The sequence below is a fragment of the Adiantum capillus-veneris genome, chromosome 24 (genome assembly GCF_014529385.1).
Source record: "Adiantum capillus-veneris isolate H3 chromosome 24, ASM1452938v2, whole genome shotgun sequence".
Taxonomy (NCBI): Eukaryota; Viridiplantae; Streptophyta; class Polypodiopsida; order Polypodiales; family Pteridaceae; genus Adiantum; species Adiantum capillus-veneris.
The window spans coordinates 105366798-105438886 of NC_140954.1; the positions used below are offsets into that span (position 1 = coordinate 105366798).

Here is a 72089-nt window from a genome sequence, read left to right on the forward strand (position 1 = left end):
CGTGGAAGAGATGCGGCCCTAGCACAGTACCTTTCGAAGCTTTGCGAGTTGCCAATAATAGTTTTTCACAATGGAATGTCACAAGAGGGTACAACAGCAACTTACACATTAAAGACACTATCACGCTTCTTGGGTGGACCCGTGCTGCCCAAAAGTGCAGATAAAGTCATTCTTGTGGACAAAGTGTTTGCCAGAGATTGTTTTGGTTATTGCCCGAGCTATACAGGTGGTCGGGTAGCGTATTACTACACTTACACAGCAATGGCACTAGCTCTTGGCAGACAAAACCCGGATGAACTTTTAGAGTATGGCAAACATCTCATGATTCGTTACAAGGGTGATGTGCCAAAAAACAAAATTGAACCTTCAAAATCTTGATACACTTCAAGTAGCAATTGTATAAGATCATGTATTACAAAAATATAGAAATTTTGTATAATGTCATCCACTCATAGTATCTTTCTCCACTTGTGGTTCACGTACACCATTGTCTCTCTCCACCTTCGTTGACCTTCATGAGCACCGGAGTTGTTGTATGCCATTGATCTTTTAATTTTATTTTGTTGTAAATGCCTGATGGCTTGTGTTGTTGCTGAAGAGGCCAAGACTTCTTTTGCCTGCATTCGATGAATGATTCTACGATAGAACCATTCAAATAGTTCTCTCAAATTTAGCCTTGATTCGAGAGCCACCATGTCGTGTGTGCCTGAAATACGCATTTCTGGCCATGTAATGAGACTTTTCCATCCCTTGAGTATTCCATATGGCCGGGTTCCCATACTTTTGTATAAAATATGGTAAATGATTGAAAATGATGTGTTGGATATGAAAACAGATTACTTAGAATGTTTTACACTCACATAGTTACACATAAAAGAGAATCAAATACGCAATAATACCATGTAGTGAGTAATCTGGGTGTCTGTCCGTGCTGTCTTGAATGATTTCTTGAGAAGGTTGAGATTCTCCTTGAACTTGTTCATATCACCTTGTGACCAGTCATCTTTGTCGCACATCAAAAATAGCATGTCTATCGATCGCCAAACATCAGCGTTCGTGTTACGAGTAGTTGGTTCTTGATCTTTGACTGCAATATGTAGCTTTTTCCAGCTCTATACTCTACCTTGCTAACATAAGATGTGTTATATATTTTTCCATGTTTTGTTAGCTTTGGATCTCGTATTCCTTGGGGTTTAGATAAAAACCTCCGTGCCTTCACCCCACCGATGGATGGTTTGCACGGGACATCCTTCTCAGCAGTTGATCTCTTTTCATCCCGCTGGATTTTCACATTGCCACCATGAAGCCCCATATCCGACAGTACCAATTCTAAGCACTGCAGGGACACCTGTCGCTCTGCTACGTTCTTGATTTATCAAGAAAACCCGATATATAAGTAGACCAATTTCTCCACAATTCTACAAAGGGCATGCATTGTACAGACGTGGACATTCACAAGTGGTATTTTCAAAACTGGTCGAAAAGTAGGGTCCTCAATGTGACGTGTTGGAGCTTTTCTCCACCACATTGGGTCCATGACCTTTGCAGGCTCCATGCAGAACAAACATGGTGACTTTGCCATTGCACCCATTCCACAATTATACATGCACTTTAATGTTTTGAGGTCACCTGCAAGATGCCACTAAACTTGAAAGTCTCCCCTTCCATCTAGACGTAGTACCTCTCCCTGGTTAGTCTGTCGATCAATCACCTCCGGAACATTAGTTTGATAGAACACCCAATATAGAATCTCATGATCTTCTTTCTTTACCTGCAACACAAACTAAATGAGACTTAAGTAGATGTGAACATTTGAGCTCAGCTGAGAATCTCGCTTACCTTAAAAGCGCCAAGCCACCATATGTTAGATTCTGATTGAACACTAAAATACAAAGGATCATCAATGGGACACTTTGAGAGGGCTCTATTCATTAAAGTAATAGTAACACGCTCTAGCTTCTTGTCTTTAACAAGCTCACACTCATCCAGTTTCAACACAAAATGTAATACCCCTCGTGACTCTTCAAATGTGATGTTGTAAAACTCCACCATTCTCTTCTGCAACATCTGCAGGTCCATAAAAATATTATTGAACTTATCATATGTTATGTTTTCTCCATGGCCACCGTAAGTTGCTTTAATATGAAACGATTGTCCAAGATATTCTCCTTGTGTGTTGTTAAGCTGACGCCTCTCTTTCCAACCACTTGAGGCTGATGGTAAAAGTTTGGATTTTATTCCCTTCTTAACAAAGACGGATGAGACAGATTTCTGTATAGCCGAATATCCTCTTTTGCTTACACCAAGTGAATCAAGTGTGCTTGTATCTCTTTTGCAGGCATTGAGTTCTCTGAAATAAAGCGGTCCACTACATTTCGCTGTAGGACCTTAAACTTCTTGTCATATACTATATCTGCTGCAAGGCTTCTACTTATAAGTGGCTTCAATCGCTTTCCTATATTGGCTTTGGGGTCAATGTTTTTCTTGTCAGGATAGATTGAATCTCTACATGAAGAAAATGCATAAGTAAATAACAAAAAATTTACTTAACTGACACTACTTAGGCACATGAACAATGCATAACTAGAAAAACAAAAAATTTACTTAACTAGGACTATTTAGTCAACCAAGAAGCATCACCTTAATGCTCGGATTCTTTTCTTGAGACCTCCGGATACAACGTGTAATGTTTCAAGATTACACAATTTCTTCTTTCGGATACGACCACCCAAGATGGTGTCCTTCATTTGACAACTTCGTACCTTTCCTTTCAGTTCCTCTACCTCTGTTTTGTGTTGCAAAATGGTAACCTGATCTGTAGAATGCAAATGTGAAAGACGAAAAATCTCACATTGTTGAGCTTGGAGAATGCCCTTATAAGTTTGAGCTTGCCTTGTAAGAGATTTACAATAACCCAGAAGGCCGTTTTCTCCATCACCAGCAAAGTTCAATAAGCTTGTAGGATTGACAAATGCTGGAGACACATTAGTCATTGGATTCTTAGGATAGAGAGAGCCTCTCATCCAAATATCTATGTGTTTAGCTCCCTGAGCTCTGAGCGTGTCTATGGATGCGGGAGGTATATGTGTGTTTGCTTTACTCCGCTTAATCAATGCTTGCTACTCGTTGTCCAAATCAATGTGAAGGTGATATTTGGCTCGTTTCTGCGTAACATTTGTGCCATTTGAGGAGTGCGCCATTAGCCAAAGGTGCAGGTTTAATGAAAAGTGAATAGGCAGCTGCGGCTTCATCCCTCCATGTTAGCCTCATTCCCTCCATGTTGACGAGGTTCATTCAATGCAACTGAAAAGAAGATTATCCCTCAATCATTACGGACAAATGTTCAGAAGGGTAAAGAATCTACTTAAAGTACACTTTTTAAACTTTTACCATGACAGACCCACCTCTATTATTCGCCATATTTTCTAGAGAGAGAGTGCAAAAAATACATTTTCTTAGAAGGCCCTCCAAATGACCTCCGAAATTTTCTACTGGTCAATCCTAAAAAGGGACAAGGGGTGGCCCCACTTTGGTGGGATCCCATGTAAAGCTAAATAAAAAAAATAAAAAAGGAAGACGCTCACACGGTCGCATCCATCCTGCTCACTAGCCAGCTGCCTTACCTACTCAAAATGCTGCTCCGTCCTGATCACACTTGCCCGAACTGCTGCCCGGCCTGACCCCGCTTGCCCAGAGTTTCCCTATTTGTCCCGCTTCCCGATCCCATTTGAGCCTTGATCCCGCGAGTCCCCCTCAATTGCTCCTCGGCCAAGCACAAGCCCTTTAAGGGCTCACTCCTACTGCATGCTAGCAGAAAGCCCCAAGTCCCTCGGTGCAAGCCCACATAGCTAATTTAAGGGGACTTCACACCTACAAAAAGTCGAGGAACAACAACAACAACCAAAAATTGTTGAGCTTCATAAAGACTTCATGAGCCTTCTTTCAACAACTCAAGGTGACTTCAAAGCAAAGAAGAAAATCAAGGCTTCCCAAAGCTCCACAGCAAGCCGAGACCAAAAGTTGTGAAGAGGGGCTTCACTTCGATGCAGAGGTGCTTCACTTCAACACGGAAAATTCTCTATCTCTCTCTCTCTCTCTCTCTCTCTCTCTCTCTCTCAACTTGCAATAAAATAAATCCATCCAAGCACAATAAATAGATTTCAATTTTTAAGGGATACTTGTGCTCGTGTAAACAGGTAGACACTAACTAGAAGAGTCTCCTAAGCTAAGACCCCTCTATTAGCACAAATGAAATAGAAAAGTAAAACGGGGAAGGGATTCACACTTGACAAACAAATTTAAGGGGATACCTCATGAAAAAATGCTTATGGTATGTTATCAACACAACCATAGAGCAACAAGCTGAAACCGATGGAGTGAACATTAGGGCATCTACTCTCATAATGAGTGCACAGAATTTAGCCAAAGACGAACAAGCATTAGGAATTATCATCACCTCCTTGCATGAAAACTATGTGCATTTCATAGACGAATGTAAGCATGCACATGAAGCTTGGCATGTCCTAAAAAGTAATTTTGGAGCCAGGGCTAAAAGAAGTAAGGTTAGTCTCAAAAGACAACTTTACAAGTTCACTATGGTTGAAGGAAAGGACATTGTTAGCCTAGCAAATAAGATTAAGAACATTGTCACGCAGCTCACTTACATCCAATGCGAAGTACTAGAAGATGACAAAGTGGCTGTGCTTTTGAGTGCACTTCTCCTCTTATGACCACTTCGTCACCATTCTTGAAGAAAAAGAACCGGCTCCATCTTTCCAAGATGTCATCAACTCAATTCAAGCAGAAGAAAGAAAGCAAAAAGACTCATTAACATCATCAAGAGGGGCTTTTGTCACGTCATCCTCAAGGGGAAGATATTCACCATCGACATCATCAACTGGAAGAAGTGTTATAAATGTGGAAGAATGGGACACGTAACGAAAGACTGCTACACAAACAAACCTTGCAACAAATGCAAGTAAGAAGGGACACCCTCCTTCTCGATGCTACTCAAATGGAGCGTGAATGGCCTTATGGACTAGACCAAGTGACACAAAATCCCATCATCCTCGATTTCCACAGGACTTCATGACAAAGATAGGTTGCTACTGTTTTCGCCCCTGCCAACAAAGAGTGGTTCACAGCCAACTTCCCACATGACAAGACACATAACTTGGCAAGACAGGCTAAACAAAGTAATACCGAATGCTCACCTTGTTGCCTTCCAACTAATGGACATAGATTCTGACAACAAGGAGGACCTAGCTTAGCTTTGTCGAGAAAGTTCAAGTCTTGGAGACTGAGATCTTAAAGCTATGCAATCCACTAGCCCTCAAGGCGAGGATAATGTTATTGCAAGCATTGATTTTGATGCTTTGAACTAACGACAAGCAAGTGTCATTGGTTTCTATGGAGATAAGACAGTCCCACAAGAAGATTTAGAAATTTTCTCATGTAGGAGAACGGAGTCTCTCTCAGTGTTTTTCATACAATGCATAACATCATGAGCTTCTACTCGAGAGGCACCACATACCTAGCTAGGTATGATTGGGGGCAGGGGACCCCCGGCCCCCCCACCGGGCCGGCGGTCCCCTGCCTCCAATCGTACCTAGCTAGGTATGCGGCGCCTCCCTCACAGAAGCTCATGATGTTGAGGTAAGTCACAGTGTGGGAAATATTGTGAGAATTTGTCCAAAACTTCTTGTGTCCGTACCAGATATTTAAATCCCAGCAACATCATTTTTAGTGATTAGCATGCAATGAAACTGCTTGAGATCCGCATGTATGCATGTGTTGATGCAGACTATTCTATTGGGATGCTAGGGACCAATTTGTAGAGGCCAGTAGGAAAGAGATCATGTGCGAGGACATATTGCAAGCTAGCATCATGTAAAAAATCTACAGGAGCGACAGCTAATAGTCGAGGACGAAGTACCGCCACATTATCATGAGTGGCTACTTGTGCCATTACATCGTCGTTTGCATGCATTCATGATGTGATATGCCATTCAAACACATGAGTAGTGATAGCGAGTCCTGCATAGAAATACTGTTGAGGTGATGGTCCAATGCAGGTGCGTCCTACGCTCGGCTCGGCACTTGATGGAGCTATGTGAAAATTGCCAAACGCACATACATTTTCTCTTTCCACCTAAGAGTGCGCGCGCGCTCGTGTCTGTGTGACGTGTGTGCATGCATGCGCGTGCACGAACGAGAGAGAGCGTCCCAAGAGACCTCACAGGTCTTGATAGAGAGAGAGAGAGAGAGATCTATCAAGACCTGATACTCCGGCAGAATTTGGATAACCAATGATCGATCTACCGTACCTTCTTGTGTGACAGTGTGCGCGCGCGCGCGCGCGTGAGAGAGAGAGAGAGAGAGAGAGAGAGCGCTTGGTAACACTGAGAGTGCGTATAGCCCGCTTGCACGCCGTGCTAAGGAGGTAAACCGGGGAAAAAAGGTTGATTGAACACGTTCTTTTACCTGGGGACCTCAACCCACTTCGTATGAAGGTTTCTTTCAAAGGTTGGCGACTTGGCGTTGTTGAACTCTCTCTGTCTCTCTCTCTTCAGAACAGACACGCATACAGAGCCCACCAGTCCATAGCTTCTAATCTACATTCGCAAACATAGACTGCTTGAAGCGCCGATCAGGACCTTATTGAGTCTCCTTCCTCTACAGATTCCATGGCTCTTGCAGTCGTGGGCATGGTAGCAATGGTGGGCTTGATCATGGCCATGTGTGCGCAGTTGCACAAGAGAGTGCAAAACAAGGAGGCAAGCGATGGCGAGGCGAGTAGTAAAGACCGCAAGGACGAGGTGGAGGTCAGAGAGACTCCATGCATGAAGATGGGATTGAGCAAGAAGAGCAACAAGAGGCTGTTGGGTGTGCAGGAACAACATTGGGTTGGAGAGGACCCTAATGTGAATCGACACAATGATGATGTGAGCATTGTCCCGACATCCACCAGTGCGGTGTGGTCACAGTCCATTCTTATGGGCGAGCGGTGTGAACCGCCTACCTTCTCAGGGCTCATCCTCTATGATGAGCGTGGCAATCTCTTGCAAGGCCTCCCTCTCCACTCTCCGCAACATCATCGTCCTACATCCCCCTCCCTTCGCCAACTCATGTCCTCCACCTAGCCACAACTGCTCTCCACTTTCCATCGATGTGTAAAGACCCAAGCTTGATTCCTGGCGCTGTCTTCCGGAACAAAGGCTCACTATTGAGCACATTAGTCCCCCATTTGCCTTGCTTTGAAGTTGTATCCCCACGAAACTAGAAAGTAGGCATCACCAATGTAAGGAACGTGTAATCCATCAATAATCAATGATCTAAACATTCAATTTATGGCAAGTTCCCATCAGTAATGGCATCCCTTAGTACCCATCAACAATGGCATACGCAATGCCCATGTCACAGACCTCATCACCATTACATTAACCACAGCCCAATTGTCTGGTGCTTGAGACTTGCTTTGAGTGTCCAACAACCATGAGTATTGCTCTGCACCGTGTGAGGAATATCGCAAGTCAGTTGTGTGACCTTTCCAATGATTTCGATAGAGAAAGCCTCTCTCTCTCTCTCTCTCTCTCTCTCTCTCAATGTCACCTTCAGTAGTTCCATGGCTTGTTTCACTCAACAATTATGCACAGGCTAGTTCTATCAATACACTATGTATTGCCCAGCATCCACTCCAAAAATAAATTTAAAAAACCCAACTAGAGTCACCATTGAACGAATTGATCAGTGCATTTATCTCACATCTACGCCCAAATATCCTCGAGAGTCGGCAAATATGACCATCCATTGCACATTTTTTCATAGTCATCGCACTTCTGAAGGGTCAACATATATAATTTGCTATCTTGTGTTAGCTAGAGAAGAAGGAGAAACCACTGTATGCGCAGCAAAGTCCAATCCAAATAGGGCAACAATATGTAAGTAGAGTCATCCTTCCTCGTTCAATTGTGTACACCGTCTTCCCATCAGTATAGGCATGAAAAACTTTGCATGAAAAACAAACATGCAAAAGAGACTCCCCACTGTTCTGCTTCAAAGGGCAACGACAAACAAGTACATTGTGTAGTGGAAAGAGGTCACATGTGACCCTTAAAGGTATAAGCGAGCTTGAGAGGATCATGAGTAGTAATGTATACCTCATTCACTAACAAAAACCATGGAAAGGAGTCCCTTAAGCTAAGTGGGCTAAGTGGAGGAGAAGCCTACCTCCTTTCTTGGTCACCTTATAGGGAAAAGTTGTTGGAATTAAATAAACGATCCTCAAAGCAAGCTCGCGAGAAATGTAAGGCCTTGGAAGCTGTCTAGTTACGCTTGTCTGTCTCTTCACCAATGTGACTTCAAACTTCTTGCTAGCTTACAAAAATCATCGAGAGATTGGCAAGACACCCGCCCCAAACGTTGAAGGTCCTTGAATAGAACTATTTACTAGACAACAAGCTTGAAGGTATAAATGCATCCAACTGCTGCGAAATGAGAAAAAACATTGGCAGTTCTCAACAGCAAAGCTTTTTTGAAGCACATAATCAGATTTGTTTTTCTTAACAGTAACTTCTCCAAACATATAATCCACATCTATGAACTAATCATTGATGTCCTTCATTCGCAGTGTGCACCTAGAATGCAATCTACTGCATTCAATGGTGGCCACTTGCACATGCAATACAAACACACGATTCCAACTTAACATCTCTCATTGCATCATGACAAAAAATAAATTACAGAACACTGGTAAGTAGTGCGCTAAATCTGTGAGTTATTCTTTTGTTGGTGGTGGTTGGTAGGTGGATGCAAAGGGATTTGTCGATTCAGCCAAACCAGCTGCAGCCCTAAATAGACATGAACATCTCTTCAAGTGGCAGGGTTGTACAAAACTTTTCGGCACGCCACCGATTACTATATCCCATCTTACAAGTTACATATGCTCAGAGAATAGTTGAATTGGAGAAGAAAATTTCTGAACCTTAAAGAATTGGAGACACTATCAGCCAAGTCCTGCAGCTGCCTCTTTTTTAGGAGCCTCTGGTTTGATTCTTTGCGGCCTTACTATTCGATCGATTAAGCCATATTCCAGTGCCTCTTGTGCACTAAAACGCTTCATACGACTAAGATCTTTTGCAACCTGCAGTAACAGAATGCAATCAAATTAAAACCATCATACAAAAGTGCTTTTAAATCAATTCCATGATCTTGGGACCCAACCGGCACATTCTACCTGCTCAACTGGCTGTCCCGTCTTCTTAGCCAATTGATCAAAAAGATAGTTCCGAACGCGAATCAGCTCTTTGGCTTCATTTTGGATGTCATCCGCCTGCATAAGTTCACGCAATCGAGAAAAAAACCCAGGCAATGAGAGATGCATCCCTTACATGAAACATAAAATAGGTCTTTAGTAATTGAGACTTCTTGGCTGCAAGTGTGATCACCTTCACAGTGATTTCAAACCACCGCTCAACCAGATCTTATGAAATCTTACAATCCACCATTGACAGAATCTCAACAAAAAATACCTGCCCACGTGCCGATCCAGCAGGGGACACAAGCGCTATTCTTGTCAAAGGCATCGCAACCCTTAGCCCCTGAAACAAAGAATACAACAAATGGCACTAAGCACCTTGTATCAAAGTTGGAAGATCTGAGACTGTTGTTTACTACCTTACTGCCAGCTGCAAGCAAGAACCCTGCAATATTGTAAGCATAACCTAGAGCCAGTGTGCCCACAGGACTTTTTAAGCTGTCCATTGTATCATAAATTGCCATAGATGGAGTGACCTATCGACAAGAAGCAATTAATTACTCATTCGAAAGTTTCAATAGCATGCAGGAATCTGTCAAAATAAAGTATTAAAAAACCACCATTATCAACTTACATCTCCACCAGGACAATTGAGATAAAGATATAAGTTCTTGGAGGAGTCAATGCTATCCAGGTAAAGCATTGTAGCTAGTATTTGATTTCCAAACTCTTCATCTATGTATTGACCAAGGAATATTATTCTTTCCCTATACTGCAAAAGCCATCAAAAGATGTCCGGACTTCAATAATTCATTCACTCAAAGACACTGCATAAATTAATACGATGGGAATATTCCTACTAAATGATTCAGTAAACAAATAAGAACTTTCATGTGGAAATGAAAGATTAGGTTTCATACTCGTCTTTGTCTTCTCGTGGTGATTATGAAAGTGATTTGAAAGTCTTACTAGAAGAATTCTAAGATGTTTTTCCTATTGATTTGCCAAAGGGTTTACCTCATGAAAGAGGTGAAGTAGATCATGTTATTGATCTAGTTAAAGATGCAAAGCTTGTCTATAAACCACCTTATAGGCTAGGCCAAGCATAAAACACTTAGAAGTAGAAAGGCAATTACAAGACTATGTAGATAAAGACTTTATGAAACGAAGTAACTCTCTATGGGCTTCCTCGATCTTATTGGTGAAGAAAAAAGATAGTTCTATGCGACTTTGTGTCGACTATAGAGCTCTAAATAATCTCACAATTAAGATCAGGTTCCCTATGCCTAGAATGGAAGATCTTGCGATAGGTGCAGTTTTAACTCAAAAGAGTCGGCCAATAGCATTTTGAAGTAAAAAGTTAGACCATGCACAACTCAATTACTCAGTATACGAGAGGACTTGTATGCTATTGTACAAGCGTTGAAGAAATGGAAGCACGATTTATATGATGCTATGGTTATGATAGTGTTGGATCAGGAAAGCGTTAAATGGCTTTCCAATCAAGCATAATTGAAAGGTCATAAGGCCAGATGGGTTGAACGCTTAGGTATTGCAAAGGAACATATTGTGTGGTAGTAGGTTCCCTTAGCAGGATGCCTATGATAAACGAATTGAGTTTTACTCAATTTAATTTTGATGTGCTTGAATCGTTAAGAAGGAAATGTCAGGTTCAAAAAAGGAATCTAGAACAAGAGGTTTCCAAGGAGAATGAAGCATCTATGAGTGCTTTAAAATGATCAGGTTGAAGAATTTTGCGATGATGATGACTATTTACTCTACAAAGGTAGATTATGTGTGCCAAAAGATGAAGAGATTAGGCGCCAGATACTTTATGAGTGTCATGATAGTTTAAGTGCGGAACACCCAGGTGTAAACAAGTCTCGTGGTCTTGTTAAGACGCAATTTTATTGGTATGGAATGTATAAGGACATCCTAGAATATGTGGTTAAATGTAATAAATGCTAGATCAATAAGGCTGAAAGACTTAAAGATGGGAGGACAACTCCATCCTTTAGACATTCCTTCAGGGAAATGGGAGAGTATCTCCATGGACTTTATAGTTGGTTTGCCTAGAACACAGAAGGGGACACGACTTTGTCTGAGTAATAGTGGATGGATTAACCAAAATGGCTAGGTTTACTCCAACTAAATTTGATGTTAAATGTCACAGATTGATGACGTGGCATGTGACGAGCAGATGACGTGGCAAGCAAGCGTAATCAAGGGCGATTACAATTCTTTCAAGAGGGGGGTATGTCACAAATTGATGACGTGGCACGTGACAGGCAGATGACGTGGCAAGCTGTATGACAGACCCGCGATTCACGTTGATAAGTGCCACGTGGCAGCAATATGGATTTCCACATTATGCGATGACATGCTAACGTGGTTGCTGTAAGGAATTTTGTAATTTGTGTTGGCTGCTTTTTTTGGCAGTTTTTGGGACCAGATGCTTTTAAAACAAGTTGCTTTTGAGTTTATTGCTTTTGGGGCATCCCTTGTAAGAATAAATAGACCCAAGGGGCCTCACTCTTTAGAGCATCTGGACGCAAAGTCTGAGAGTAGAGGTCTGCTCGAGAGTTGTACTTTACTCAAGAATAAAATACCAAAAGGGACGCCAAATTTTAGGGCTAATACCTCTGCCAGATTCTCGACTTGGGGTGCCCAAGTCTGTAAGTGATATCGGAGCATCAAGCGTGTGCTTTTCTCAAAGCATATTGGTCCTATTAAAGAGGAGACAGGGCACTTGGGCACTTCGAAAATTGTTATCGAACCCTTACTTCATCGCGCATCAGGCGCGCTCCCGTCTTCATCTCTCTGTCTTACAGGGCATAAGCCATAATGAATTCTAGATTACATACAGGTTCTCGTGGAGAAAAAATCTGACAAAGATAACATCTCTCGGTGGGCAGGCAAAGAAAAGTTGAAATCCAGTGCGAGAACTGAAGAAAAGAATGACGAATACGATAAATTTTCGATAGGAAAATTTGCCAGAAGACCTTTAAAAATCTCTTCAACGGTTGAGAATTTGGATATACGATAGAAGGCAAAGTTGATCCTCTCAACAAGCTCTACGCATTGACACGAGCAATTCTTATATTCCACAACTTTGGAACATTAGGGCTTTTGGAGAAAATTTCAGTATGTGTGGAATTAATGTTTTTGGAAGCTCTTGTTATCTGTGTGCAGATAACTACTAGGAGCGAGGAACATGCATATGACACAGAATTTAGCTAGAGAAGTTTGTGCTTCAAAGTACACTAGAAGACTTCTATGCTTGATATATGTGTCGTAGCCAGGTTGGTGGGATTGTTTAATCGTCCAACGCTACATTTCCGGAAGCATGTATATCTTGGATTCCCATCATAGAATATATGTGATATCAGGAGATACTGCATGTATTATTGGCATGCAAGCGAGGTCGCTTGCAATATTTCAAGGGTGGGGTGTGTCACCAGGAGGTATATTTTTCCTGTTGCCTTTCGTAAATAAGTACTAGATATTTTTATTTATTTTTATTTTTACTTGTTTTCCCCAAAACCCTTGAAAAGGTGCAAGTGGACATTGCATGGTCAGTGTGAAACGGCTGCGACCGAATAGGTTTCTCACAGCGGGAGTCTGGGTCGGTCAGTCTGGGACTGGTCGGGCCAGCTAGCACTGAATTCTGACCAGTATGGAAGCCTGTGTGCGCCAAATGAAGTCTGGGCTACTCGAAAAGTCACTTATAACTTTATAAGTCAGTGGGAACTAGAGAATTAACTCAAAAGGGGCAAATTGGACACGTGGCCGCTCCAGGCAATTTTGCCACTTCCAGCATGAAGAGGGGGCGCCCAATTTGAGAGGAGGCTGATTTTTGAACACAAGTGACCTACAGTGTGTGTGAGTAGTGAGTGCAGGTCTACAGCTTTAATGGAAAGCTTGCCTTCTCCTCTGTCTCATGTAGCGCGATGATTTGCTCTCGTTCATCTCTCTCTCCCCTTTGGCACATATGGTAATGCCCCACTAGTTGGGCTACTCAATTGAACATGTACAGTTCTGGGGGTTTATGCGCGTTTGCCAAGGCAAGAGCCTTTTGAACAGGAACCGTATTAGCTAATTGCTAATCCCCCACAGGTACGCACAGTTCCATCGCGAAAGATTGCGAGTTCGGAGAGTTTTCTCGCGTGAAAACTCGTCCAATTCAAAGGGGAACTGTCCCATTGCGTGCAGGAGCCCTTGGGACACGCGTAGGCGTGTTCGCTCCGCTAAAAACGATCCGAAACAGCGAATTACAACCTGCTGTGTTTTTCTGCAGGTTTAGGGTTTCGCACCTAAACTGCAAGGGAACCCCAAGGGAGCCTCGTGAGAGCCTTGGGATGCGTGTACAAGCTTTTGGGCACCCGGTAGTGAAAAACAGGGAATTACAGCCCGCTGAAATTCTGTGACAGCTCACCAAAAAGCTTCCAGACGGCGAGGGAATCCGTCCTAGACAGGTGCTTTTGACCTACAGGGGTTTTTGCGCCGTTATGCTGCCAAAATCAGGTCAAAAACCTGCAGGTTTTCAACCCTCGCCAAGTTTGGACAGCTTTGTGAAAGCTTGTGCGAAGTGGTCGGATCGTCTACCTTAATTTGAATAAAGAAATACCGAAAGGGGCGCCAGTCTTTGGGGCCTACAGGGTGTCAGTCTCGTATGCGCAGTGACATTCTAGTCGCTGGATGCAACTGTGTTCTCTTCCCTTCTCAGTGCTCTGTGTAAAGTTAACAGGTAATTGAAATAGTACCGCCCTCTACGTTGTACAGGCCGGTTATAGCTATGTACCTTGCCGGTGATGCCATTAATTGATACCACGCATGGCAAGAGGCACAGCTAGCCGCGCACCTAGAGGCAGCCGACGATTTCACGCCCCTCTTTCAGTTGGGCTGATTTCCAAGACAAAGCTCAAGGCGCGGTTTATGCCACCTCAGTACCTTGCACGATTGAAGGACGATTGGCGCTCTCTTAAGCAAAATGGTATGCCGGTTCTGTCTTTTTCTAATCGTGTTTTGCAGCTAGGTACCCAATTACGTAAATCGTATGATGAGCGCAAAGAGGCTTTTCTCTTTGGATTGGACGAGTATATCAAGTACGACGTCGAAGTGCTCGATCCAATCGATCTCAACAAGGCGGCAGCGATTGCTCTCGCATAGGAGATGAAGCACAACAAGGGAAAGCCTAAGGAGAACAAGACTTCCACAAGTACCTCGCAGACTTCTCAGAACCCTCCGAACGGTAAGAACGGTAGAAATGGTTCTAACCAATCTTCCAACAGTCTCTCATCAAAGAATTCTTCCAATGAATCTAAGGGTAAGGCTAACACAACTGCTAAACCTAAGCTTACTCCAGATGAAAAGGTAGCACAAGGAATTGTAGGAGGTTACATTACGTCGGAAGAGCAAAGCACTTATTCTAAGGAAGGTCGTTGTTTTCATTGTCACATTAAGGGTCACATAAAAAGAACATGTCCTAAGCTTGAATAGAACAGAGTGGGCCAGCGAAGAGTCCCTTCCAATATTCCGGAAGCTATTGGCGATCTCCCTCGACGCCATACAGTTCTGTACCAGTACCTCACTTTGAAAAGGAGGGGATGTCACGTGACACATCCCAACCCTATGTGTCCGTGGACAAGCTACACCATAGCAAGGTTCCCGTCAGTTCAGTCGGTTTAGATTAGAAGTGATCTGGCACTTTTGTGAGTCTATTCGTAGACCGTGCATGCCCAGTCACTGAGTGTAGATACATATCCTCTGGTTGCACACCGCATAAGTATAAGCATTTCCATCAGAGTCAGTTTGGGGATTTTTCAAGTGACTTTATTCCATTTTTGACATTTTTCACTTATTTATTAAGTGACTTTTGCTGGGTACTCAGTAGGGCAAATTGGGTAAGTTAATATACAAGCAAACCCAAGTTAGCACAATTGGGCAGATGAGCAAAGAGCACAACAGGCTTCCCCAAGCAACAGGTGTTCCCTCCCTCTCTCAACAAGACCTCCCCAAGTCATCCCTTGGTGAGCCATCCTCAGCATTTAGCATCGCCATCCACTCCCTCCCTTGGGCGTTTTGTCCCACTGTAAAGCATCGCCATCAAGCCTTCTTGCCTGGCGTTTTTCCCCTCTACAACAGGCTGCCATATCAGCGTTTTGACTCAACGTTTTCAGCTAAAGGCAGCGCTTTCAGGGATTTACTAGTGCTAGCACCATCAGCCAGTTTCAGCGTTTTCAGCATTAAGATAAACCTGCAAACTGCAGCGTTTTTCAGCATTGAATAGACCTGCAATTCCAGCGTTTTTCAGCCTATGACATCGACCTAAAAACGTAGCCAGAAAGTGCAGATCTTCAGCATTTTTCATCTTCACATGAGCCGACAAAACCAGTGACTTTCAGCCATAAAAACAGCAGTGAAGCATTCATCTTCAGCCTCCCAAAGTGGTGCAGACTCTCAGCCTATACCCCTTTGTGGACAGCAGATAGAAGAGCATCGAATTCAGCCCTAAAGTCTTCATCGTCGTCATCGACATAGTCCCCGTTTGCATCAGCCCATGCATCATCATTGTACACCTTTGTGCAATCAAAAGTAGACCACTCTCGCCGACGAGAGTGGGGCCTTCGGAGGAGGGTTTTACAACCTCTCGGGTGTCGTATCTCTTCTCTCTCCTTCTCTCAGTCTCATACACTTGCACGCACAATATCCACTCACATTGTTCGTGATCATAGCACTCCCCATAAAGACGGAAGGCTCTCTCCTTCCCTAAGAAGTAAAAGGAACCTTGAGCAATATAGATCACTAATCGTGAGAAAATACAACATTCATTCCGCTGCACCTTACATGTGATGGGTGGCCAACCCGGGACAATCACTAGCCGTACAAAATGGCGAAGCAACGGTGGTGTAACTCTAACACATAGAGGAGCGCCCTACGAGTTTGCTTTTCATCAGCACGCAGGTTGGCGACAGAGTTAGTGAGGAGCTCTTTGAGATGGTGGGTCCTCGGCATGCAAATACTAGTGTTGGTCAGTTGAGAAGGCCCGATGGGTCAGTTGCGTCAGAGCCAGAGGATAAGCTTTCAGTTGCTACTGACTTCTACTGTGCGCTACTCTCAGCCGAGCCACAATCAGAGCGGCGAGGCCTGCAAAGAAGGTGTGGGCACAGATGCCTTGTTTAGTCACTAAGGAGATGCGCCAAAGGCTTGAGAGCCCGCTTCTGCCAGAGAAGCTGCAAGAGGCCCTCAGGGCACTTCCTCCGGGTAGCTGCCCAAGGGAAGATGGGCTTAGACCTTTGTAATGCGCGTACCAGCACATTTTGCATACGGGAGAGATGCCTGACAGCATGAGTGAGGAATTGATCTATCTTATCCCCAAGGAGGGAGGCTCCTTGGACGAGATCCAACAGTGGCAACCCATCCCCATTCGCAACTCAACCTACAAAATTCTAGCATAGACTCTGAGTTTGAGAATTCAGCCGCTTCTGGAGAGCATTATGCATGAGACACACTTGGTTTTGTCAGGGGGCGCAGCATCCTTGACAACATCTTCACCTTCTGTTGCGCCCCCTAACAACATCTTCACCTTCTAAGAGGCGTCTACACTAGCTCGTCTCAGAGGCGACGATCTTTTGATTCTTCTCGACTTTGAGGAGTACAACAGAGTTGACTGGGACTCCCTCGAGGGCACGTTGCGAGGGATGGGGTTCTCAGATGCATGGATCAAGGGTGTGTCAACTCTTTGCAGGCGGGCACACAATCAGGTGCTCTTGGCAAGGGGAAGGAGGGGAGCATTTTCTGCTCACGCTTGGTTCGCCAAGGCTGCCCTCTTGCCCCCTTCCTATTTCTCTTCTATGCGGAGGCGATGAGCAGGTTTTTGACTTCACAGGAGGTTGGTCTGCATGGACTACAGATGCCTATTCGGGGCAAGGAGCTTCTAGATGCTGAGTTTGCTGATGATTAGGTTTGTTTTTGTAGGGCCAAACGGCCAACCTACACAGGTGTGAGCCGGCTCTTGAGGTGTTTTGTTGTGCATCGGGGGCACTAATCAAATCGAGAAAGACAATAGCTTTCTGGGTTGGTAGTGCTCCCACGCCTGAGTGGTGGCCTGGTAAGGGCCTTAGGTGGATCCCTCCACGTACACCAGTACGTTGCTTGGGTTGCCAGGTCGGGTTGAATCTGTCACCAAAGCAGCCTCTCCTCTTGTCCATCAAGAGAAAACTACTTCATTGGAGCTCACACGGCTTTCTCTTGCAGGCAGGGTTGTGGTGGTCAACTAGGTGTTGTTGGCTACTATGTGGTACATCACGTCTTGCTAGATTTTCTCCAGTTCTTGCATCAGCCAACCGGAGAGGCAGATCAAAAATGGGAGAGGCTCATCAGGAACTTCTTGTGGACAGAACAAGATAAACAATCGGCTCGGGCCAAGGTCTCTTAGCAAGTCATCACTTTACTTATGCTCTCAAGGAGGGTTGGGGATCATAGACCCAGCACAACAAAGTAGAGCCCTCCTTGAGGTCAGAGTCTTCTTCCAGGGGCTAAGCCTTGAAGGAGTTACTGCTTCACAAAATTCAAGCTCAGAGCCCCACAGACAAGCCACCCATGGAGGCCTTCCACCCGCTGGCGGGCCAGTTCGAGCCCCTTCAGGGTAGCTCTGCCTGCATGTGGGAGCACCGTGAGGCTTTCTTGAGACGGTGGCGGCCTGGACCCTTCTTCACCATGGTTCATGGCGCGCCCCCATGGTAGTACTGACCACCAGTGTGGTTATTTCCCCCACCTATCTCCTGATTTAGCCATCTAGTATATATCTTGTTTTTTCATTGGGAGAGTCTCCCACCATTCTGATGTAGCCCTCTGTTGCAGGGCAATTTGTAGCCCATTGGGCAATTTTATTAACTCATGGAAGGACAAGATTGACCACCACTATAAGCCATCGCCTAGTTTTTCACCTTGAAGACTTCGAGGTAGTTTTCTCCCAAGAAAGTATATCAAACTATTGTATAAAATCAAGCACTTTTTGCTTTTTTCTCATCACGAGGGCTTGAAAAAGTGTCAAACTTGTGTTCAAGCCCTCCATCGAAGTAAGCTGATCATAAGCAATAGACTATAAAAGTGTGTTGCCTCATTGCCGAAAATTATGCCAAAAGTTGGAGGCATCCCTCCTCCATACATGCCATTGACCCCACAATAATGGAGTCTATAAGGGTATCCGTACATGGCGGACATCTTGTCATACATCCCCCCATAAAAGCAATCATCTTGTGAGAATCAATGCATGATGACACCACCAGTGGCAAAACGGAAGAGAGAAAAGAGACGTGTGAGCGCGTGTGCGGAAGCGTGAGAGAGAGAGAGAGAGAGAGAGACACAAAACGCCAGAGATGGTGAAAGGGGGCGATCAGCCCCCCACTGACTACAAGAGCAAGAGACCCTCAATACATCAGATGATAAAAAAATGTGTACCCCCTGGCCCCATATATATGAGTGCCCAAGGTGGGCGCCCAACTCAAGTGGGTGGCCGGCCCCAAACTCGGGTGGTCGGACAAGGTACCGTAGTAACAGGGAATGGCCATTTTCAGGTCCCCGTTCCCATCCCAGTTTCCCGTTCCGAATCCTCGTTCCGTGTTTCAAACATGAGTATCCAAAACAGGGAATGGCAATTCATGCAAGTTGTCGTTCCCCATTCCCCGTTCCGGGTAACTATTTGAAGGTACAACCTATGCTATGGGTGGCCAGCCCGAAGACATACTAGCCGTACAAGTATGTCGTAGACCTATGTGAAGTAGCACAGTGGTGTAAATCTAACAACATGAATGATGCCACACCAAGATGTCCGCGCCATTATGCTTGTATCTCTTGCCTCCAATGATCGATCTTGTGGTGCCAACCAAAGCACAATCCACGCCTACAAGTATGTCGTAGAACTATGTGAAGCAGCAAAGTGGTGTAAATCTAACAACATGAATGATGCCACCGCAAGATGTTCGCGCCATTATGTTTGTATCTCTTGCCTCCACTAATCAATCCTCTGGTGTCAACCAAAGCACAATCCACGTTGAAAATGCCACGAGACTGCAAATCAAATTGACTATCATCGTGCCGAGCTGAAAGATCACATGTGCTCAGGCCAAGGGATGTGTGTGCTGAGTTACCGAGGTTTGAATGTATCCAACTCTGACGGTAAGAATCCAAGTGACTCGGAGAGTAAGAAAGCAACTATACTACTCATCAAGCCGAATTCACCACTCCATATGCGATAGAAACCTATATCATCTCCCGCATCTTGCGGGTAAACTCCCCAATGAAGTCCAAAGACCTAAAGCTCCACTCCAATCACGGCCGTGAAAATGCTCCTTCAAGGCAATGTACCTATCATATCAAGATCCCACAAAGACTCTGTCCACTAACAGATGATGGTGTCTTCATTGTGAGGTCGATGTTCCCGTTTGCAATGAGCATGGCCATATCTCCTTGTAAGTCCACTCGTGTGGTATGTACCAATCCACTCGTGTGGTATGTACCAATCAAACCACAAGTCATACTCCCTATGGAGTCCCAACCGCTGATGTTGAACTGGAATGGAAGGTCCCAATAGATCACACACTCAAATGGAAAATGCAAGAGTAGAGGTTACCACAAGCTGTAGCAGTCACTAATAGACCGCACGGACCACACAGTTCATTTGCTATTTACAAAACATGCCAAAAAGCAACAAAGCATGAAAATAAAGCATGTAAAGGGATTTGCCACGTCGACAGCCACCGTACAACTACCACATCACCACCATCATGTCATCGATTTGGACACCTACAATCTGCGCTGTGAATCTCACTACAATCTGCACCGAAGTTTCCAGGCCATATAGCATCTAGCCAAGATCTATCTTCTGCTCTCACGTATGGTGGGCACTTGTGACGTCATCATTTTGTAACATACTTGCAACTCGCTAGCTTCTTCATTCAGCCATCAAATTCTTATGAAATAAGTTTGAACACTGTAAAATCTTCCAAATGCCAAAAAGTTGGCCTTCTAACCATCACCTGTCTTCTTCTCTCTTGTTTTCCTTAGCATTCGAAGTGAAAATTCCACTGGTTACTAATAGACCACTAGAGCCAAGGCACCTCTGCTATCGCACATAGAAATATAAACTGTTGACGTGTTTTTATACTCAGGTCGCCCCAAAGGGGGGGGGGGGGGGGGGGGGGGGGGGGGGGGGGGGGAATCTGAAATACCACTCCCTTTAACAATGGAAAGATCCTTCTTGAGACTTTCATCAATCGAAGCAGAGTGCCTACTCGTCCTACCCTCTTGCATCTCGTCCTTTGTAGGAAGAGTGCTCAATGCTTTGTTCTACTGTCTCCAAAAGAATGAATATTGAGGTGGATCCATGAGCAAAAACGTGAAACCTAGTAGAGCTTAGCAATTCTGCATACTAATAAGAGGGCAACATAAGCAAAAACTCAGCATGAATTAAGCATTGAACCAATAAACTGCATGCTCCCAATCTTTTGCAAGAGTTTAAATGCTTACAAGGACATTCCAAATATCAACCCATTGCCACCCACCCTCTCCTGGAGTTCTGTATGGGACTTTCGGGGTGCCAATAGGCATCATCGTGACCTTAGCTCGAGACCCTCTAGACCTTCCATAACTGTAAATGCAAACCAGAATAATGAATGAATCGCATAAACTTGTTATGGGAAGCTAAAATGAACATGATACCTGGCAGAAATGGACTGATGAACTTTGTCGAAAAGACAGTGAGAAAGGTCTGATGCGCGGGATCCTGCAGAAGAATATCAAAAACCTAATTCAGGAAGAAAAGGCGAATCCTTAGAGCGACAGAGGCAAAAGAAATTTGCATCTAAGAAATATTACAAAAAAACATCAGACGCAAGGGACGAGAACCTGCAAAGCTTGTGGGTATGGGTCGCAAGCAAGCGGTGATATTGGACGACCGCGTAGAGGATACGCCGGCCCCCGTTTGAGAAGACAAATGCAGCATAGCCATGCCCGCAAGTCTTCCTACTGAACTAAGGAAATTTGAAAAGCTTACCACAAATATTAGAGCGCTGGGGAAGCTTAAATCTGGTTAGCAAAACGAATAATCTACATGCGTCACCTCGATACACTTTGTTGGCATTGCCTTGGGCCAGAAAGGGAGGGCTAAGGGAGTTTCAACCCATGTACAATGTACAATGCAGAACCCTTCAAATTTTGGAAGGTACGTTTTAAATTTGGTCTATGGTCTTTTTTCTTCTTCATCATCTTCTTCTTCTATGATGCATGAAATGAAGCACATGAATAGTCTTCTTCATTTTTTTCCTCTTCTTCTTCTCTTTAATCTATGGCCTCTCTCTTCTTCTTCTTCTTCTTTTCTCTCTCTCTCTCTCTCTCTCTCTCTCTCTCTCTCTCTCTCTCTCAATTGGAGTGAAAGTCAGTGCCAACGTCTGTCTCGAGATGCCTTGTTTGTTGCAAATGATGCAACCTGAATCCCCTTGCTCTCTAACCATCAAATTTGCACTTATGAACCGTGTCATCCAATTCTACATGATATTGCTTCATCTCCAACGCATGACCATGGAAAGGCTCCTTGCATTTGAAAGCTTCATATCTAGTGATAAAATGATAGAGTCAAAAGCTTTAGCCCTCTGAAGTGCATAAGAGTACACATGACAACTTCAAGCAATGCTTGGCTTTGGACGCTTTGGACCATAGATCATGAGCCAGCTTGTGTTGCACTAAATGTACCACACATGGATGTAGTTAAGTTGGTTATGTACCCACCTTCCATGTGGCCACGCTCTAGAAACTTCTCTAGCTATGTGGCTATACTTGACCACCATTTGATCTGTCTATCAACACCTACTAGAAGCCATGCTATACAGAAATGCATTCTCTTAATGTGGTGTAAAATAGAGTTAGCCAATACTTGCATAATTATATGGGTGTGAAGCATTATCATCCAACTATAGTTGTATGGTAACACTTCGTCACCACCTGATGTATGCCTTCCCCTCACATGGCGGGGCTTACAAAATAGAGCAAGCCAATACCCATGCATTTACCTGAAGGTGAAGAATTATTGTCAAACACCCCCCTTAATGTTGACTTCAAAGGTGAGCTAGTGTTTGACCCCAAGCACACTCGGATGAAGATGCCATTTCAATATCTTGCTTGGAAGAGTTTTGATGAAAATATATACGTAATTTCCCTTTAAAAAGCACCGTCTCATCTTTTGCTTATCCATCCAAAATAAGCTACTTCACAAAGTGATATTGTACCTTGATGCACATTGTACAAAACATAGTTGTCAAAGAGTAATGTTGTAGGATCCCTTTAAACTGCTCCCATGTCATCCGTAAGTTTGCCAAGCCATAATACCTCACATGAAGCAAAATTGCAGCCTTTGTATTTAGCTTTTGTACATGATATAGCAAATGTGGGTTGCTTCTTGCTTGGCCATGTGATGACTCTTGATTCTATGATAAAATAATAATTTGTAATAGATTTCCTAGTTGCTTGTCACTGACCCAGTTTGAATCACAAATGCCAATGAACATGCTTTCATCAATTGTCTTGTACATGACACGGTAGGCCAAAGTATTGTTGATGTACCTCAGGACATGCATATCTTCCTTTTAAGACTTTTTCTATGTTGATTATAAACTTTCTTAACACAAAAACAACCTCAAAAAATGCTAGGAAAATTAGTTAAACCTCCATGAGTCCATAAGTTTTTTGTACTATTCTTCATCTCTAAGTTTGGGTGATTCTTCCTATAGAGCTTTAGATTCAATTCAAAAAAATAGTTGATTACTTTACATTCACATGTATCAAATTTTCAAGCCTATTTGTACCACATTAACTCCATGAGATAAAGATAGATATATTTCTTATTGGACTTCGGCTCATAAACAACAAGTCACAAGTCTTGGATTCATCGTCTCAAACTCTTTGTCTAAAGCCTCCTTCATTCAAGCAATATTCTCATTAGGATCGCTAGTGATATAGAGATCATGCGCTTGAATAAACTCAACACGCCTTCTATTATCTTCAAGAATATCCAAGTTTGTAAGAAAAAGGTTTCTTGGAAACCAATACTTAACAAGTCCTTGTCAATCCATTGATTTGAAGCACATGGCATTGAATGTAGGGTTGCAAAAATGCACATAGAGGATAAGAAGGAAAAGCTCAAAGACATACAACATAGATAGTACCATTAATTTGGTGTGCAAATACAAAGATAAGTGATGCTCTAGGACTATGGCGTAATTACAAGCCAAGGGATAAAAACCTCGTAGGGAGGGAAGAAAGTGCCTCGATAGTCCTAACGTATGTTCACACACATTTGTACAATATCATGTGGTAACAAATCCCTCCTATGATTGACACAATGAGCATGATGAGCATGAGCCCGCAATCATGTATAGGAAAGTCCCATGCCCTCTAAAGTGTGATAAATCCATAAAGGGGGTTAAGCCCAAAACTTCATGGAAAGGATTTGAGCTTCTCACAAGGCACAACCTTAATGAAAGTATCAGCATGGTTGTCCTCAATAGACCAAATTGATCTCTTTTATAGAGAATCCCTCCCTAACATAATTGCAATGCACCTCAATTTCTTAGTGGAGTGTGAAACTTCAAGTTCATTGTTCCAAAACTACTAATATGCTTTGACTATTTGTGACATCTACGTCCAAATAATCATAAGTGTTTGACCCAAATGAACTCAACTAGCTATGAAATTTTCTCTAATTAACTTTACAACTAGACAATAGTCTCTTGACCAACCACAATATGCATGAGCTACCAAGCACAAAGCAAAAACCACTTATGGACACCTAAGTGTCATAACACCATCCCATTTTGAGTCCAAGAAGAAGGTAATGTTGGTAGCAAAGGTCTTTATTGAGCTAAAATAACCCAAGAAGTATAATGCCACTCAAGTCAATTAATAGCCTACCAATTATTAGACCTCGGCTATATGGTTAAATTTGCTCAATTTTGAGACTACATAATGAATGGTCTAGCCTTGTCATGCATAAAGAGATTAGGCAAACACCAGCCTATTGATAGAGAGTGACATCAAAGTATTGGCCAACCTCATGAGGACTAAGATTCAAATTATCCTCCAATCATCAAGGAAAAATCTATACAATTAAAAATATATTGATATACTTAGTATGATACAAAGCAATACCTCACCATGCTACTTTATTTTCCATAATGATGCAAGAGTTTGAAGTTTGACATCTCAAAATAAGCATTCAAGTGTACCTCAGAATCAGAAATGTGCTTCTTATTTGATCTAATAAGCGGTATGCCATCAACATATACAACAATGATCAAAATTACAACATACAAAGTGCTATCAGTTGGACTACCTAAACTCTATGTGCAACCAAATAGGGATATATGTTCTCATACCAAGCGTAAGGAGCTTTCTTTAAACCATACAAACCATTCTACAATCCTTTCTTTTATTGACCTTTTTGGAAGAAACCACAAGACCGCATCATGCAAATCACCATACAAAAGCGCAGTCTTTATGTCCTAGTAATACGTAGTCCAAACATTATGAGATACCAATGCACAAATGCTATAAATCGTAGTCACAAGACAAGTGGGGGGAAAGTCTCATCAAAATCAATATCTCTCTCTTAAGCATAACCCCTTGCACACAAGTCTAATCTTATAGTGACTGAAGCTATTATCTAGCTTTTTTTTTGAGTGGCCAATTACACAAAGAACAATTGCAATTCTTTTTTATAGCATCATAAGTTTGTGCCTTATCAAATGAACAGTTCCTCCTCATCACACATTATAATTGAAATAACCAAAGCAAAAGGGTCTAATGCATAAAAACCGTGTTAAGTTTACGCAATTTCTAATCCTGTGAAGTTTGCACTAGTCATATGGGCACAGGTTTCCTCACATGTAGCATAGAACACACAAAAAAACATCCAAATGAAATAAGATTTACCAATTTGGGGTTAGGGATGACCAAGGGTTAGTGATGACAAGTCCTCTTCAATACATAGAAGGGAGGAACCCAAAGCAAAGCTCTAACCACAAAGTACTCAACAACTCTCCTAAACACCCCAATTGCATCACCTAATCTCCTTCACTGCAAGAAATAAATAATGCAATCCAAGTTTGGCCACGAACTAGCTTAGAAATGGATTTTCCCCAATCCCTACACTCAAATTACTCGAGCAACTTCTCCTTTGATCTACACACAAGAATAAGTCTTCTGGAATTACTTAAGTAACAAGCATAAAAAATTAAAAATTTCATCACAAGGCTAAGGAATCAATCCACAAATCAAGCATGCATGCCCAACATGATAAGATAGAGAAGAACAGGAAGAGAAAAGAATGGAAAATTCTTTTATATTAGAAACCATCATTACTCAAGTGTCACCTCAAGCTTCTCTCAAATTCAACACCTTGAAACAACCAGAGGAACCCCAAATTTGTTGTGCTTTTCATGTATGGACATGCATACAACCCTCTATAAGATTCAAGTTTTAATAAACAATATACATGAAAAGTGCCCATTTTCCAAACAAAGAGTACAAGGGGTGTGGTCAAACCATTTTCCACTACGTACCTTGAACTCTAATACAAAAATGTTTTAATATGATGAGACCATTATCACTACATACCTTACAAAAATATTACAGAACAATGAGAATGATCATCATTTGCATACACAAATCTCACATGAAAGATTAATAATTGCAAGAAGAATCGGTATTGCTAAGTACATGAAGTCTCAAAAAAATTGGGTTGTCCTCTTAGTTTTGCATAGTTTCTGTCATAATAACTAATATCTAATTCTCCTACATGATTTTCTCATGTTAAACTGATCATTTAATATGGGGAAGTACTAGGGGAGAAAAAACTAGAATATTGGTTAAGCTGACAGACCGGTCACAGTAGGGATCCAAAGGAGGGAAAATAGGGATCCAAAGGGGGGGGGCATTTACAAAAGAGCAATGTGCAACAATGGGCTTCAAAGACCCGAACGTTCAACCCATTAAGACTTCCAAAATGCTAAGGTTCCAAAAAATTCAAAGGTTATGTTCAATGGTCAAACTCTAGGTAAATTGGATGCTTGTGGGAAGACTCAAAAGTCTCCCCACATCCCTATCTTGGAGGGGGCGAGCCCTTTTAGTAGGGGATGAGAGAGAAACACACACTCTAGCAAGCTCCCTTTACACAAAGGGAATATGGGACACATGTCGGCTCCCTAGCCCAGTTGCCCCCAAGGTGCATTCAAATCCTATTGGATGGCCATAGAGGTGGACCAATGAGAATTAGGATAGATTACATTTAGTTTAATTCATTTAAAAACACTTGATAAAAGAACCAATAGAAATTAAGCTCTCTAGAAGACTATTGGACAGTCTCCCAAGGGGTCCAATGAGCATTCAGCAGCCCAATGGCTTGCCTGATTCCTATTGGCCAGAAGACTAAGGGGTCCAATGAGAGTTTAATTGCATTAATTAAATACCTAAAGCTCTCACAAAATGGGAAACGGGGACACATGTCACAAGGCTATCACTTATGCTTCTTAATTATCATTGGTTAAGCTTTGCAGGGTCCAATAGGATGCCATCACGAGTAAAAAGCAAGAGGGTCGACCAAGAGAGAGGGGGGGGTGATTTTGGCAAGGCATTATCACACACACACTCAGACAATCTCATGTGTGGAGTAAAGAAGACTATCTCCTTCTCAAGCTTTAATGGAAAGCTCATCATCTACTCCAAGCTTGTGAGAAGGGAGGCCTACACCACCAACTCTTGGCTTTGTGATGCAAATCCAACCAACAAGAGCCAAGCTCCAATGCATGCTCATCTCCTCTACCATGATAATTACTAAGCTATGCTAAGTTATTATGAGTGATTATGTGAGGAGACATACTTCTTTCTCGTAAGAATACTCCTTCTTCCTCTCGATCTACTCTCATACCCCGCTAGCTCTCACCATCTTCGAAGGTGTGTGAGGTCTTGGGGTCTGAGACCATGAGGGAATTGATGTTGTGTTTTATAAGTATGAGCTTGGTGATTGAAGCTCCATCTTCATTGCACTAGCAAGTTATTGAAGGAACACAAAGTATTGAATTGTAAAATGTCTCCCTTGATGGGGGAAACCTATAGTACAAAGCCTTTTGGAGGGAGGACCGGCTCCATGTAAATCCGGTCCTCAACTGTTGTCAATAGCTAAATTTCTCTCTCTTTTTGAAGTATTGTTCATGTCCATCTAACTAGGTGTTATGCTTTTGTTGCTCTCTCCATCCAAGCACTCTTGCTATGCTAATTAGGAATCTATTCTAATGAAATGCTCACTATGTCTGTGTTATTTTCCGCTATACACAAGTTACTAGACCATTAAATGTTACATTGGTATCAGAGCACAAGGTTTCTCTTTTCTTGCTCAAGAAGAGAGATCCTCAAGCTAACTATAAATGGTTGGTATTATTAATTTCAATTGAGTAAGTAGAATAGGGATTTTTCAACCTTGCAGTGCGCCTGCTTCGTGTAGATAACGGGGCATCACCGTCAAGAGCTATGGTCTTAATAGTGGATTCCTACGGGGCTTGCCTACAGCTTAACCACTATTGAGCTATTAGAAGCCTGACGGGAGTCGGTACTATTTTGGTGTTGAAAGACCCTCTCTTCTATTCCTTGCAATTAATGATATTCGAGCCATGGGTATAGGAGCTTGAGTGCTTTTCTAAAGGGGTTAAGAGGAGTAGCAACTAGGGCTTGAAGTGCCAAAGTACACCTAAAAAATTTTACACCTAAAAGTTGTTAGAATGGTTGACAATAGTAAATAGAGTAAAATTAATGTTGATAGCTTTGATTTTGCTAATGAACAGGCTACTAATGATGCCCCTATGCTTGTTAATTACTTTGTTTCTAGGCTTTAACAAGCCATGGGCAATCCATCTATCCAAAGTGAAGTGCAATGGCAGCTACGTGCTCATGGGATTCTCCAAACTCCCCACCAAGTAGAGAGAGTACCTAGGAAGCCTCCTTGTGAGACTTCCAAAAGAGGCCTCTCTCTGATCAGGGAAGAGGAAGAGAATTCGTACGAAGGGCTCAAAAATCTACTACTTGACGATGCGTCTCCTTCCCAAAGGAGAACTCGAGCTTCAATGGTAGAGCCCCCACTGAAGGAACGAGAAAGAAGTGAGTCTCCTGCCACCTCGACGGAGATGGCTCCACGAAGACGGCGGGCAAAACGCTTTCCAATACCCCTAAACGGAGAAGACCATCGCACACTTCTCCACACCATAATTCAAAGAGGGATGACGAAAAACAAGAGAAGAAAAAGGCGAGAAAGTGGTCACCCTCTTCTCCATCTTCTTCATCCTCTTCCTCTTATGAAGAAAGTGATGCTGCGGACAAGGAGGAACAAGGGAAGAAAAAGGTGAGAAAGAGGTCACCCTCTTCTCCATCCTCCTCAAATTATTCCTCTTCTGAAGAAAGTGATGGTGCAGTTTTTGAACCACCAAAAAGAAGAGGCCATAGGAAATCCTATGCCGCATGGAAGAGGTCGTCAAAGCTCAAGAATTTCAAAGAGGGAGGAAAGAACATCTCTTTCCTTACCTACGATGGCACCTTTGGTGCTACGGACAAAGTCTTGGCCTTCATTCAACAATCCGATGCGGCGTTTGGAGATGAGGGCTTCATAGAGTCCTCTAAGCTACGCCATGAAGCTATGCATTTTCAAAAGTCCGTCAGGCAATGGTGGTCTAGCCTACGGGCAAACGGTGAAGCTCCACGAACATGGAAAGCTTTAACACTAGGTTGGTAATGGGACACTTTTATGTCCTGGGACACTTTTATGTCTTGTTAAGTGACCATTTTCCTTGAACTATGTCAAGAGTTTCAAAATGGATTTTGAGGTGCTATCTATCTAGAAAGTTGTCTCATGAGCTGAAAAAAACTCGACATTTTTTTGGAATATCAATTCCATCTTTAACCTTGTCCTTGCACAACATTTCACAACCTAAACTGTGTGAAAAAACGGGTCCTGTTTTTGGCTTTTTTCAACTTTTTGCAACTATACCACTCTAGAATTCATTTTTGTGAGGTCTATAATGCTAGAGAACTATATTTAGTAGGCCTCAACATGTCCTGATGCTTCTAGGGAGAAATAAATATTAAAGTTGTAAGTTATGACCAAATTACAAAAATTGTCAAATCCTGTTTTTTAGCCAATTTTAGCCCTTATATGATTTTTTTAGTGGATTTCATGCTATCCAAATGCATTTTTGATTTTCTATGTCGCATATTGTAACATAAAGCTAATATTCCTTGAGTTTTGGGGCACCTAATACCCTATTTTGCATAGTATACAACGATGGTTGATTTTTTCAATTATAGAAGAAAACGAAACATTCTAGTATATCAAGTATAGCTTTTTTCAATATTGTTAGTTTCTTGTGACAACTACATGCATTTTGTAGGTAGTAACCATATATAGTCATAAGGATCAAATTTGGCTAGATATTGAATAGTTTCTATGGGATTCAACAACTCATAATGTTGAACCCAGTTTTTTCATGTTTGCTGTATTTAGCACTTCATCTTTGTCCCCAAGATTCCCCTTGGTAAGAGATGTATTATTATTTTGACATGCTCCATGGCTCCTTATGAACATAAAGGACAATAGGGAACTAAGAAAACATGCATATATTATTTGTGTTGAGCGTGGCTATAGAAACTTTGATGATAGGTTTGCAGAATGGTAAAAATTCAACTTTTTTGTACCTATTTATTTTGGCAAAACAAAAAATAGTGAGTGAGAAGCAATCATATATTCTGATCACCAACCCATTGAAGTTAACTAGGGAATTTATCTCAAGTCCTACAAAAATCCCTAATCTTATTTTTATGCAACAAAAGGCAAGAAATTACTGTTTTGATGAAAATGCACTGGTCCATCAACTTTGGAGGCTTGGTGTGACCAAAAGATGAGAAATTTTAAAAGTTTCTTATTTTTTCCATGTGTAGTAGGCCTTGAACTATAACCTCATGAAAGGATTTTACAAAATGAGTGGATCTACTATGGTTTTGGAGGTTTTTTTCAAAACCCTGAAAGGACACTTTTATGTCTTGTTAGGTTACTAACCTAGTGTTAAGAGCTTCCATCATGAAGCAATTTTTGGCTACTGATGCCAAAGACAAAGTACTCACATGAATGACGAAGCTTGAAGCTCTCTCCCTACGAATCTATTAAAAAATATGCCGACAAGTTTTGGAACTTACATCTCAAAGCCATTGTCTTCAAAAAGATGGATTTTGGAGTGCAAAAGCAACAATTTTGTGCGGGTCTAACTAAAGATATGGCGGAGTATGTCAACTCCCAAAGGCCACACATCATATCTGCGGTCATACACCATACCATGGTGGCTTCACGAATCAATTTCCAACAAGGGGCTAAGAGAAATCTTAAGCCCACAGAGAACAAGGACCGTAATAACGAGCCTAAGGGGAAGGACACTGTCCAAAAGTCTCCTAAAGGCAACGCCAACAACAACAAATCTAAGGAGAAGGGAGTTTATAAAGGCAAAAATAAACTCTCTCTTGAAGAGCTTGAGTGTTATCGTAAAGATAACCGCTGTTTCAAGTGCGGGGAGCAAGAGCATGCCTATCACACTTATTCCCACAAGAATACATGAAATGAGCCTCCTAGAGCTACCTTGGTCGAAATCCAAGAAGAGGATGCTCACCACAAAGGATCTCCTCTATGCCATGCTTGGGGAAAGGTAAGAGAACATGATGCTTTTATTCTCTTTGACCCTGGTTCTACTCACAATTTCATATCCACAGAGTTGGCCACCAAGCTAGGCATCCAAGCCTACCAGATGGGAGATGTCCTACCCGCTGATGGTGCTTTCAAGGGGCAAGAAGCTTCACTCACTTCCTTAATTGGGATATTGAGGCTCCATGTCCAAAGCTATGTGGACAAAGAGGACTTCTTTATCTCTTCTCTCAAGCACGAGGACGTAATCCTAGGGGCACCATGGTTTGATCGCACGACTGCCAATGTTAAATTCCCTGAAAGGCAAAAAGATATGCACATAGATGCTAAGGAGTTGGGTAACACCATACCCATTGTACATACGCAAGCTTTCAATAAGTCAGTAAAGAGCTCTATTTCCATGTACATGATTTTTGTTAAAGATTCTCAAAATGAACCTAATGCTTTAGCAAAGGAAAATATAAACAATCACAAGGAATTAGAGTTACCCAATTTTCTCAAGGGATTTCAAGATGTTCTTATTGACGACATCCCTTGTGAACTACCTCCTAAACGAGGCAATGATAACCATGCAATTGAACTTCGTCCAGGAAGTTCACCGCCTAATAAACCTCCTTATAGAGTTTCTCAAGCTCAACAAGAGAAGATTATGCGGCAAGTGCATGAGTTAGTTGAGAAGGGCATGGTTAGGCGTAGCTCATCTCCATTTTGTTCACCCGTTGTCGTGCAGCTCCGCTTCCATGGTAGTAAAAAGAGCAAAGAAATGTAAGCTAAGCTTCTTTGAAGCCTACACATTTAGTGAGCAGTGATCAGGGCTTGATAACAGGCCAAGCTTAATGATTAATGTATGCCATATGCGGCTTAAAAGGGCCAACAGATGCCTTAATGATGCCAAAAATGATAATGCTTGAAGTGAGGACAAATGGGAGATTATGATCTAGAACTGCACTGCTTGAAGTGCTCTACCGACCTGTCTTTACGGATCGTCGATTGGAGCTACGATGCAAAAGTTATGGCAGTTTGAAGTTTAAGTCGATTGCAGATCCGTACCGGATTGGGCAGCTTGCAGATGAGGTGACAGAAATGAAATGAATGCACGGTCTTGAAGTGCTCACTTTGTGGAGCACGTCGGTCTTTTCAGATCAGTGATCGGATTTATGGTTGCCCAGATATCACCGGTTTAAGTTTCCTCGGGGGCCGATTCCGTGCCAGGTCGGTCGCCTCGGTCGGTGTGCCATCTAGGAATTTTACAGCCTCATCAGGGTTTGCATGCTTCTATGCAGTTTGAGAAGTCTAAAGGAATTAACGGCTCATCAGACCGAGTCCGGGTTCATGAGATAATATGGATTGAGGCCGGTGTTAGCTGCCGGCACTGTGCTGAGCTTGATAATTTTGGCATTATCTCAGAAGCTGATACAAGTAATAAACAACCAAGTGCAAAGAAAATGTCTTTCACCAAATGCAATCACTTATATTTCCATCTTGGGGGCATGTGGCACTATTCTTAGGACCTTGTTACGGGTAAGTAAATTCACGATGATATTGTTAGTTGAGAGCTGCTGAGAGAAAACGTTGTGCTTAGCAGCACTGAGTTGACCGGAATGTATACCATATGTTGTGCTTGGCATGCTTTGGTCGATATGCATGTATCAAATGTGGTGCCCAAATCAATGGAATAAAGCCACCAAAGGGGATTCAGAGTTGATGTGCTTGGCAATTCTTTAATCGATATGTACGCCAAATTTAATGCCTACCACATTGCCTTGGCCGGCATGTATGCAATGTGGTGCACACTAGGGCCGCCCACCCAATATATTCAATGGCCGCCCACTAAGCCCACTTGAAACATTAAAGGGCTTTGGTGTGTAAACAAAAGGGGAAAATGAAGTCAATGGCAGGGAGAGCAGTGCAGGCAGCGAGTGGGGCAAAGAAAGCTCGCGCCCGCCAGCAGAAAGCTCAGACGAGCACGCTCTTGAAGCGAAAACTACCTTGCAGCCCATGGCGAACACTTTCGGTGCCAATCCCGCCAATTTTCATGCTGCCCACAATCTGAGCTTGCCACGTCATAGCGTCAATTCCTGCGCCACATCAATGATGCCCGGTGCCACTGCTTAGAGGAAGGGCACGCTATTATTAGGGGGAGAGCGGCCTCTTTTGCATGAGTGTTGGCAAGAAAATGAGGAGAAGAGGAGGCATAAGGAAGGGGTTAGAATCTCGAAGGCGAGGAGAGCTGGGAAGGAGACAAGAGCTCGGAGGTTCGAAGGAAGCAAGCTAGGAGGAGAAAGGGGCAAAGAGGTGTGGTCTCTCTCTCTCGAGCTTGCACAAGGAGAGTTTATCTAGCTCTTTCTCTCTCTCTCTCTCTCTCTCTCTCTCTCTCTCTCTCTCTCTCTCTCTCTCTCTCTCTCTCTCTCTCTCTCTCTCTCTCTCTCTCTCTCTCGGCAAGATATACAAGGCAAATCTCTTTCTCTCTCCTACTCGAGCTTGAACAAGAAGCAAGCAATGCGAGAAACTTGTCAAAGCGAATCAAGCAAGAAGAGGAAGGAGCTTGAAACTTTTTCCGAAGCAACTAAGGCGGCTTAAGGTAATCAAAAGCAAGCTTGGTCGAAGCAACCAAAGGAGTAAGTAGAGGCAACCAAGCAAGGGATAAAGTTTCGGCTAGCAACTGAAGAGCAGGAGGAAGTTAAAGCCTGTGAGCCAAAAATAAGCCAGTGCATAGCATAAGGAGCAGGAAGCTGTGGAATAATCGACAGAATTGAAGCTTGCTGAATCTAAGGGAATTTGAAGCAGATAAAGCGACATAAGAAAATTTCCATCACCAACATCAGTCCGAAGTTGATTAAGTATTTTGTTAAGTCCGGTGTTGTTAACGGCCCGGTTAATCTTGTAAACGGGAGCTTAAGCTCCTAGCTAGAAGATGACCCAAGTGACGGTGTTGTTAACAGCCCGCCTTGGCTAGTACCAAACATATTAATCGATTGATTAATGATTATCGTGATTTCTAGATTCAGTTGCATTTGTTGTTCTTGTTCTCTCTCTATCACACCTCCCACAGCTAGAGGCTTGGCGCCTGCCCGGCTCACGTAGCGAACACATATCCTCCGACATCTTTGGTGAACCCGACGCGAAACGAGCCGGGGTGGGAGGTTAAGATGGAGATGCCAGAACAGTTAAAGCAGTTTATTGAAGATTTCAGTGCTAATGGTTTTGATAAAAATCTGGCAGTTACAAATTTGCCAAAAATGATGGAATTGGTATATGAATTTTTTTCAAAGATTGCTTGCATGGACGCTACCTCTAATAATGGTTCTAGTGAAGACATAGACAGTGCAACAAGCGGTTCGCAAGCTGTTGATCTTGACATGGGTTATTCTGAAAGAGTTTATCAAGCAGATGAGCCTCTACAAGATATTACTGAAACTATTTGCACTATAGCCGAGCAGGATAACATGTCTGCTATAGATGATTGCATAACTAAAGCTATTATATACACAGTAGTAGCTGATGAAGTGACCAAGATTGTGGACCTAGCACAGGATGAGCCTGAGGATGTCAATGAACCTATGATTGCTACTAACAATATGCTTGCAGATGTTGCTATCACAGAAGAGGATGCTATAATCGGTGAATTTCTGTCTAGATCTGAAGGAGATGTTTATGGAAGTATAGAAGAGCTTTCTGATGCATATACCTCTTAAGAGGGGGTGGTGCTAGATGAGCCTTTACAGCTCTATAATGTATTGCTAAGTAACATGGATGCAGATGAGGAAGCAGAGGATGATATCAAGGAGTATGAAGATTGCTTGGATCATATTGATTGTGAACATATTATAGACAGGGATTTTACATCTATGCTTGTACATGGGCTGCATGAGGAGATAACTCCTACAGCTTTCATTAATGTTGAGACTTCCAAGGGTGATTTTCCCGAGGATGTTATGGATGAAGATCTACATGATAAAGTTTTTTTTCATGATCAAGCTGAAAACCCAACAGGTGAAAATTCATATGATGATACACGTCGAGAGACTCCCAAAGTTTTTCGTGATGTCTATGAAGCTGGAGGGGGTGATGATGCTAAATCATCCTTGATACTGCAAAAGGTGCACAGGGTTTTTCATTTCATTGGGCAATGTGCCAAATGTAGCTGGATTTGGATAATATTCCTATTGATGCTTATGTCAGTGATGTCTTGGCTTCCAGTAAAAGGGAGTCAGACTTCTTTAATGCTTTCTGGTAACGAGCGTAAGTTGCCAACAGTTTACGGAATGTGGGTGATGCACTATGCTTCAGGTGAAGCTCTAGTATATTGCGGAGCCAATGCTATGTGATCTCGATGGTGTTTGATCCAAGAGATTCTAAGGATGTTTGTAAGCAGATTCAATAGGGATGGATACTGCTGAGTATGAATAGTAATTGTGTGCTATTTGAACCAGGGATAACATATTTGCACCAGAAATGCTTGATGATGATTGATACCGGAAATGTATGCTCATGTGGATGTTATGATTCTCTAGTGTGTGGACAATTCCTTATCATCCCATTTGATCCTGGGGGTTACTAAAGTGCAGATTGCAGATAGAGAGGATACCAGATGCCTGATGTAGCAGGCTGCATGATACACGGTTTTGTTTTCTAGATTATGTTAAGTCAGGAGAGTTTTGGTTATGCGTTCAATAAGATTACATGGTTGGCTTCCAATTGATTTCTATGGATAATTGATAAAGTATCTTTACATATTTTGAGTTGGTTCTGCTACCAGAACTTGAAGTAAAGGACTTGACGGCCATTCCGTGTGCAGATAGAGTAATGCATACTTGAGCTTGATAGGGTTCCTTAAGAGAGAGCTTAATGGTCAAGCCGTGTGCATCATTAACTGGAGCACTTGAGTCTGGCGGGGTTCACTAAACAAGTTATCCATGATTGAATGCTTTGAAGATACGATAGATACAGTTCAGAGATTTTTGATGGACAACTACCTAATGATTAAGCTAGGACATTGATGATAGGGTATAAGCCTTATTTCATTTTTCATATATTTACCAGTTACGTGAGTCTGATGATGACAAAGAGCTTAAGGTACATATAGCATATGCAGATTGAAGTGCTGTTGGCACAGACCGGAGGCAGTGCAGGTTCAGAGGAGGTGGATGTCGTGTAGCTCCGCTTCCATGGTAGTAAAAAGAGCAAAGAAATGTAAGCTAATCTTATTTGAAGCCTACACATTTAGTGAGCAGTGATCAGGGCTTGATAACAGGCCAAGCTTAATGATTAATGTATGCCATATGCGGCTTAAAAGGGCCAACAGATGCCTTAATATGCCAAAAATGATAATGCTTGAAGTGAGCACAAATGGGAGATTATGATCTAGAACTGCACTGCTTGAAGTGCTCTACCGGCCTGTCTTTACGGCTCGTCGATTAGAGCTACAATGCAAAAGTTATGGCAGTTTGAAGTTTAAGTCGATTGCAGATCCGTACCGGATTGGAAAACTGCAGATGAGGTGACAGAAATGAAATGAATGCACGGGCCTGAAGTGCTCACTTTGTGGAGCGCGTTGTCGAGAAATTTGCGGTCTTGCCAGGAAAGCACTGGGCTTATGGCTGTGAGAGTTTGTGAGAGAACTCCAAAAAACTATATGAAGGAGTTAAACCATAGATGCCATGAAGACTAGGGTTTTGAAGGAAGTGTCAAAACAACACAAAGATGAAAACATCAAGGCTATGGTCATATCGTATCATGGGTAATATGAAAGGGTTAACAGATGAGTTAATGGCATTCAATCTTGGCTGACCAAATAGGCTACGAATTGTTCTTTGGAATTGTAGTTTTGTGCTTACCATAATATATATATTTTGTCTAGTGATTGGGATTAATTGTGTGTACAAATCCTCTTGGTTCATAGCAAGATAACTACGCTTACGTCAAAAGAAAAGTTATAGTCTATGAGAGGTAGTATAATGGGATCCGGTGATAGAAGTATTTCATTGAGCCTTTCTGGGCCAAAGAGAAACACTATACGTTGTTGAAAGTGTATTTTACGGCTAATCCATACGTTAATTCTAATAGATCGTACAGAGTGAAAGCGATAGAAATTATCATCATGTGGATTATTCATCTATGATAACTCTAGTATGTGTAAAATGTAGATATGAGAGAAGAGAAGGAAAGAGAGAAGAGAGTTTCCCTCCCAAGCCCTATTTTTGCCCGTAGGCAATAAGGATACTGCGGGGAGAGATGTACCTGTAGTAGCAAGGAGAACCTAAAATTTGTAGAGAGGATGAATTACTAAGAGTGAGAGAGATAGGTTTGGTTAAAAAGAGGAGATTAGATATATATATATATATATGTTGGATTAGAGACGAAAAAGAAAAAAAACAAGAAATCAAGAAAACATCAATGTAGAATACATCTTACTTGATAAACCCTTCGACACCATTATTGATGGAGAGAGAAGAAGAAGGGATAATTCAACATTGATTGATATGCCAAGTCCAACACCTTCTTTGATTAGAGTTGATCTTCGAAGGATAGCGTACAAGAATGGCTAGTCTTCCTCTAGGAGAAAGTGTAGGCTTGGGCTTATGTTAATGGCTAAATACAATTAGGCATTACTACTCACTCCCTCAAGAATTCCTCTCATCAATGGCTTGAATGCTTGAGTTCTTTTCAAGGAAGAAGAGGTCCCCTTTTATAGGTGAAGAGAACCCCCAAGGGTTTACACAAGAAGAGAAGGTTGCCCTTTTTATAGGTGAGGGAGCCATGTTTTACATAATCACTTGATTAGGCTAAAGAGTTAGCCCAAATCAAATGTTCTTTGGATATTTCTTAAAATGGACAATATTAGGACTCAAAATATCATGAAATTCAGAAATTTTGGTCGTTGAGGCTCCATGTGGGTGCATGATGTATGTGGGCCCCACCTAGGCATCTTCTGTGTGGCTCCAGCAGGGGGTCCCAACTTGTGTGTCTTGTCCTTCAAGGCATCTTTGAGGTGTCACATTCACATGCTTGTGTATTTTATCTCCAAATATCTTATTTTATGGAAAAGACCAAGATTACCTCTTTTCACTTGATTCACCTGTTTAGCATCTCTTCTTGCAGTGTAATTGTGAGAGGGTTTTTCACTGGTTTCCCTGTAACTTTTGACCTGTAACTCGGATTGACATGCTTCAAAAGACCAAATTGGCCTACTAAAAGATCTTGACTTGGTTTTGGCCTTTTCTCCACGCCCTTAGGTCGGGATTTTCAAATTGGGATGGTCCAAGAAGCTTTGGATCTTCCTTTTCATAAAGTCTTCTAGTAGGCCCTTCCCTCTTGTATGTATCCAAGAAGGTATACATTATTGAAGGGTTATATTATTAAATAAATGTGAAAAAAAATATTTATATATGGTAGGGTATAGCTAAGATATTAGAAGAAATATACAAATGCTTTTCCCCCAGACAAAAAGAGGCACAATCATTGATACTTCTCTTGCAGTACTTTCTAACAGTAATGTACATTTATATTACTTCAAAGGTAATACTAAGGTATGGTAGAAAGCTTTTATTTATGAATATGAGTATTATATGAAGTATACTTATGCGTCAAAAAGTCACAAGATAAATCGTTTAATGCCCGTTCCCACTATATACGTGCCACAGAATGACAGCGTCGGTCTTTTCAGATTAGTGATCGGACTTATGGTTGCCAAGATATCGCCAGTTTAAGTTTCCCCGGGGCCCGGTTCCGTGCCATGTCGGTCGCCTCGGTCGGTGTGCCATCTAGGATTTTTACAACCTCATCAGGGTTTGTATGCTTCTATGCAGTTTGAGAAGTCTAAAGGAATTAACGGCTCGTCAGACCGAGTCCGGGTTCATGAGATAATATGGATTGAGGCCGGTGTCAGTTGCCGGCACTGTGCTGAGCTGGATAATTTTGGCATTATCTGAGAAGCTGATACAAGTAATAAACAACCAAGTGCAAAGAAAATGTCTTTCACCAAATGCAATCACTTATATTTCCATCTTGGGGGCATGTGGCACTATTCTCAGGACCTTGTTACGGGTAAGTAAATTCACTATGATATTGTTAGCTGAGAGCTGCTGAGAGAAAAAATTGTGCTTAGCAGCACTGAGTTGACCGGAATGTATACCATATGTTGTGCTTGGCATGCTTTGGCCGCTATGCATGTATCAAATGTGGTGCCCAAAGCAATGGAATAAAGCTGCAAAAGGGGATTCGGAGTTGATGTGCTTGGCAATTCTTTAATCGATATGTACGCCAAATTTAATGCCTACCGCATTGCCTTGGCCGGCATGTATGCAATGTGGTGCCCACTCGGGCCGCCCGCCCAATATATTCAATGGTTGCCCACTACACCCACTTGGAAAATGAAAGGGCTTTGGTGTGTAAACAAAAGGGGAAAATGAAGTCAATGACAGGGAGAGTAGCGAAGGCAGCGAGTGGGGCAAAGGAAGCTCGCGCCCGCTAGCAGAAGGCTCAGACTAGCACGCCCGTGAAGCGAAAACTATCCCACAGCCCATGGCGAACACTTTCGGTGCCAGTCCCGCCAATTTTCATGCTGCCCACAATCTGAGCTTGCCACATCATAGCGTCCATTCGTGCGCCACGTCAATGACGCCCAACGCCACTGCTTAGAGGAAGGGCACGCTATTATTAGGGGGAGAGCGGCCTCTTTTGCATGAGTGTTGGCAAGAAAACGAGGAGAAGAGGAGGCATAAGGAAGGGGTTAGAAGCTCGAAGGCGAGGAGAGCTGGGAAGGAGACAAGAGCTCGGAGGTTGGAAGGAAGCAAGCTAGGAGGAGAAAGGGGCAAAGAGGTGTGGTCTCTCTTTCTCTCGGGCTTGCTCAAGGAGAGTTCGATCCAGCTCTTTCTCTCTCTCTCTCTCTCTCTCTCGGTAAGATATACAAGGCAAAGCTCTTTCTCTCTCCTACTCGAGCTTGAACAAGAAGCAAGCAATGCGAGAAACTTGTCAAAGAGAATCAAGCAAGAAGAGGAAGGAGCTTGAAACTTTTTCCGAAGCAACTAAGGCGGGAAACTTAAGGTAATCAAAATCATGCTTGAAAAGGGCAAGCTTGGTCGAAGCAACCAAAGGAGTAAGTAGAGGCAACCAAGCAAGGGATAAAGTTTTGGCTAGCAATTGAAGAGCAGGAGGAAGTTAAAGCCTGTGAGCGGCAATTAAGCCAGTGCACAACATAAGGAGCAGGAAGCTGCAGAATAATCGACAGAATTGAAGCTTGCTAAATCTAAGGGAATTTGAAGCAGATAAAGCGACATAAGAAAATTTCCATCACCAACATCAGTCCGAAGTTGATTAAGCATTTTGTTTAGTCGGGTGTCGTTAACAGCCCGTTTAATCTTGTAAACGGGAGCTTAAGCTCCTAGCTAGCAGATGACCCAAGTGATGGTGCTGTTAACAGCCCGCTTTGGCTAGTACCAAACATATTAATCTATTGATTGATGATTATTGTGATTTCTAGATTCAATTGCATTTGTTGTTCTTGTTCTCTCTCTATCACACCTCCCACAGCCGGAGGCCCATCGCCTGCCCGGCTCACGTAGTGAACACATATCCCCCGACACCGTGTTATTAGTTCAAAAGAAAGACGACACATATCGTATGTGTGTCGACTATAGAGCACTAAATAGGATCACTATCAAGAATAGGTTTCCCATTCCACGGGTAGAAGACCTATTTGATAAGTTGCAAGGGTCGACCTACTTCAGTAGGATTGTCCTAAAAAGTGGCTACCATCAAATAAGAATAGTTGATCAAGACATTGTAAAGACTGCATTTCGCACTACGTTTGGTCTTTACGAATACATTGCCATGCCTTTTGGCTTGACCAATGCACCAGCCACATTTAATCGCTTGATGGAGAAGCTATTCCGGCCTCACCGAACCTTTACTGGAGTGTTCTTTGATGATATAATCATCTACTCTATTTCACTAGACGAACACAAGCAACATCTCCAGGTAATATTTCAAGTCTTATGAGAGAATAAACTATATATTAATCGAAAGAAAAGTGAGTTTTTCTTACAAGAGATTTAGTATTTAGGTCACATTATCTCTCAAAATGGCATCCAAATGGATCCATAAAAGCTAGAGGTAATAAAAGGATGGCCTAATCCAAGGAATCTACATGAACTAAGAAGCTTTATAGGTATGTGCGCATACTATAGATGCTTCAAAGAAAAGTTCTCACAAATCGCGGGACCATTACATGACCTAACAAAGAAAAACGTTAAGTATACATGGTCTGTCAAGGAGAACAATGCTTTTGAAAAGCTTAAAGAAAAGCTTATCTCTCAACCTCTGCTTACACTACCGGATTTCTCAAAGCTATTTGAGGTCCAATGCGACGCTTGTGGTGATTGCCTTGGAGCTTTTTTTCTCCAAGAAGGGCACGCCATAGCCTATGAAAGTCGGAGGCTCGACCCTGTTGAGCAAGCTCTAGGCATATATGAAAAGGAACTCCTTGCAGTTCTACATGCGTTAGACTCATGGAAGCACTATTTATTGTGGAATCCTTTCATTGTCCGGATGGATCACCAAAGCCTTAAGTACTTCATGAAGCAGACCAAGCTCTCCGACAAACAAATGAGGTGGGCAAATTTCCTTTCGCATTTCATTTTCATATTGCTCACATTGTTGGCAAGCATAATCAAGTAGCTGATGCACTCTTAAGACGGCCGAGAGTGAATGCGGTTTCCATAGCAACTCACAATGATCTATCTTCTATGATAAATGAGTACTCTATTGATCCCGATTTTAGAGATGTGATTTCATCCCTTGCACTAGGGAAGAAAGAGGAACCATTTACCTTACAAGATGATTATCTTCTCTATGGAAATAGACTATGCGTTACTAACTCACTACGTGAGAAAGTAATGTATGAATCTCATGATCCTCCTTATGTGGGGCATAGAGGGATTCAGTCTACCCTAAAAGGGATTGAAACATTTTTCTATTGGCCTGCCATGAAAGCAAGCATACAAGAGTATGTTTCCAAATGTGTGGTATGCCAAAAGATGAAGTTTGATAGAGGGAAGCAACCTGGATTGCTTCAACGTTTGCCAATCCCTATTCACCATGGGAGAGCATACCCATGGATTTTATCTTTGGATTGCCCAAGTCTATCCATGGGAATACGGGAATATGGACGATAGTAGACAGGTTCAACAAACAAGCTCATTTTATACCTGTCAAAAAGACTATCAAAGCCCATCAAATGGCAACCCTCTTCATATCACAAATCTTCAAGTACCATGGCTTGCCGATGTCCATAGTGTCAGATAGAGATCCTAGAATGACCAATAATTTTAGGAAGGGTCTCTTTGAGAATTTAAGGACAAGGCTAAACTTCTCTTCGGCCTATCACCCGCAAACGGATGGCCAAAGTGAAATAGCTAACCTAACAATTCTTGATCTACTAAAAGCCTACGTAATGGAAGTAGATCAAAGGTCCCAATGGGAGAAGTGCTTACCCTTAGTGGAGTATGCCTACAATAATATTGTACATACCTCCACAGGAAAGGCACCTTTCGAGGTAAATGAGGGAAGATCCAAAAGTCCCCTGCTACTTAAGGTACATGGGAAGATCTTTGCTGCATATGAGTATAGCTGAGACCTACAAGAATCTTTCCAAAAGATTAAGGATGCTATCTCTATCTCACAGCAAAGGCAAAAGGCTGTTGCTGATAAGCACAAAAGATCCCAAGCCTTTAAAGAAAATGATTGGGTCTTGCTTAAATTTCCCAAGGCTCGATTAAGGCACATGATGGGCAAGAATCCTGTGGGACACCAAAAGTACTATGCTAAGCTAGCAAAAAGGTACTATGGTCCCTTCCAGATTCTTAGACCAATCAATGAGATGGCCTATCAACTCAAGTTTCCTAATCATTGGCTCATACACAATGCTTTTCATGTGAGCCTACTAAAGCCTTACAAAGGTGAGCCACCTCAAGAACCAACTACTGAAGACCCACCAAAGATCAAGGACCAACAAGAGGTGTTGTAGCCTGAGTCCATTTCCGACATGAAGACAAGGTATTGAGAGGCGGTAAGATTATCCAACGGTATCTTATTAAGTTTAAGAACTATCCTTTTAAAGATGCTAGATGGATGCAAGGCATACAATTAAAGGATAACCTAAACCTTGTCAATGCTTACAATGCTTTCCTAGAGTAAGCAAATGTAAAAATGTTTAAAATGAACAAAGTTTTTGTCTTATAAGACTCTCTGGCAACTTAGGCTCTCAAGCGCCAAATGGATTAGTCATCCATTCTGAAACGATGTCGTAGCGTAAGATAGGGATCCTCTACCCGCTAGAAAAAGGACTAATGAATAGGCTTTATCTTCTCTACCCCATAGTTGAGGACGACTATGATTTCAAGAGAGAGGTAATGTCATAATAACTAATATCTAATTCTCCTAAATGATTTTCTCATGTTAAACTGATCATTTAATATGGGGAAGTACCAGGGGAGAAAAAACTAGAATATTGGTTAAGCTGGCAGACCGATCATAGTAGGGATCCAAAGAGGGAAAATAGGGATCCAAAGGGGGGGCCATCTGCAAAATAGCAAGGTGCAACAATGGGCTTCAAAGACCCGAAGGTTCAGCCCATTAAGACTTCCAAAATGCTAAGGTTCCAAATTCAAAGGTTATGTTCGATGGTCAAAACTCTAGGTAAATTGATGCTTGTGGGAAGACTCAAAGGTCTTCGCACATCCCTATCTTGGAGGGGGACGAGCCCTTTTAGTAGGGGATGAGAGAGAAACACACACATGCTCTAGCAAGCTCCCTTTACACAAAGGGAATATGGGACACATGTCGGCTCCCTAGCCCAGTTGCCCCCAAGGTGCATTCAAATCCTATTGGATGGACATAGAGGTGGACCAATGAGAATTAGGATAGAGTACATTTAGTTTAATTCATTTAAAAACACTTGATAAAAGAACCAATAGAAATTAAGCTCTCTAGAAGACTATTGGACAGTCTCCCAAGGGGTCCAATGAGCATTCAACAGCCCAATGGCTTGCCTGATTCCTATTGGCCAGAAGACTAAGGGGTTCAATGAGAGCATGAATTAAATACCTAAATCTCTCACAAAAGGGGAAAGGTGGACACATGTCACAACACTATCACTTATGCTTCTTAATTATCATTGCTAAGCTTTGCAGGGTCCAATAGGATGCGAGCATGAGTAAAAAGCAAGAGGGGTCGACCAAGAGAGAGGGGGGGACTGATTTTGGCAAGGCATTATCACACACACACACACACTCATACAATCTCATGTGTGGAGTAAATAAGACTATCTCCTTCTCAAGATTTAATGGAAAGCTCATCATCTACTCCAAGCTTGTGAGAAGGGAGGCCTACACCACCAACTCTTGGCTTTGTGATGCAAATCCAACCAACAAGAGCCAAGCTCCAATGCATGCTCATCTCCTCTACCATTCTAATTACTAAGCTATGCTAAGCTATTATGAGGGATTATGTGAGGAGACACACTTCTTTCTCGTAAGAATACTCCTTCTTCCTCTCGATCTACTCTCATACCCCGCTAGCTCTCACCATCTTCGAAGGTGTGTGAGGTCTTGGGTGTCTGAGACCGTGAGGGAATTGATGTTATGTTTTATAAGTGTTGGCTTGGTGTTTGAAGCTTCCATCTTCATTGCACCAGCAAGTTATTGAAAGAACACAAAGTATTGTATTGTAAAATGTCTCCCTTGATGGGAGAAACCTATAATACAAAGCCTTTTGGAGGGGGGACCGGCTCCATGTAAATCCGGTCCTCAACTGTTGTCAATAGCTTAATTTCTCTCTCTTTTTGAAGTATTGTTCATGCCTATCTAACTAGGTGCTATGATTTTGTTGCTCTCTCCATCCAAGCACTCTTGCTATGCTCATTAGGAATCTATTCTAATGAAATGCTCACTATGTGTATGTTATTTTCCACTACACACAAGTTACTAGACCATTAAATGTTACAGTTTCAAAACCTCAATGGCTCATGTGTGTTTTGAGATCACACAGTTGTCCCCAATTGGGTTGGGACATGCTGGCTTTGTGGTTTCCCATTTTCAAATTTTTCCCATAGTTGTAGAGGTATGGTAACCTACAAGCAATTATTTGTAACGATGGCTACAAAATTTTGGATGTATTTTGGGAGATGTAGGCTCTAGAATGGTGGTTTCAATAAGGTGATTTGTGTAGGGAAATCGATTGTTTACAATTGTGCTCATAGGTGTGAACCATAAATCTGTGTCTATAAACGTTTCTTCTTCCTTGCTGTGGTCTCATTACTAAAGAGATATTGTTTGCGCAACATCATGTTGCTATGATCGTTTTTTTGTGTTGGGTAAAGGACAATCATGCTTAGTTTGAACACAGCTAGCTGCCCTCTCATTACTAGCTTTAATAACCCTTCTATTATTCTTAACTCTATAAAGGTAAATAAGGACCAAGTGAAGCCAAGCTGGAGTGAAGGCATACTCCACCGCATACCACTATGTCGCTTTCATCTCACCCATGCATGCACTACAAATGCAACCAACAATATTAGAGCAGACAAATATGACAAAGCTTAGAAGCTTTGCAAAACGGAGTGGGAGCTTGAGAACTTAATTTCAAGAGAATTCATCAGCTAAGAGGTGTATGCTCTTATGGAAACTTCATAGAGAGTGTGATAGAGGATTTGCAATTTCAGGTAAGCTGAAAATTGTGTGTGCCTAGTAGCAATATCTTGAAAATCAAATATATCCTTAGAATATGCAAATATGAGATTTTATCCCTTCATGCCACCTGTTTTGATAAATCTACAATCTGAAAAATAAAGTTTCTTTCAATTTTGCATTGTCTTGCAGATATTATGTGTAGACTAGCTGTGTGCAAAAAAAATAGTTTTCTATTTCATATATTATGTGGATGTAATGTGCTTTTCCAAGCACTATAGGTGCTTAAGTTGGGTGCACAACATCTAAGATGTGGATGCACGCATGAGTGATTCAAATATGGAGATGTATTTTCATAGTGGTGTTTTCTGAAAGCACTAAAGAGCCTGATGAGCTTCCTAGTTGAGAGATCTTCTCTTGGATGCATTGATGCTAAGTTCATTTGGGCATTGGAGAGAACCCGGTAGTTTGAGTCTATGTGCACTTGATGTGTTTGTTGATACTCATATGCACATGCCCTTTTCCATAGATTTGATGTTAAGTTTGTACACATAATTCAAATCAATGAGGCAGTTATGGACACTAGGGTGGTTTATGCATATCTATTGTTCTGTCTCATGTGTGTCTAAGGGTGTAGGTGTTGCCTTTTTTTAAAAATGAGACTATATTAATCTGTTTTCTCTATATGGTAGTTTGAGCCATTTTATCTTGATCACTTTGAGATGTATTGGTGTCTACAATAATTTTGCTAGTTATGGTAAAACTTACGTCGATTGAAATCACTTGGGACTTAGATTATGATCGTGTAGATAGTGCTTATGTTTTCTTTTGGCTAGTTTATGCCTCTCCTGCATGATTGAGGCATAATTCAATTCAAATGGGAACTTGCATAGTCCACATTATATTGCTTGCATTTATTTGGCACTTGTTTATATGTATCTACTATGTTAGAAGCTAGGTATTTATATATCTATCATTTATGTAAGACTCTATGAATGCTGCCTTTGTATAATCATGTGATGCAAGTTTGCATTGATGGCTATTTGTCTGAGTCAAGTTTGCATAGAATTTTGTAAGGGTCATGGTGAGAACTAGGGGCCGAATCGCCCACTGTGAGGTAGATTAGGTCATTGGAGCCACCTTTATTGTAGCCACGCCAAAGAACATGTATAGATGTGTTTAGGTGCTTATTAATTGTGCTGAATTGGAAATTGTTGAGTGACTACATATTTGTTTTTCCCCCATTTTGTTATCCAATGTTAGTTGTTTGTTGTTTATGGCTCTTGTATTTTGAGATTTATGGAAAATTTAGCCAAACTTGCCAAAAATTTGTCAAATGCTTGCCATACACATATCATTGTCTTATGCGTTCATCTATAATGTTGTTTGGTTGAGATCTTGCCAAAGCATTTCCAAAACTCTACCAGGATTTTGTATGAGCCTCCCTTAGTCATGTGCTTGAATAGAGGGAAATGCTATGCCAAACAAGGAGGTTTTCAACATAATAAAGTTTGATGGTGGCAATTTCTCTTTGTAGAAAGAGAAAATTTATATTGGTTTTATCCAAAATAAGTAATCAAATCCATTTTTTGGATTGGCATATAAACATACTACTGTGTGTGGCAAGGATTGGCTTAAGTTAGAGGCATTGGTAAAGTATACTATTAGACTACAAATGGTAGAGTCTATTCACTTTTAAGTGGTCATCGGAAAGACCACTCAATCCTTTTGAAAAAACCATGTGGCACTAATGAGAAGGAAATAGCTCTTTGATTTGAGGGTAAAAGAACGTAGCACTACTGCTTCACACTTGAATGAGTTCAACATCATTCTCAACCAAATACAACCTCAAAAGGGAACTTGGAGGAGGAAGTGACAAATATATGTTTGTTATGCCCATTCCCTTCATCATGAAATGCACATGTTATAGCTATCAATAATTATACACATATATTCAAATATCAATAGCTAAAGAGTATTTGCAAGGAAGTATGGACCATTGAAATGGAAAGTGATCAAGAGAAAACAATTGATGATGCATAAGAGTCTAAACATACTAATTAATTTTATATTTGCACCATCTTGAATCTAATGGGAAAACAGAAGCAACCAATAGTATAATTTTAGATCATTTACACTCATGAGAAACTGAAGACTTGGGATATAATTTTCATATGCTAACTCTCCTCATTCATCCACAAGAAAATTGCCTTTTCACATTGTCTACAGATGCTTGTTGCCCACTTCTTTGTCTCATATTTTTATGAAGTATCAACACACTAAAAAATTAGAACAAGGTAAGCAAGAAATTCACAAAGCACAAGAGTCTTAAGTCAAGCTTGTGAACAAAAAAAGATGACCTATGGAGTTTAAAGAGGTAGGTTTTGTTACACCGTACATTGAAAAGGGATCTCCTAAAAGTATAGTGGCCCTGTTAGTGTTGGAATTAGGGTTGCAGGAAAACACACACAGCTTGGAGAAGACGAAGGAAGCTCAAGGCACACAATAGAGAGTGTTTTACTTAGTGTGCAATGGAAAGATAGATAGCCCTAGAATGAATGGGCGTATATACAATGCACGGGGGGAAAAACCTCCTAAAGAGGGGAAAAAACCCCCCGGCGGTCCTACATGTGTTCACACACATCACTACCACATGTATATGGCAACAAATCTCTTGTGGAGTGATGCGGTGAACGAGAGCTGGCACATGCATAAAGGGAAGTGCCATGCCCTGAGGACATGATCAGTCCACAAAGGGGAGTAAGCCCAAAGCTTTGCAGAAAGCTTCGAACTTCTCACGAGACAATGCAAAGATCTGCAAGGTTGTCGTGTGTTGGCACATAAGCCAAGCTGATCTTTCATGCTGAGAGCCTCTCCCTGACATAGTGGTAATGCACCTCAATGTGCTTTGTGCGAGCATGAAAAACTGGGTTCCTCGCAACTGCCAATACTCTCTAAGTGTCAGTGTAGATAATGTTGGCAGTGTCCTGTCCAACACCCAAATCAGCCATAAGGCGTCTGAGCCATACACACTCAATCGTAGCTATGAAGACTGCCCTTTACTCAGCCTCGCAATTAGAAGTGGCCATAGTAGGTTGCTTCTTGCTCAACCATGATATACATGAACTGCCAAACATGAAACAAAAACCACTTGGGACACTCACATGTCAAAACAACCAGCCCAATTTGAGTCCAAAAAAGCATGTAAGTCTAGCAGCCAAGATGTAAAGTGCCACTCAAGTAGCGAAAAATTAGGTTAACAACCTGCCAATGCTTAGACTATGGGCTATGCATAAATCTGATGACCTGTGAGACTGAAAACTAAATATCCGTCCTCGTGTTGCATACATAAATGAGGCAGCCAATAGCAGTTTGGTAAAGAGTGACATGTGCATGATCACCAGCATCATGAAGACTCAATTTCAAGCCCGTTTCCATGGGATAGCAATGTCTGTAACTTTTCTAACACAAGGCAATACCACCATCACACTGCTTAAACTGCATACCCAAGTAATGATGCAACATCCCCAAATCTTTCATCTTGAAAGTAGCATTCAAATCAGCCTTAAATTTAGTAATATGTCTCTCATTTGGTCTAGTGATCAACAAATCATCTACATAAAGACCCACCATGAGAAGTACATCACCCTCACACTTACATACAATGTGCTTTCTGTTGGACTGTTACAAAATCCTCGTTTAACCAAATGAGTGTCAACCTTCTCATACCAAGCACGAGGAGATTGTTTCAACCCATACAAAGCTTTGTTACATTTGCACACCTTATCCTCTTGTCCTTTCTTGACAAAACTGTGAGGCTCTGTTACATAAACTTCCTCAAATATGTCACCATTCAAGAAAGCACTAACAATGTATGATTGATGTACATCCCAACCCAAATGAGCTGCCAATGCACATAGAAAAGTGCACAATAGTGATATGACAAGTGGGAGCAAAAGTCTCTTCATAATCTATGCCTTTTTGCTGTGCATAACCCTTTGCAAAAAGTCGAGCCTTATAGTGATCGATTTCACCATCCGGCTTGCGTTTCAACTTGAAAACCCACTTTGTACCAATGGACTTTTTTCCATGAGGCAAATCACATAAAGTCCATGTGTCATTTTCTATAAGTGCATCATATTTTGATTGCATGGTAGCCATCCAACTTTTTGAATTTTGTGCTTCATCAAAAGACAGAGGTTCCTCAACATCATGTAGGCTAGACACAGCCAAAGCATAACAATCTGATGCATAAGATGCATAGTGAGAACCTGAACGAGTACGACTAGACAAAGGTGAATCCAATTTACTGTCACACAATGTATGCACCAATCATTTTGGCATACCTCTAGCTTGCTCATTTTTAGCCCTTTACTCATCAAGTACATCATGTACATCTGCATCAGTAATAGGCTGATCTGTAATATTTTGAAAAACCCCCATAGGATGTACATTTGCCTCATTGGAATTTACATTTGAACTTCCACCAGTGAAAAGAGGCAAGAAAGTGTCATAAATGTCATGTGAGCTTACATTACTGTCTCTAGTAGAATACACTTTGTTTGTGGATGATACAACCTGTAACCTTTGCATTTAGCACCATAACCAACAAAAATACATTTGACAGCCTTATCATCCAATTTCCTACACTGTTTTTGTGGCACCAAAGCATATGCCAAACAACCAAAAACACGCATGTGCTCAGTAGAAGGTTTTTTTATCATGCCATGCTTCATATGGAGTAATAGACTGCAAAGCTTTTGTAGGACACCTGTTTAGTACATAAGTGGCATATGATGGCCTCAAGCCAAAAAGCATGTGGAAAAGCTTGACTTTTGACCATACATTGTGCCATTTTCGTAAGTGACCTGTTTTCCTCTCAGCAACACCATTTTGCTGAGGTGTATAAGGCACTGTACATTGGTGTTTTATCCCACAACTAGCTAGAAATGCATTAAATTCATGAGACATATACTCCCTCCGAAACGGAGGGTGCCTGTAGTACATTTGGAGACATTTTCAGCTATAGCGAGACATTATTTGAAGCACATAAAAACTTTGGACTTTGTTTTAAGCGGAAACACCCATGCATCCTTGGAGTAATCATCAATGAAAGTCACAAAGTAAAGGTAATTTCCTAAGGATGGAGTTTGCATGGGCCCACAAACATTACTATGCACAAGCTGCAACCTGCATGTGGCCCTAACTGAACCATCCTTTGGAAACTTAGAGCGCTGCATCTTACCCAAAATACAGCCTTCACAAATTTGTTTGATAGGTGCTTCAAGAGGCGGTAAAGAAGCAACCATATCAGATTTCTGCAAACGCAGCAAACTCGCAAAATCCAGATGACCAAAACGTGCATGCCAAAGTTTTGCATCTCAAATAGCCTTTGAATCCAAAACTGCATTTGCCAAATTTTTCCCACACTTGTCATACAAAGTGAGCTTATACAGTCCACGACATAAAATGCCATATGCAACAATTTCATCACCGAAACTAAGATCATGTATTGTACATCTATCATCCACAAATTTGACTACAAGACCGAGTCTAGCAAGTGCAAATACAGACAAAAGATTCTTCTTGATCCTAGGTACATAAAGTGCATCAACAAGTGTGAAAGAATTGCCATTTACAACAGTAAGCACAATATTTCCAACTCTATGAATCGGATAAGAGGCATTGTTGGCACAAGTAATTGAATTTCCATGAGGGACAGAGTCAAGAAAGGTGAACAAATCACGATAATGTGTTTTGTAGCACCACTCTCAAAATACCACACATGTGAATCTGCAACAACTGACATGCATGCATCATGGACAACAGGATTAAAAACCCATTTTGCATCAACGTCAGCATCATAGTCTCCTTTCACAGAAGACTCAACAATAGCTGCAATTGTAGTGAAACCAGCATTTGCAGTGGAACCACCCTCTTTCTTCTTAGCCTCTTTGGCCTTCAACTTAGGACACTGCTTGATCAAGTGATCATTAGATTTACAATAATGGCAAAGCATCTTCTTTTTTTCCTTATCACCAAAATTTCCAAACGAATTGCTGCCAGCAGAAGCATTAGGAACATGTAATTTTCCACTCGCAGAAGAACCATAATAAGTGGGTGCATTGCTATTACCACCCTTTCTTTGAGCATCAATAAAATCATATTCAATTGCACGTTGTCTAGTCTCGTTTTTTTTGGAAAGTGACTCTTGCAACAACAATGTGCATAATGCATCAAACTTGACAACTTCAGGATTTCCTTGGGTCATAAGTCTCCAAGTACTAGCAAAAGTCTGGTAAGAATCTAGTAAGTCGTCAAGAACAGTCTACACAAGAGGACTGTCTGAAATGACTTCACCTGTAGAAATAAGTTGCTCACTGATATCCTTGACACCATCAAGGAAAGTGTCCATATCATCTTCCTCGTGCATAATCTTTGACTCCAGCTCTTTACGTAGCAATGCAATTTTTGCCTCATTGCGGCTTGCATAAAGACCATCCAGAATATCCCAAGCCCGTTTTGTAGATTTTGCTGAATGAATGTGAGGAGTAATGGTGCGCTTCACAGAAAACGCAATCAACGCATGAGCTTGCGTATCCTTTACATTCCAATGAGCTTGTTCTGTCGTAGGCAAAACAACTCTAACAATAGTAACCTCTGCAGCAAGACCTGCAACATCCTCAACATCGCCTACATCCTCAGAACCAGACGTACATCAATGCCCTGCACAATAATCTAGACGCCCTTCGACACAAGAACATGTTCAATCATATAAGCCCACATAGGGTAATTGTCCCCATCCAATCTGTCCTTAGCAGCAAACATCTTGAACACATCTGTGTTTGTTGTCAGCCATGGTAAATGCTGCATCTTATGTGAAAACTACCTGAAAAGAGGAGAAAAGAAGCAGGAACAACACGTGCTATATAGCACAAACCATAGAAGACTGTAAGGGACCTATTATGCAAAAAATGGCACTGACAAAAATTTCGCACAAAATGACAAAATAGCATGTGTAGTACTACCTATAGTGGAAATGGAGGCCGAAATGAGCCCAAATAAAAAATCTGAGCAAACAAAGCTCTACGAGCTATTCCAAAATTTTTGTCGACCTGCGAACGCTTGCCAAAGCTCACTGAAATAGGAGAAAGTGAGTAGGTGTGTGCTGGAGCTGCTGGCGACTAAGCCCTGGAGGATGCAACCTGCTCTGGTACCAATTGTTGGAATTAGGGTTGCAGGAAAACACACACAGCTTGGAGAAGACAAAGGAAGCTCAAGGCACACAACCGAGAGTATTTTACCTAGTGTGCAATGGAAAGATAGATAGCCTAGAATGAATGGGCGTATATACAATGCACGGGGGAAAAAACTCCTAAAGAGGGGAAAAATGCCCCAACGGTCCTAAGTGTGTTCACAAACATCACTACCACATGTATATGGTAACAGTTAGAATCATCAAACATATCACTAAAAATTATTATTATTTTGGCTATTCCTAGCACTATAATATTCACAATGTATACCACATTAGTGTTGTTTACCCTTATTCAGGCTCTTTGCCTACAGTTCTTAAATTCTCCTGACTTTTTCATATATTACCATGACACATTCACTCAAAGTGTAATGGAAATGGCCTATGAACATTGAAAATAGCGGAATTAAGAGAATTATAGTGAGCATTTTTATGAGACTACTTTGAGAACATGGAGGGTGAACTTAATTAGTGGTAGCAACACAACCATTATACTTAATTAACTTGGCATGAACAATACTTTTTCAAGAGAGAGAGTTAAAGAACTTGACAACAGTTGAGGACCAAATTTATGTGGAGCCAGTCCCCCCTCCAAAAGGCTTTTGTATTATAATTTCTCCCATAAATAGAGACTTGATACAATACAAGCTTTGTGTTCCTTAAGACCTTGATGGTGCAATGAAGATAGAGAGCTTCATGCACCACAATTATGCCTGTAACTTAGCTAAATGGAATAATTAACTTATCCCCAACTCAATCCCAAGACATCAAACACCTTCTAAGGTGGAGAGAGGTAGCAGAAAATGAGGGTAGGGAAGAGGAAGAAGAAACATTCATATGAGAAAGAAATAGTTCCTCACTTATCATCACTCTTCTTGCTTCGCATAGCATAATAGCATAGTAATTAAGATGGAGAAGATGGCAAGCTCAAGCATTGAAGCATGGCTCTTGGTTGGATTTGCATTCTATAGCCAAGAGTGTTATAGAGAAGGAGATGGAGAAGGAGATGGAGCTCTTGCACTTTGCACTTCACACCATGAGAGAGAGAGAGAGAGAGAGAGAGAGAGACAAGTGTGTGTGTGTGTGTGTGTGTGTGTGTATACCTTGCAAGCAATCCCCTCCTTGCTTGGGTTGACCCCCTCTTCTAGCTCATGCATGAAGCTCATTGGCTCTCTCAAGCCTAGCCAATCACAAGCCTAGGTTCATTCAAGCTGTAGGGGTAGTCTTGGACAAGTGTCCTCCTTTTCCCTTGAGAGAGAGGACTTGATAAATGCATAAACAATTAATTAAATTAGCTAAAAGATTATTGGACCCCTTTAGAGGCCAACCAATAGGCTTTAGGCACCTTATGAGGGCAACATGGAGGGAAGCTTGACATCTATTCTTGTTGCCTCTTTAGACTAGGTTTGCCTCGTGTGAGGGTGTGTGTGTTCTCTCTCATGATTGTACAAGTAGGGCTCGCCCCCCCCATGTGTAGGGATCCGTGTTGACTTTTGAAACACCTTAAGCCCCTCAAGAACCTTAGTCATGGAGCACCTTACCACCTTAGTCATTAAGCACCTCAAGCACCTTAGTCAGCAAAGCACGACAAGCACCTCAAGCTTGGGCGTCAAGCACAATCCTAGCTTGCCTAAGGTCCTAGGTCTAATGACTTTTATCACTAACCTTTGGAGGTCTTTAATGAATCTAACCCTAAGGTATTTCAAGCTCCATTAGCTAGCATTGCTCTTTGACATACCATCTCTCATTTGGACCCTTTTAACTTTGGAAGCGTGTTGAGATAGATCCATAAGTGCATGTCTATTTACTCTCCCACATTAAATGATCAGTTTAATATGAGAAAATCATTTGGGTTGGTTACATATTAGATTTTATGACATTACCTCTCTCTCAAAATCATAGTCGTCCTCGACTATGAGGTAGAAGAGATAAAGTCTTAGTCATTAGTCGATGTTTCTTAGCGGGTAGAGGATCCCTTTTTACCCTACTACATATCAGGACATCGGCAAGGTCGGACAAGACAAGGGCAGGGCCGGGCTAGGCGGTGTGTAACGAGGAGTACAACTAGGACAAAGGGCTAGGGGCTTGCCTATTAAAAGGGTGGCTGGGTGGTGGACTCTCAGACCCTAGTTTCCCCTTGTCTTATATTGGTATCAGAGCTCAGGGTTGAAGGCAGCCATGGAGGAGGGGGAAAAATAAGAGGCATGCCTTGCAGGGCTTGCATGATCTCTCTCTCTCTCTCTCTCTCTCTCTCTCTCTCTCTCTCTCTCTCTCTCTCTCTCTCTCTCTCTCTCTCTCTCTCTCTCTCTCGTGAAATTCCCATGACGGGATCTTCGACAGAGGCGGGCTCCAACCGATCGTGAGAACAGTTTCTTGCACACCCATGGTGGGGTGTCGACCTGCAAAAAATTTGGCATGGCTGGGTTCGATGGGAGCGCCTCATCATGGGCTAAAAATCATGCTACAACTTTGTTCATAGCTCGTCCAACAGATATGGCTATGAGCCATTTTTATGCGAGTGTTCTTCCATGGAATCTCGGGCCAATGGGTTACAGCAACGACCAGAACAAAGTGTTTTCACAATTTTACATGAAGCAAGGCTTCTCCCTTGTGCCAAGGTACTGCCCAATGATTTGAAATCACGGGCAGTGGCACACAAGTTTGAAGAACTGGCAAAATAAGGAATGTCATCTCACAGAATCCCTACCAGTTTAGACTGTGCAAGGCACTAATGGTTTTGGCTGTCACGTTTGAGGCCACCACTCTCACCAAGGGCTTACAAAATAAAAAATAAAAAAATGTATGCAAGGCATACTAACCAGGTGGCATGAATTCCACCGCTTTCGAAATTACGCTTCTGCTATCACACCAGACACTCTGTCACGGACAAACTAAGTTCTGGATTGTTTAAATTTTTGGTTGCTGTCAACACACAATACCACTAAATGGAACCTAAATCTAGGACTTATTTCACAGGCAAAGTGCCATATTTAAGTCATTTTCGTACAATCACGATCCCCTACACGATAAGGGCAACAAGCTGTGACTTGTGTTTTCTGTTACATTTCTCGAAGCCAGATTATTGCATGCTTATAGGATAAGCTGCACGCTACGCATAAGATGCACACAAGCATGGGCGCAAAACATGCAAGGCAGTAACTTGAGGAAAGTTCCTCAGCCTAGCATGCTCTCTTTCTCTCTCTTTCTTATTTCTCTCGAAGAATAATGCATACTTTCTAAGAAGCTTTTGCTACATGTTTTACTAGTGAGTCCTCCTGAGCCAAGATGCTCTAACTCTCAGCTAGAAATTGGGCAAGATGCCATCCACATTAGTCTTCATCGGTTCGATGATTGAACACTAATTGCCATGAGGGCTATGAGCCACACACGCTGGCTAAGAGCCATTGTTAAATCTAGGGTAAGGCCCAATTGTTGGTATTCCTTGGATGATTGTTCTCAAGATTGAACAACTCTACCCAGTGGAGTACACATTGACGTTAATTGACAAGGAAGAGTCCTGTCATTACGGATGTTTAGAGTATCATTTTGCACTACATGTTTTTAGTGCGGTGCTCGAGTTGAGTTTTAGATAACCTTAAACTCCCATCAGCTGATCTCTACCACGGAGTATAGATGCAGCAATAGGTTGAGACAGCGTGGCTGTCCATAAGAGCTAGCCATTTCACTTGTGTGGATATCTGCCTCCCTCTATAGCACTACAGATTGCCTATGGACATACTGTTTTGGGGTAAGACCGGGCGGGTGATTGCTACATCTCCCCATAGGCATTGAGGATCATAGTTTGATCTATCCGAGTTCTACTTTCAAGGAAAGAAGCCAATAATCTACCATGGGGTAGCGGGCAAATTCAACTTGTTAAGTTGATTCTCATCATTCTGTACATGGTTAGCTAGGTTGGTTACTGTTACTTGCTAGTTGCGCAGTTCTACAACGGGTCTTACCAAGGCGTTTGATTATGTAGATTCTAATCCAAGGGCTTGGATTGCAAAGGTAACACCCAGGGTTCCCAGTGCAATGGTGTTTGTTTTTTCAGGTAGGGGACGTGCTCCTCTCCATTTGAATACGAGTAAGTGAACATTACGTTCAAATCTCCAGGTACGCATCTATTGATTTGGTGTTATTCCATTTTTAGTATGCTTTGCTTGGTTTTTCAAGACGTATAAGTACTCTTGAATGTTACAGAGCCATGCCAAGGGCATGTCGGCACAAAGTATTTTGGGCCAAGTGTCCAATCTATCTTTTTGCCTTATGCTGTTAGGATTTGATTTGGCACATGTTGTCACAGGGGATACAACATGGTCTAGGAACTCAAGGAGTTCTGTTTAGCCAGTGTGGAGCAATGAATGAGAGTCTCTCTCACCCTTGTCGTAGAGTGTTTAGAGCTACCTCCACACACAAGTACATCTTGTACTTGTAGGATGTTCTTTTTTTAGACATCCTTAGTTGAGACATATTCCACATGTGGCGAATATGAGTCTCTGGGACTGACACTGGTGCCCCCTATTTCAAATATGTGTCACGACAAATTCCCTAAGTGCTAGTCAAATCTGTTTTCTAGACCATTTTTAGCTTGACGTATCAGGAGCAATTTCAGTGGCCAAAAATTGTCGGATACTTACAATGACTTGTTCAGCTACAAGTATTGCTAAACAACATTACAGATGGTTGTTTATACATATAGCAAGGCTATAAGTTGTTAATGAAAAAGTTTCATTGTTTGTACCTACAAGTGATCAATGTTTCACCTTCTATTGTGATTCAGACGTTTCAGCAAGGCTTGCAAAAGATTGCAACTAAAAGTATTTAGTTTCTTTTTAGAACTATTTACATTCCTTTTTAGCGTGCTAGGCACATCACATTTGCCATAAGTATTGGCAAGGATCATTATGGGTATACAGGTTCGGGTTTGTTTTTGCTAAATGCATGCACACTAGGTGTTATGGCCCTAGTGTTTAGCAAAGGCTGATTTGGAACGGCATGCATATTCCTTAAGTTGTTGCTTATGAAGCATTTTGCACTCTAAGTGCAATATCTCTAGGAGATTACTTTTGGGTCTACTAATCACCAATAGAGGTCATGGCTCGGTTTGGGTGTTTGTGGATTTTTTCAAGTTAGCCACGATGGTTATTTTGGACATTGTTGATTCCTCACCAATGTTATACACTACTGTGATTCCCCATTTACTAGTCATCTGGGACGACTGTCTGTAAACCGCGAGAAAACACACCTCAGTACTGTCATTGTCAGTTATCCAAGGGGATAGGTAGATTACAAAGAGTAATCTTGTGCTGAAGGATAAGCAAAGTGCATACGTTAGCACCAAGCGATCCAATTAGTAAGCATTTATTTCTCTTCTTGGAGTTTACTTACTATCAGTTAATGCATGTTGCGACTCGATAGTCTCTTCATGTATGAGTCACGTTCTCAACCTTGATATTCGTTAGGGTGGGGTTGTTTACTGATGCAATTTGAGAACAAGTCAAGGACTTACAATTGGCTGATGATTTAGGTCTGCAAGTTACTTCACAGAAAGTGAAAAGCGGTACTCTTTCAAGTATATCTTTGTCGTGATAATTCGTTTAGTATGCTCATGTGCGTTCTAAATGGAGTCTACACACTAGATGGTTACAAATGGACAACAATGTGGAAAATCAAGATGTTACTCTTGGTTTCATTGAACCTCCTGCAGAACCGTGTTTCGGTCAACCAAACAGCTGGATCCATGAAGGTTGCCACTTGAGAGAACATTAGTGTTCTTAAGAGGAACCTTCCCACTTTTGTTTTCGACGACGAAAACTCTTCTTAAGGGGGGAGTAATGTCAAGACACCGGCAAGGCCGTAGAAGACAAGGGCAGGGCCAGGCTAGGCGATGTGGAACGGGGAGTCCAACTAGGGCAAAGGGCCAGGGGCTTGCCTATTAAAAGGGTGGTTGGGTGGTGGACTCTCAGACCCTAGTTTCCCCTTGGGTTATACTACAGTATTTTCCAAGATGGATGACTAAGCCATTTGGTGCTTGAGAGACGTAACTACCGCAAGCAGGTCTTCTCTTGAGTCCATTTCATTCTCCCAAAGTAGAGTGAAAAATTCTTCTTGGTGTTTGAGAGACGTCATCATCACAAACATGATTCTAAGCATGCATACTACTTAAATTTGTGCACAAGAAAAAGAGAATTAGTCTAGTAAGACAAAAAAATTGATCATTTAAAAGAAACATTTACATTTGCTTACTCTAATGTAGCATTCTAAGCATTGAAAAGGTTCATATTATCCTTAACTTGTGTTCCTTGCATCCATCTAGCATCTTCAAAAGGATAATTTTTGAACTTAATAAGATATTGTCGGATAATCTTACCATGCCATAGCACCCTGTCTTCATGCCGAAGGATAGCTTTGGGTTGTAGCACCTCTTCTTAATATTCTATCTCTGGTGGGTCTTCAATAATCTGCTCTCTTGGTGGCTCTCCTTTGTAGGGCTTAAGTAGGCTCACATGAAAAGCATTGTGTGTGAGCCAATGGTTTGGCAACTTGAGTTGATAAGCCACGTCATTGATTGGCTTCAAGATTTGAAAAGGGCCATAGTATCTTTTTGCTAGTTTAGCATAATACTTTTGATGGCCCGTAGGATTTCTGCATGTTGTTTGCCTTAATCAAGCCTTGGGAAACTTGAGTAAGACCCAATCATTTTCTTTGAATGTTAAGGCCCTTCTGTGCTTATCAGCAGCAACCTTTTACCTTTGTTGAGAGATGGATATAGCCTCCTTAATCTTTTGGAAAGATTCTTGTAGGTCACGGCTATACTCATCAGCATCGACGATCTTCCCATGTACTTTAAGTAGCAAGGTACTTTTAGGTCTTCCCTCTATAATCTCAAAATGTGCCTTTCCTTTAGGAGTATGGACATTATTATTGTACGCATACTCTACAAGGGGTAAGTACTTCTCCCATTGTGAGCGTTGATCTACTTCTGTAACATATGTCTTTAGTAGATTGAGAATCGTAAGATTGGCTATCTCACTATGGTTATCCGTTTGTGGCTGATAGGCCAAAGAGAAATTCAATCTTGTACCTAGATTTTCAAGAAACCTTTCTAGAAATTACTGGTCATTCTAGGATCTCTATTTGACATGATGGATTTTGGCAATCCATGGTGTTTGAAAATCTGAGATATAAAGAGGGTTGCCATTTGGTATGCCTTAATAGTCTTTTTGACATGAATAAAGTGTGCTTTCTTGCTAACCATATTCCCATTTTTCCATGGATACATTTGGGTAATTCAAAGATAAAGTCCATGGATATACTCTCCCATGGTGAATTAGGGATTGGCAATGAGTGGACTAACCCATGTTGCTTCCCTGTATCATACTTGGTCTTTTGGCATACCACACATTATGAAACATACTCTTGTATGTCTACTTTCATGGTAGGCCAATATAAGTATGTTTCTACTCCTTGAAGAGTAGGTTGAATGCCTCTATGCCCCGCATAGGGAGGAGCATGGGATTCATACATGACTTTCTCACAAAGGGAGTGAGTAACACATAGCCTATTGCCATAGATAAGATAATCATCCTGCAAGGTGAATGATTCTTCTTTCTTCCCCAATGCAAGGGCTGACATTATGTCTTTAAAGTCAAGGTCAGTAGCATACTCATCCATCATAAAAGATAGATCATTGTGAGTTTCTATAGACACCGCATTCACTCTTGTTCATCGTGAAAGTGCATAGGCCACTTAATTGTGCTTACCAACAATGTGAGCAATATGAAAATAAAATTATGAAAGAAATTTTGCCCACCTCATTTGTTTGTCGGAAAGCTTGATTTGCATCATGAAGTACTTGAGATTTTGGTGGGCCATTTGTAAAATAAATGGAGTCCCCAATAGATAGTGCTTCCATGTGTCTAGGACATGTAGAATAGCTAAAAGCTCTTTTTCATATATGCCCAAGACCCGTTCATCGGCATTGAGCCTTTGTCTCTCATATGCTATGGGATGCCCTTCTTGAAGCAAGACTGCTCCAAGGCAATCACCACAAGCATCACATTGGACCTTAAATGGCTTTGAGAGATCCGAAAGCATAAGCACTGTTTGGGAGGTAAGCTTCTCTTTGAGCTTGTCAAAAGCATTTTGCTCTTTAGCGGTCCATGAGTACTTGACGTTCTTCTTTGTTAAGTCATGTAACGGTCCTGCTATTTGAGAGAATTTTTCTATGAAGCATCTATACTATGTAGACATACCAATAAATTAGGCCATGCCTTTATTACCTCTAACTTAGATGGATCCATATGGATACCATTCTGAGAGATAATATGACCTAAGTACTGAATCTCTTGAAGGAAAAATACACTCTTCTTTTGATTGATAAAAAGCTTGTTCTCCCTCAAAGCTTGAAAAATCACATGGAGATGTTGCTTGTGCTTCTCCAAGGAATTGGATTAGATGATGATATCATCAAAGAGCACTCCAATGAATTTGCAGTAGGGTCTAAGATTTTCTCCATTAAACGATTGAAGGTGGCTGGAGCATTTGTCAAACCAAAAGGTATGATAAGATATTTGTAAAGACCAAACATTGTATAGAATGCGGTCTTTATGATATCTTCATTCACTATCCTTATTTGATGATAGCCACTATCCTACTAAAGTAGGTCAAACCTTGTAGCTAATCACACAGATCTCCGACCCGTGGGGTGGGAAATCTGCTTTTGATAGTGATATGGTTTAATGCTTGATAGTCCACACACATGCGATATGTACCATCTTTCTTTTGCACTAAAAGAACTGGAGAAAAAAAGGGAGAGGAGCTTGGCCTCACCATCCCTTTGTCTACCAATTCTTGTACTTGCCTCATGATCTCCTCTTGTTGATCTTGGGAAACTTGATAAGGAGGCTTGTTAGGCGGTGAGCTTCCTGGTAGGAGCACAATTCGATGGTCATTATCCCCTCATTTTGGAGGTAAGTCCATAGGGATATCATCGATACAAACATCTTGGACTCCATTTAGAAAATTAGACAAGTCTAACTCTTCTTCATTCCTACCACTTTGTTTTGTTAAAGTATTAGCATCCTTTAGATACTCTTTGACAAAAATCATGTACGAGGAAATTGAGCTTTTCATTGACTTATCAAAAGCATGTGAATTTACAAGTGGTATAGTATGATCGCACTCATTAGCATCTATAGACATGCTCTTTTCCCTATAGGTGAAGTAGATTCTCCTTTTAGGGAACTTCATGTTGGCAGCCATGCGGTTAAACCATGGTGCCCCTAGGATAACATATTCATGTTGGAGAGGAGAGATGAAAAAGTCTTCTTTGTCGACGTAGCTTTGGACATGAAGCCTCAACTTCCCAATCAAGAATGGAGGCTTGATGTCCCATGAAAGCTCCATCGGCAATTACAACATCTCCCATCTCAAAATCTTGAATGCCCAACTTAGTGGCCAACTCCGTTGATGTGAAGTTGTGATTAGAGCTACGGTAAACGGGATGAAGGCATCATGCTCCCTTACCTTTCCCCAAGCATAGGAGAGAGGTGACCCTTTGCAATGAGCATCCTCTTTTAGAGCTTCGACTGTGAAAGCTCTAGGAGTCTCATTGCGGGCATTTCTTTTGGGGCAAGAATGATAGCCATGTCCTTGCTCCCCACACTTAAAGCATTTGTGGTCCTTATGAAAAGCTTCCAACTCTTCATGAGAGAGTTTATTTTTACCTTTGTAAACTCCCTTCTCCTTGGACCGATTGTTGTTGTTGTTGTTGTTGGAATTGCCTTGGGAGGAGTTTTGGGCATTGTTCTTCCCCTTTGCATCATTTTGATCTTTGTTTTCCATGGGCTTGGCATTCCTTTTAGCCCCTTGTTGGAAATTGATGTGCGAAGCAACCATAGTGTGTGGATTACTTCGATGATAGAACCAAGCCTATGGGAGTTGACATACTAAGCCCTTTCTTTAGGCAATCTTGTACATAATTGTTGCTTTTGCTCGGCAAAGTCTATCTTTTGAAAGACAGTAGCCTTGAGATGTAAATCCCAAAACATGTCCATATATTTATGGATAGACTCGTTGGAGAGAAGCTTCAAACTCCACCATTCGGTAAGCACTTTTTCCTTTGCATCACTTGCAAGGAATTGCTTCATGATGGAAACTCGTAGAGTTTTCCATGTCTTTGGGGCTTCTACGTTGCCATGAAGGCTAGCCCACCATTGATGACAAGATTTTGGGAAGTGCATAGCTACATGACATAGCTTGGAGGACTCTATAAAGCCCTCGTCTCCAAAGGCCGCATCAAAATGCTGGATGAAGGCCAATACTTTGTCGGTAGCACCAAAGGTGTCATCACAGGTAAGAAAAGAGATACTCTTTCCTCTCTCTTTGAATTTTTTGAGCTTTTGAGACCTTCTTTTTGTAGGGTAGGATTTGTGATGTCCTCTCTTGTATTCTTTAGGAGAATAAATATTGTTTTCATCGGAAGAAGAGGAAGGTGAAGAAGAAGGAGAAGAGGGTGACTTCTTTCTCGCTTTTTTCTTCCTTTATTTCCTCTCTTCCCTTTCAGAATGACGAGGAGAAGGACAGTGGGTTGACCGTTTCCTCTTGAGAGAAGTTGGCGACTGTTTAGACCGCCGTCTTTGTGGAGCCACATCTTCAGAGGAACTTTGTGATTCGCTTCTTTCTCGTTCTTTGTATTCCTCCTCTCTTATGGGAGAGAGTCTTCTAATGGGAGTCTCATCAACAGGCTTCCTAATCTCTCTCTCGTCTTGAGAGGAAGGGAAATTCCATAAGCACGAATTTGTTGAGTAACTCTGGCTTGCAAAGCAGAGTTGCCCATAGCTTGTTGCAACCTAGTAAAAAGATAATTAACAAACATGGGGGCATCATCATTAGCACCTTCATGTGCAAAATCAAAGTTGTTAATATTCATTCTACTCTCTTGGTTATTGTCAGCCATGCTAATTAAACTTATGTATAAATTACTTTGCTTTGGTACCCTCAAAAACCTTAGTTTCTACTCTTCTTTACCTTTGAAAATTAGTTCTCAAGTAGCCACACCCGTGGTTTAGACACTGTTGATTGCAAAGACTAGTGGAGAGGGTATAACATTGCTCGGTTGATTATGGTTCCTACTGAGCTTGCTAGTAGCTCAATAATGGTTAAGCCAAGCCCCGAGAGACTCCATTATTAAGACTATACTTCCCAATGGTGTACCTTGAACTCAGTCCTTTTCAACCAAGATAATAGATCCCTGCCCCACTTACTTTATTGCGATGAATAGGTCCAACCTTTCATGGACAACTTAAGGACCTATCTTCTTAAGCAAAAAAACGAGAAACCAATAGCTCTGATACCAATGTAATGGAAATGGCCTATGAACATTGAGAATAGCGGAATTAAGAGAATTATAGTGAGCATTTTTATGAGACTACTTTGAGAACATAGAGGGTGAACTTAATTAGTGGTAGCAACACAACCATTATACTTAATAAACTTGGCATGAACAATACTTTTTCAAGAGAGAGAGTTAGAGAACTTGACAACAATTGATGACCAAATTTATGTGGAGCCGGTCCCCCCTCCAAAAGGCTTTTGTATTATAATTTCTCCCATAAAGAGAGACTTGATACAATACAAGCTTTGTGTTCCTTAATACCTTGATGGTGCAATGAAGATAGAGAGCTTCATGCACCACAATTATGCCTGTAACTTAGCTAAATGGAATAATTAACTTATCCCCAACTCAGTCCCAAGACCTCAAACACCTTCGAAGGTGGAGAGAGGTAGCAGAGAATGAAGGTAGGGAAGAGGAAGAAGAAACATTCATATGAGAAAGAAATAGTTCCTCACTTATCATCACTCTTCTTGCTTAGCATAGCATAATAGCATAGTAATGAAGATGGATAAGATGACAAGCTTAAGCATTGAAGCATGGCTCTTGGTTGGATTTTCATTCTATAGCCAAGAGTGTTGGTGTAAGCTCTTAGCTTCTCAACAAGCTTGGAGAAGGAGATGGAGCTCTTGCACTTTGCACTTCACACCATGAGAGAGAGAGAGAGAGAGAGAGAGAGAGAGAGAGAGAGAGAGAGAGTGACAAGTGTGTGTGTGTGTGTATACCTTGCAAGCAATCCCTCTCCTTGCTTGGGTCGACCTCCTCTTCTAGCTCATGCATGAAGCTTATTGGCTCTCTCAAGCCTAGCCAATCAAAAGCCTGGGTTCATTCAAGTAGTAGGGGTAGTCTTTGGACAAGTGTCCTCCTTTCCCCTCTGAGAGAGAGGACTTTACAAATGCATAAACAATTAATTAAATTAGCTAAAAGATTATTGGACCCCTTTAGAGGCCAACCAATAGGCTTTAGGCACCTTATGAGGGCAACATGGAGAGGAGCTTGACATGTGTCCTTGTTGCCTCTTTAGACTAGGCTTGCCTTGTGTGAGGGTGTGTGTGTTCTCTCTCATGATCCTACAAGTAGGGCTCACCCCCCATGTGTAGGGAACCTTGTTGACTTTTGAAACACCTTAAGCCCCTCAAGCACCGTAGTCATGGAGCACCTTAGCACCTTAATCATTAAGAACCTCAAGCACCTTAGTCAGCAAGCACGACAAACACCTCAAGCTTGAGCGGGGTTCCCACCTCAAGCACAACCCTATCTTGCTAAGGCCTAGGTCTAAGGACTTTTAACACTAACCTTTGGAGGTCTTTAATGAAGATAACGCTAAGGTCTTTCAAGCTCCATTAGCTAGCATTGCTCTTTGGCAGACCATCTCTCACGAGTAGGGATGTTGGTTGACTTTTGAAACACCTTAAGCCCCTCAAGCACCTTAGTCATGGAGCACCTTAAGCACCTAGTCATAAAGCACCTCAAGCACATCGAGCACCTCAAGCATCTTAGTCAGCAAGCATGACAAGAACCTCAAGCTTAGGCCGGGTTCCCACCTCAAACACAACCCTTGATTGCCTAAGGTCTAAGGACTTATAACACTAACCTTTGGAGGCATTTAATGAAGCTACCCGTAAGTTCTTTAAGCTCCATTAGTTAGCATTTCTCTTTGATAGACCATCTCTCATTTGGACCCCTTTAACTTTGGTCCCATGTTGAGATAGATCCATAAGTAAATGTCTATATTCTAACCCTTGTTCCCGTTTATTCTCCCACGGTTGGTTCGATATTATATTTTATGGCATTACCTCTCTCTTGAAATCATAGTCATCCTCGACTATGAGGTAACAGAGATAAAGCCTTAGTCATTAGTCTATGTTTCTTAGCGGGTAGAGGGTCCCTTTTTATCCTACGCCATCATTCCAAGATGGATGACTAATCCATTTGGTCCTTGGGAGACTTAGCTATCGCAAGCATGTCTGATCTTTAGACCATATCATAATTCCAAAGTAGAGTAACAATTTCTACTTGGTATTTGAGGGACGTCATCAACACAAACATGATTCTAAGCATGCATACTATTTAAATTTGTGAACCATAAAAAGAGAATTAGTCTTATAAGACAGAAACATTGATCATTTAAAAGAAACGTTTATATTTGCTTACTCTAATGTAGCATTGTAAGCATTGGCAAGGTTCATATTTTCCTTAAGATGTATTCCTTGCATCCATCTACCATCTTCAAAAGGATAATTATTGAACTTAATAAGATATTGTCGGATAATCTTACCTTGTTGTCATTTAGATACTCTTTGACAAAAATCATGTACAAGGAAACTGAGCTTTTTATTGAATTATCAAAAGCACGTGAATTTACAAGTGGTATAGTATGACCGGACTCATTAGCATCTATATACATGCTCTTTTCCCTATAGGTGATGTACATTCTCCTTTTAGGGAACTTCATGTTAGCAGCCATGCGATTGAACCATGGTGTCCTGTTAACTGAGCCGACGTCAGTTAACAGGAGCTGCTAAAGATCGAAGCTTTATGAATGCACATCAAAGATGAATATGAAGAAGCAGTGAAGATTGGAGTTACACACTTTTCACATTTTTCCAAAATGGCCATGTATTGTAATTTCCCGATTTACTTAGCCATTGTGACAATTGCAACGTGTTACGGGCTCAATAAGAGTTCCAAGATGTAAAGCATAGGTCACTTAGTGTACCTGGGTTGCAGATACAATAAGTGTGGATCCTCAAAGGTCTTGGGCGCCGGACATTACACATTTTAGACCTTGGCTAAAGTATAAAATTCAACTTTGTAAAAACTTCATTAAGTTTTGGATAATAGAAACATAGTGTGAGCTAACGGTGCTCACTTCTCTCCTTCTCGCGCTTCCTACTCCCTCCCCGGTTGTCACATTGTAGTCGCGTCTGTTGCATCGTAACCGCAGGTAAGAGCTCTACGCATTGACGTAAGCATTTCACGGTATTTCGTAGCTTTTGGCATCGCCGACCCGTGGCCTAATTTCATCATAAGTAGGAATTTAAGCTTCGAAATAAAAAACTAAGTATAGGTAGGGTATTGGGGCATCATCGCTAAGCATGTAGATGCATTCTGGGTCAAAAATGACTAGGTCAAAAACTCATTGCTCTTAATCTATGATTTTTGCACTTGACCTAAAGTGAGATTTGAGACCATAAGCATGTGTGATTAGGTCTTATAAACATGTCCTAAAAGTTTCATTACGTTTGGATGTCGTTTGATGCTATAACGGATGTGGTTTGTTTGCCGATGAGCGATTAGCTTTTGGTGATTTCAATCATTTGAGTGTAGCCCGAGTTAGATGTGAGTTGTTTGTTGTTTTCCAAGAGATTGACAACCTCTTGTAGTCTCCATGCACTAGTCGAGTCAACTTTTTCCCATAGATTGACAATTATATTCGTGGTTCTCGCTATGTCTGCAAGATAGGAGTGAGGTTAGACACCCGTCCCACATTTGGCACCGCTGTCGGAGACGAATAGACCTAAACTATGGAAAACACGAGCATCTTGTGAAGTTGTCTATTAACTTTCTGTAGCTTCACCTAGAATTAAACTTTTTCTTTAAAACCGCATAGCTTAAGAGTGTCGTCTTTTGTTGTGTAGAGATAGCTTGGAAGTAGATTGTACTTGCTAAGTACCTTGTAGGATTAGATTAGGATTTTTGAGAATGATTGATGGACAAGACAAGTCTTAAGATCAAAGCTCAAAAAACCATAAAAAACAAGAAAACCAGTGTTTGTGGACACTTTCCACAACCCCAAAACCTAGGAGTACTAGGGTAAGTAGAATCCGATGTGAGATCTCAATTCATTGCTCACTCCAAAGGAACTATCTGTGAGTTGTTTATGTAAAGTTGCAGAATTTCAGGTCTACGGCTTGAAACAACACCAAAAGATTGTCAACCACTGAACCGGCTGGAGATTATGCTCATAAAAGTTGTATGAACCACTGGGTAAGCTTAAGGATGCATTTGAGGTAAATTTTCAAGAATTTATAAAAACTCAGATTATTTACTTTTTCTTGAGATTTTTGACCAAATTAAGTTTTGACTTGACTCAAAGGCTTAAAACAGATCATAACAAGACTATCTAGTGAAAAAAATCCAAAAAGTGTTCATTTTAGGTCAAAAGTAAATAATTGCATTTTTTGCATTTGGCTCAAAATGGATCAAGGTTGATACCACAAACTCTATGCATAATTACAAACGTCTTTTGTGAAGGCTCATAGAGTTTGGATCACAAAACAGACCAAAAACTTGGTAAAAACTGAAATCCGTACTGATTATCGAGAAATTGTGTATAACTTGATGAATCTTGTTTAAATTTTGTGAGACTTGACTCAGAGGCTTAAAATATGTCACAAAAAGACTGAGTATTGAAAAAATTACAAAAAGTGTTCATTTTAGGTCAAAAGTAAATAACCGCATTTTTTGCATTTGACTCAAAATGGATCAAGGTTGATACCACAGACTCTATGCATGATTACAAAATCTTTTGTGAAGGCTCATAGAGTTTGGATCACAAAACATACCAAAAACTTGGTAAAAACTGTAATCCGTACTGATTATCGGGAAATTGTTTGATGAATCTTGTTCAAATTCTGTGAGACTTGACTTAGAGGTTTAAAACAGGTCATAAAAAGACTGTCCAGTGATAAAATTGCAAAAAGTTTTCATTTTAGGTCAAAAGTAAATAACCGTATTTTTTGTATTTGGCTCAAAATGGATTAAGGTTGATACCAAAGACTCTATGCATGATTACAAACATCTTTTGTGAAGGCTCATAGAGTTTGGATCACAAAACAAGCCAAAAACTTGGTAAAAGTTGAAATATGTACTGATTGTCGAGAACTTGAGTGTGATTGCATAAATCTTGCTCAAATTTAGTGAAACTTGACTCAGAGGCTTAGATTGAAGTGTTAAACAAGTGTATATGCTCAGATGACCAAAAATATGTAAAAATTTGCCAGAAGTAAATAACCTTGATTGTTTACTTTTTCTCTATTTTTAACTTTTTTGACCAACTAAGCATACCACAAGTTTTAGCATGTTATATTGAGCCCAGAAATCAAATTTGGTAAGATTTGGATCAATGGAGTGAAAATTGTTGCCAAATTTGGATGGACAGGCTGCAAACACAAAACTGTTTAACCATTTGAACACGGATTATCCAAACTTAATGAAACTTTGCTAGGGAGCTTAAGTTGAGTTGCTTAACCAGTTGGTATCAACACTTTGACAAAAAGTTTTTTTTAAAAATACCAAAAGTAAATAATCGCGATTATTTACATCTGCTCCAAAATTGAGAAATTTTTCACAACTGAGTATACCACAAGGTCAAGCATATCAAGTAGACTCCACAAATCAAATTTGGTGAAATTTGGATCACAAAATTGAGACTTAAGCCAGATTCTTGGAATCAGAGTCCACGGACAGTAAACAATTGATAACTTGGACAAATCTTGTTCAAACTCAACCAAACTTGTCCAGAGACCACAACAAGGTGATTACTTGGAAAAACAAGCCTAAAAAGGTGTAGAAACTGAGAAAAGTAAATAATCACAATTATTTACTATTGGGGCCCAGAGACATAATTTTGGACTTTTAAGCTTGTAAGTGTTAGAACAACATCATACAAGGCCACTGTGGTCAGGTTTAAGTTCCATTGGATCAAAATTAATACATGATAACTCAGTTTTCAAGTTGCAGATTAGTCATTTAGCTCTTTGCAAGGATAGAATATGGAAATCTCGTTTGCTGACTCACTTAGCTCAGATTGAAGAACCAGGTTGTAGGCAAAGAATTGGGAGCTTGACAGGCGCCGAATTCAAGTCATGTGGAAAAACGAATAATAATCTAATCTGCAGGTTAGGTTATTCAAGGCCTAGATTTCTATCATTTCAAAGGCTGCAATCAATCTTTATAATTTTGAGCTGGAATTAATCAACTCTTGTGAGTCTAAGAGCAATCAACTGCCAAAAGTACTTTGACAAAAGCAGTCTTATCAAACTCGAGCAGGAATTTTTTTTGCTAATCAATACCAAGATCTGCTAGGAGGAGATAGTTTTTACAGAACCAGTTGACATGGACTCATCTCAAGCTGAGAATTCAAGTACAACAGAGCAAACCAGTAGCAGTGGCAACACATGCACAACTACAATAGAGCAGATTTTAGAGCTATATGGCTACAATGGAGATAAAGTCTTATATGCAGATTCAACAGCTATAGACACTTGATGAGCAGTAAAAGCAGCACAAGAGCCACAATCCTACTGATCAAAGTAAAGCCAAATTTAGAGAGCTCCCAGATGTTCACAGACTTCAGCGGAGCCAGGTATTGCAAACTCAAAGATGAAGTGCAGATAGAAGTTCAAAAAGTCAACCCAAGTGCAGCCTGCACAAGCCAGCAAAGCATCCATTTAGTGCATATGCAATCAGGATCATTGTACATGGATTACAGTGGTCATATCTATAATCGAGAACCAGAATTGCAAGATATAGATCAACCAATAGAAGCCAATCTAATTGGAGAACAAATCCAAAGACAGTAAAAAGGTTAAGATGGAGCAATCTATAGCTTGATGCTGAGTGTTTGAAAAGAAAATGCCGACACCTTGGCAAGCATAGAAGCAGAAACCTCTCACCTAGAGCTTGACATGACAAAACCAAATGAAATACCACCAGTCATGGCGTATTGCTCAGATTGTGGACAAAAAGGTGGACATTTTTCTGAAGATTGTCCAAGAAATCCCGACAACAAGGACACATCAACCGCCAAGCAAGGTACATAGCAAATTGGAAATGCGAATCTCGATGTAAGTGCATTTAGCTTGTCACTTTTAATGCAATCATATGATCTTGCATTACCGTTAGAAGCACCAGTAAAAGCATTGCAAGTTCAAAATTAGCATAAAGATGCACAGACACCTGAAAAGCTTAAAATTAATTCTTTGAACAACAAATTCTTACATGAATTTGGTAAAGGTGTTCAGATATCACCCAATATATGAAATGACTGTTAGGTTTGCAAATGATTTCGCACCCACTGCTACAAGTGTGCAATCATTCAGGAGTCTAAGGGACACATCAAACAGAATGATGTTAGCATTGTATGGTACACATAATTCGCTGAAGGATATTACCCGAGTGAACCCAGAAATCTGTTCAGAGCCAAACTCTCCTCCTCGGAAACCAGACTTCGATGTTGTGACCAAACGAGCATATACTTTGACCAAAACAGTCGTAGATATAGACGAGAGTCTAGCATCTATGATGTCTTGGGTCCTGAAACCACAGAAGCTCATATCATAGGAGACCCATGGAATAGTCAATATCAGGGCAAGGATAATGCGATCTATAGCTTGAATTGGAGAATAATTTGTCATGTTTCACGGAGATACATAGGAAACTATGCAGAAGGTTTACAAATACCAAACATCGACAATGCTACCCAAAGTGTTCCTTCACAATCCCAAAAGGTGAGACTCAACCAGAGCCAAACAGTTTTGAGCTCTCACAATGAAGTAGGCTATAGTGATCACCCTAGGAAGGGGAGAGGTGCAAATTCACCAAGCTCAGCTCTAGTACTAGGAAATGCTACACCAGATAGAAGCCCAAGAACTTCTAGCCAGCAGACCCCTTTAAAGCAAAAACCATTGGAAGATCATATGGTTGTTGGA

The 72089-nt window shown here is 41.4% G+C and overlaps 2 protein-coding genes across 2 annotated transcripts; one reads left to right on the forward strand and one right to left on the reverse strand.

The window, feature by feature from the left end:
• The first annotated feature begins 6384 nt into the window (after positions 1-6384).
• On the forward strand, positions 6385-7533 carry LOC147426898 (uncharacterized). Its single transcript, XM_086498856.1, has one exon. It carries the CDS (start codon positions 6687-6689, stop codon positions 7140-7142), a length of 456 nt encoding a protein of 151 aa, XP_086354982.1. The 5' UTR covers positions 6385-6686; the 3' UTR covers positions 7143-7533.
• Positions 7534-8696: 1163 nt separating this feature from the next.
• On the reverse strand, positions 8697-21404 carry CLP2 (CLP protease proteolytic subunit 2). The gene is made up of 8 exons (XM_086498099.1): positions 21164-21404; positions 20978-21041; positions 20786-20906; positions 9891-10028; positions 9676-9792; positions 9531-9599; positions 9236-9331; positions 8697-9142 (listed from the first exon to the last, which is right to left on the reverse strand). Exons 1-8 carry the CDS (start codon positions 21264-21266, stop codon positions 9005-9007), a joined length of 846 nt encoding a protein of 281 aa, XP_086354225.1. The 5' UTR covers positions 21267-21404; the 3' UTR covers positions 8697-9004.
• Between the last annotated feature and the right edge of the window lie 50685 nt (positions 21405-72089).

What these genes read in the sequence shown, in the direction of transcription:
- LOC147426898 (XM_086498856.1), top strand. Translation starts at nt 6,687, where the DNA reads ATGGCTCTTGCAGTCGTGGGCATGGTAGCAATGGTGGGCTTGATCATG.
- CLP2 (XM_086498099.1), bottom strand. Translation starts at nt 21,266, where the DNA reads ATGGCTATGCTGCATTTGTCTTCTCAAACGGGGGCCGGCGTATCCTCT. An exon ending in CATACCCACAAGCTTTGCAG is followed by an intron (nt 21,042 to 21,163) that starts GTTCTCGTCCCT and finishes ATTCTTCTGCAG; the next exon opens with GATCCCGCGCATCAGACCTT. An exon ending in TCAATTGTCCTGGTGGAGAT is followed by an intron (nt 9,793 to 9,890) that starts GTAAGTTGATAA and finishes TCTTGTCGATAG; the next exon opens with GTCACTCCATCTATGGCAAT.